At 43.2% G+C, this 72,089-nt stretch overlaps 1 protein-coding gene across 1 annotated transcript; it reads right to left on the bottom strand.

The window, feature by feature from the left end:
- Positions 1-5,039: 5,039 nt before the first annotated feature.
- On the bottom strand, positions 5,040-36,849 carry IGSF5 (immunoglobulin superfamily member 5). Its single transcript, XM_089910231.1, has 7 exons — positions 36,551-36,849; positions 31,121-31,424; positions 19,987-20,120; positions 17,162-17,186; positions 13,789-13,889; positions 12,531-12,604; positions 5,040-5,298 (listed from the first exon to the last, which is right to left on the bottom strand). The coding sequence occupies exons 1-7, from the start codon at positions 36,759-36,761 to the stop codon at positions 5,203-5,205; spliced, it is 945 nt and encodes a 314-aa protein (XP_089766357.1). The 5' UTR covers positions 36,762-36,849; the 3' UTR covers positions 5,040-5,202.
- Positions 36,850-72,089: the final 35,240 nt, after the last annotated feature.

Below are 72,089 nucleotides of genomic sequence, written 5' to 3' on the forward strand. Positions count from 1 at the left end.
CTAGTCCTCTCGTCTCTGAACTCCATGTTCTCAACTGTTCCACAGAGAGGATTTTCCTCCCTCTTTGCACAGGACACGTGTTCTTCCCCAAGGGCATCGTACTCACTTACGTGGCAGGCCCAGATGCTGACACAGCATCTCCTGTACCCTCGGCAGCATCCATTCACCTTGAGGTCATCACCGCCTAGGAACTGGCAATGCAGCTTTAATGCCCCTAATTGTTTTCCAAGAACAGGGCCACATAGAGCAAAGGAAGTGCTTTTATTGGACCTCTCCAATTACCTTCAACGTGTTGACATTATGACTTGAGTCCTACTCGTAAGTAAATGATGAAAGATCCTTGACTCCATAGGACAGGCTTGGAATCTGACAGCATAACCAGGGTCAAAGACCCTTGGAAGCATGGGCAGGTGTGGTCTCCCTGGGTAGCATTTTATGACTCAAGGCTTTGAGGAACATTTGTTTAAATATATCTGGGCCTTCATCAGCCATTTATTAGCAGAGAGCCGTATCTATCTTTCGGAGAAACACCCTTGGCCATGATGTTTTGACTCCTTTCACCCCTTCCCCTTGAGCCTGCTTCAGCTCTCTGCACTGCAGGAGTGAGAGGTAAATCTACCACATCAGCAAAATCCCATTATCAGTTGAGAGCTGCCCTGGGGTTTGCAGGATTCCTAAATAGAAACTGGAAAGTACACAGACATAACACTGAGAGAAAACATGGATTGCGTGTTTGTATAAAAGAGCCCACCCTTGACACATCTAGGTCATTTCCAAGTAGCTAGCTCTAGGTCAGCACTGTCCAGAAAAAACTTTCTGCAACAATGAAGGCTGTAATCTGTGTGTCCAATACAGTAGCCACTAGCCAGACGTGGTATTGGGCACTTGACATGGGGCTAGTAGGATTGAGGAAATAAATCTTATATTTTACTTCATTTCAAATAATTTAAATGCAAATAGCCACGTAAGTCTATGGTATTGGACAGAGAAACTCTAGATAGTTTTGTTTGTAAAATTTCCATACCTCTTGCAAAATAAAAACTAGCCAGTGGTCCCTTTGAGAAAACTTACTCATAGAACAAGCTACTATAAGAAAGAACCTGTTTACTTGTGACACAGGAAACCTTCCCGAGCCTGATAAATGAAAAAAAAATATTATAGACTGATTCACCAAGCACATAGCAAATTGAAGAAATTTCTATGAAGATCATTCGGCATTGTTCTCCAAAGTCTAAAACTTGAAGTTCAACTATATTCTACGTGCAACCCCCCACCGACTTCTAAAATAACCACAAGAATATGATTCTTATAGCAGGCAGATGGTAGATACTCATTATACTTCAATATACTGTGCCTCCCAGTATTGACTTGTTTGAGGTCAATATTTACTCAGTGCCTCCAGAATGCTAGGTTCTGTAAAGGTTACAAAAAGCGTAAATGACATGACCTTTGTTTTGTCTCGGGATCCGTGTTCTGTGGCAATTTGGAGAGAGTAAACTATGAAGAAAAGAATATGGAAGTCACTCACTGAACAGCTCTACTTAACAGGAGACCAGAAGGCCTCCTGAACCTTCTGGGCTTTATCCTTGACTTGTACCCATTCAAGGATGGTGGCAGGAGACAGGATCACATTGACAGGGAGTAAAGGAGTTATTATAATAAACAAGAGTCTCACTTTTAAGCAGTTGAATTGTCAATTTTTCTCATAAAAAGGACTCTTTGGAAAGTATCAACTGAAAAAAAATGCACCACGTGAGAGTTGTGAGTTAAGTTTTATTTGGGGCAAAATGAGGACTATAGCCCGGGAGACAGCATCTCAGAGAGCTCTGAGAAAGTGTTCCAAAGAGGTAGGGGGGAAGGTCAGTATATATGTGGTTTTGGTGAAGGGGGAGTCCATGCCATCAAGTACACATTTTTTTGCAGAAGGTTTCTGCTAGTCTCGTGAAGGTTACTTCTAGTCACGAGGAGCAGACGTCACCATGAAGGATTTTAGCGCTTTTCTAGATATGCAGAGATACAAGAATTAGGCTCATAAAAATCATCTCCTGAAAATAACTATCTGAAGGCCTGTTCTGCCAGTTTTTTCTAGAGCACAGAGTGCCTCACTCCTGAACTCCTTTCAGAAGGTGTTGAAGGTCAGCAGCTGCAGTGGCTCGTAATTTAATCCTTGTAAATCTAGATGGCAAGTGCCGATTTGTAGGTGACAAAAGTGATATAGCTATATTCATGGTGTTTCGAAATTTTGCATTTTAGTTCTACTCTAAAGAAAATAGGGACCAATTCCCTCACATTAGGGACACAGTCTTAGAAGAGGTGATCTTTTTCTTAGGATCCTCTAAGTAGCGGGCATATACAAAATATTTGACAACCTATAGAACAGGAACACCACCCAATCAGAATGGATAGTGTATGGGCACCACCCAATCAGAGTGGGTAGTGTAGGGGCACCGACCAATCAGAACAATACAGAACAGAACAGAGCTCCACGTTGTACCAGCAAATACCCCTTGAGTTAGTTGTCAATTCATAGGAGCGTGCCCAGGGTAGAGATCAAATGTGATTTATGATGAAGAAATACTTCAAAAATCATGATAGTATGCAGGTACACCTTGTTTTATTACTCTTTGCTTTTTTGTGCTATGTAGATATTGCATTATTTACAAATCGAAGGTTTGTGACAACCCAGCACAAGTCTATCGGCGCCATTTTTCCAAAAGCATTTGCTCACTTCATGTCTCTGAGTCCATTTTGGTAATTCTTGCAATATTTCAAACTTTTTCATTATTATTATACTCGTTATGGTTGTGGATGAAAAACGTTGCCTGCCATATCGGCAAACAAAGGGTGGTGCAGCCATCAAGACCTCAGCCACTGCAGCCCCGCCAGGCGGTGCCCCAGAGGGGACTCGGGAAAGAAGACGATGCTGGCCCCAGAGAGCTGAGGTGCACATCGAAGGAATGATTGCAATGAGCCCAGGCTCTTGCATCTTCCCATACATAGAAAAGCACTAAATTCCTTAGCCTGAGGTGTCTGGTTTTCTTTAATTAACAGTAACTTTTTGATGTTCCAACTACCTGCTCTTTGCTGCAAAACTGCTATATATCCTGGCTCCACCCTGCCCTCTTTGGAGCGGTCCCTCAGAGTTAACTGAGAGGCTGCCTTCCAGGCTTGAAGTCCTCAGAAAGTCTGCCAAGTAAAACATAATTCTCAACTTTTAGGCCGTGCAGCTTTTTTCAATCGACATGGTGACCTGTGATCAGTGATCTTTGATGTGGCTCTTGCAAAAGGACTGCAACTCACTGAACTCTCAGATGATGGTGAGCATTTTTTAGCAAGAAAATATTTTTTAATTAAGGTCTGTGCGTTGTCTTTTAGACATAGTGCTAGGGCACATTTAATAGACTACTGTATAGTGTAAATGTCACTTTCACATGCACTGGGAAACCAAAACATTCCTGTTACTTGCTTTATTACTGTGTTCTGGAACCGAACCTGCAACATCTCCAAGGTCTGCCTGTATAACTTCTCTACCACTGGATTAGCACGCAGTGGTGTGGAGTGATAAGAAACATCATCACGATGAATTTGTGCCTTTTACCAGGTAACTTCAAGGAATTCACCACAATCTTAACACTTTTAAAAGTTGAATTCCATAAAGACGCAGACCTACTAGAGAATGGACTTGAGGACACGGGGAGAGGGAAGGGTAAGCTGGGATGAAGTGAGAGAGTGGCATGGACATGTATACACTACCAAATGTAAAATAGATGGCTAGTGGGAAGCAGCCGCATAGCACAGGGAGATCAGCTTGGTGCTTTGTGACCACCTAGAGGGGTGGGATAGGGAGGGTGGGAGGGAGATGCAAGAGGGAGGAGATATGAGGATATATGTATATGTATAACTGATTCACTTTGTTACAAAGCAGAAACTAACACACCATTGTAAAGCAATTATACTCCAATAAAAATGTTTAAAAAAAAATTCGAATTCCACTTCAGCAATAGCGTGGTTGGGCCTGGGGGCCCAGAGCAGATTGCTAGTTACTGACCATCATAGCAATCTGTTCCAACCAGTGCAGAGCACAGACAAATAATAGCCTCTACGTTAAATATGAAGTGATGGGGTGGACAGCGAAATACACTGAAAATCTCTACATGAAAAAAGAAAAAAAAATTTTATAGAGGTCTCTGTTTTGTTTCTTGGAAAATTCTTGGTTCCTAAGCTCTATGATTCTTTAAACTACCCCCTGAATAGTAAAGAGTTAAGAAAAGCAATACAAGTTTTTTGGTGTTTTCCCTTTTATTTATGAAAGAACATATTGCCCATTTCCAGTTTTTTCATGGCTGGAGTATGTCCCCCACAAAACATAATCCACATCTAACTCATCCGAGGACAAGAGAACAAGACTGATGAGGGAGCAGATAAAAATGAATGTCTTCATGTCAATATTCAATAATGAGATATTTCTCAAGGTACACATTAGCTTTAGAATTTAAAATTACTTATAACCTATAAGTTCTGATTTTCTGGGCAATTTTTATTTTTATTTTTTGCCACGCCACACAGCTTGCAGGATCTTAGTTCCCTGACCAGGGATCAAACCCGGGCTATGGCAGTGAAAGTGCCAAGTCCTAACCACTGGACCACCAGGGAGCTCTCCATTCTGGGCAATTTTAGATGTCTGATTGATCCTAGTTTTTATCCTCTTTTATTCACAGATAATATGCAATAATACCCACATAGTAAACATACATAACTGTCACTTCATAGGATTTCAGATAATAAAAACTTCTTAAATGTCATGGTGGGATGTAGACTTATCTACCATTTGTTGGGTCAGCAAGCAGGAATGTTGAGTGATGAGAAGCACGATCGTGATGAATTTGCAGCTTTTACTTAGTAACTATGGAATTCACTGAAATCTCAAAACATTTTAAAAGTCAAATTCCACTTTAGAAGCTGGGAAAATGGATTCCTTCCCTCCATATAAAATATCCATTCCGATGATGCCAACATCACTTCTTCCAGGTCATGTTGGCAAAGCTGGAGCCCAGCCATAGGATGATGGAAAGCAATGGCGACACCATTGTGAGCAATGATGACATCATCATGAGCAGGGATGACATCATCATGCACACTGACGATATCGTCGCGATGTAGGTCATCAGCCAAGTGCCATGTGGAGCCAAAGGGATGCCTGTACTATACCAAAGTCACATTCCTGATCTTCTTAGGACTGGCCACGTTAAAGGAAACCTGTGGGCGACTTGCTGGGCCCAGCTGGTGCTGATCAGATCCCTGGAGACAGAGAGAAAAGGGTAGATTGAGTTGGTTGAGATCATCATAACAGCACACTTGAGAAGGAAGCTCAACTCGTCAGCTAAGATAAAACGAGGGTGCAGAGAGGAGCACAAACGTTAACACAGGTCCTTCCTCTATGATTTTCAATAACACACACTGCAGATGTTTCCCAAGTACAGGGCCTGAAGAGCCATCCAATTCAAAGAATCCAGTGTTTGTATGAAGGCAAATTACAGTAAAGATTCACTGTTTTGTTTTTCAATATTCCTATGGAAATTCTCACCATTGTATGAAAATGTAAAATATTTCTAACCTTCTTTAAATAGTACACTTTCTTTCTAAAGGAAAGGCGCAAAACTGAAGAACTGACTCCGTGTCGATCACCCACCTGTCTCCTCGGACAGTGTTCCTGGCTCTCACATCCTGAAATGTACTACCAAGCAGACCACTCACTCCTCTGAGGGGCCAATGCCTGTGGAAGAGCGTTGCCCTATTAAAACACATGCAGTGGACTTCCCTGGTGGCACAGTGGTTAAGAATCTGCCTGCCAGTGCAAGGGGACACAGGTTCGAGCCCTGGTCCGGGAAGATCCCACATGCCCCGGAGCAACTAAGCCCGTGTGCCACAACTATTGAATCCCGTGCACCTAGAGCCCGTGCTCCACAACAAGAGAAGCCACCGCAGTGAGAAGCCCACACACCACAACAAAGAGTAGCCCCTGCTCACCGCAGCTAGAGAAAGCCTGTGTGCAGCAACAAAGACCCAATGCGGCCAAAACGAAATTAATTAATTAATTAAAAGTCATCAGTCCTTTACATTAAAAATAAATAATTAATTAAAATAAAATACAATACATGCAGTGTATTTTCCTGCCACCCTGAGAATGCTGACTCTGACTCCAGGGCACCCGAGCTGCATTTAACATCTTAAATAATGTAACTGGGCACTATAAATAATTTACATCACAGTGGAACGTCAGCAAGTCTGGGGGGTGGAATCACGCTGACTCATGGTTTTAATTCATTGACTCCCCATCACACAAGGATGTAGCCCCACAGGTCTGATGGGGCTACATCGCACCATAAAGGCGGTCCTTCTGCTGTGATGATGCCTGGGATTTTTGCTGTCGTTTGCCTTTTGTCCCCATGACATGGTTGCACCAACCATTGTTGTTTTCTAAGTTTATCAAGAGTTTATTTCTGTTGACCTCAATGGGGAAAAGATTAGCAGGGAAGACATCGTCCAGGTTTCAAGTTATTCATAACCTCACCCCCCAAAACTGAAAGAGTCAGGAGGAAAGACACAGAATTGCCTGAAATAACCAGAAAAATGGACTGACAGCGAGTCAAGGAGAGGAAAAGGTGGATCGTTTGATTGAAATATTCATCATGATGCAAAATATTTGCAAACCCTATGACTTCCTATCAAAATAAAAGGTGCTTCCCTTTCCCATTAACTGTAATTTTCAGAAAGAATTTCTGATTTTATTTATTAGTTTTGTGCCAGTGTGTTTCATGGGCAGTTACACCTGCGTTATCTGTACTTCACCAACAGAAATTCTTGTCTGGAAAATAATGTCAGTGTTATATAATCCTAACTGGAGATGCAGCCAGGATAGAAATAATCAGTGTAGAAAAGTGCCATGTTTTGGTTTAATGTCAGTTTGTAAAATCAGTCTCTTTTTTTACCTTCTGAGCCTTCTTAAAATTTAGTGCATGCTCTGGGGTCTCTACAGCCCCAAATCCTCTTTCTATCCTTCATATATATTGAATGCGATGTGCCTTAGACCCACCTAAAACACGGGAGATTTAAAAAGTGTTCCTCAGCTATGGTGCCATGTGGTTATGGAATATTCTGGTGCTGAGACACTTCCATTTGATCTTCATCACAGCCCCACCACAAGCATCTCAGATCCTCCATGCTCTGTAGCAAGCTCCATGCAGTGGGGTTATGAACACAGATCATTCCAAATGCACAGATGTAAGCAAACCAACAAAACTCAGAATGACTTTCCCTCAGAAACAATGCAATACGTGTCTGTTTTCACGCTGAGCCACAAAACAATTTCCTTAAAGCAGATTGTCTGGGGAACAAGGTAAAAATGCCCTTTCTTCGGTCGTATCTTCCAGAGATTCTGATCCAGAAATTCTGGAACAGACTCAGGAGTGTGCATTTTAACAAGCCCTCCCCCCACCCCCAAAGAGCTTCCCTGTACTGAGGACCACAGCTCGATGAGCAGGTACCCAGATAAGTGTGTCTCTAGGTGCTGGCTGCACCTCCACGCTCAGTGAGCATTCTTTGGTACCCAGGATACAGGAAACACTTCCCGCATTTCTGCCCATTGGTTATAGGAATGAGGATTCTCCATCATCTCAGCCTCTGGTAAAGAGCCCCAAGTTCACGGGGCACCCTGGCAAGGCAGCGGGCTGAGAGGTAGAGATGAGCATGGGAGGTGCTCCAGGAGGCTAGCGGGGGCGTCTTCCCATGGTTTACAAGCCAGCAACTCCCAATGGCCCTGGCCTACATCAGCCATGGCCCCCTGTGGCCTCTGACCACAGTGGCTGGCCTTCTATGGAGCCAATCTCCAGCCCACAGCCTGTCACCGATGACACTGTCCCTGATGACACTCTCTCTGAGCTGAGCCCTCACCCCTTCTGACATTTTCAAGGACGGTCAGCACTGAAAGCGTCGGGAGACAACTGGAGATCTGAGAAAAGAGGTTTGCCACGACATCCATGCTGCCCTTCCCCACAGCAGAGTGGGCCTCTGGCGTTCCGGACTTTAACGGGAAGGATGTCGGAGGAGTGAGAGTTGTGGGGGGCTGGTGTCGTGGCGACGGGGTTTCACCCCTTCCTAAAGCATTAAGAATCCAGGCTCCTGTTCTAGTAACTGTTGAGCATAGGGTGTAATTTAACTCATACTTGGCAATGCATGATGAAGACGCAGCATGTAGAGGCTCTCTGCAGCCTGCGGATGTAGACACAGGTGGTGGAACTCTGGGTGGGAGTGACCCCGAAAACCGCCCTCTCCTCAGCAACTGTGCGCAGCTCTGAGCAGACATGGCCACAGACTCCAGGGCCTTCTCTCCTTGTAAGGGAGTCCACATGATGCCAGCAAGAGTACAGGCACCATCAACCCCGGGGAGGGGTCCAGTACAGCCTCTGCCCAGTGTGGTTACCATGAATACCTTGGGACTCTGAGCAAATCATAAGTACTGGTTGGGGTGAAATGACAAAGTAGGCAAGTCCATCTTTGGCAAAGTCGCACTCTCCCCTCCTGCAAGCCCCACTGCCATCTTACTATAAGGCAGCCAATAACCCTTCAATCTAGCCACGTGTCAGAGCCCCCTCAGCTGGCTCTAAAATGCAGAGATGCTCAGGCTGCCTCCCCAGCTCTACTGAGACAGGAAGTCTGCAGGTGGGGGCCAAGAGCCTGGACATCCCAAAGGCCACAGCGATGAGTCCCCTAAGCACCCCAGGCCCTTCAGGTTTCCCCTTTCTTGGATCATGTTTGAACGAGAGAGCCTTGAAGAAAACCCAAAGTGACCAAGATTACAAAGGAGCCAAATGGCAGTTCGACCTGGAATCATGTATCTTTCTTCAGGGATTCAAAACAAAATGTTGCATACTCGTCTATGTTTGTCAAATAATATTTTTTGTCATGATTTCACTGTGGTGATCAGTCTATATGCACACGGGCTCCTGGTGTCACCCTGTCGGTGACAGCACAATGTTGGGCTTTGAGAACATTCTCCACTGGAAGGAATTACTGTGTAAGGAATGCCCAGAATGAATGCTGTACCAGACTGTGTGTAGTCAATGGCCGTCCACTACGTAAGACCTCCTGAGATGCAGAGGGCAAATAAGACACCAGCCGAGCAGAAGAGAAGACAGCGTGGAGAGAACACGCACACGTGGACTTGTGAGTTGTACTTGCCAAAGCCAAGATGGCGCTGCTCTGAGTGAGACCTGTTGACCCAGAGCAGGAGCCTTAGCTGCTGTCATGCACACCCTGTCTCCACCCACAGGACTTGCATCTGACCCAACCAGCTCCACAGTGATGGAGCCTGGGCTGTGCTTTTGCTGCAGGCTGACTCACAGCTTGAGATCTCTCGGTTTAACTGACAGGTTTTTCGGGACCTGAGCCTAGCGCAGATTTTCTGCAAAACTGTGTCATCTGTAGTCAACCACCCTGAGCTCTAACAAGCCAGCTTCTCAGGCAGGAGTCTCGCCGGGCACCTGCTCTGGGCCCCTGAGGCCCACGTGGGTGGCCACACCCCACAGCAGCAAGGACGGCAAAGTGGACAAAATGAGTCACACGGAGACAAGTGGAGAGGAAGGCAGGATGAAAGGACAAAGGACGGGGCTCTGAAGAGCTCTTCCTGTCCTGGGCCCTCCAGGGAGCAAAGCTTATTGCACATGGAGAAAGTTTATGAGGAAAGAAAGCACAGATTGCACTGTCCTTGCTCCATGGCCTAAGGAGTTCTGAGGAAAGTCCGCATGAGCCTGCACAGCAGGGAGCGTGGCCATACAGACCAGGCTGGGCTGCAGGCCTGGCCTTGGCAAGTTCTAAAGGTACCTCTGGCTAAGGGTCGCCTGGACCTGCTTCTACAAGCTATGGCTTGACCACCTGGTGGCTCTTCAGTGGCCAGACGATGACATGCAGGACTATGTCCTCTTTGGAATAAGGACACAGAAGAGACCTACTGAAGGCCCAGCCCTTTCCTCTACTGACCATATTGTTCCCTCCCTCCTTTTTTTTTTAATTGAAGTACAGTTGATTTACAATGTCGTGTTAGTTTCAGGTGTATAGCAAAGTGATTCAGTTACATATATTGGGTTGGCCACAAAGTTCGTTCGGGCTCTTCCATAAGATGTTGCAGAAAACCCAAATGAACTTTTTGGCCAGCCCCAATGTATATATATTCAGATTCCTTTCCCTCATAGGTTATTAAAAAATATTGAGTAGAGTTCCCTGTGCTATACAGTAGGACCTTGTTGTTTATCTATTTTATATATAGTAGTGTGTACCTGTTAATACAAAACTCCTAATTTGTTTCTCCTCCCCCTTTCCCCTTTGGGAACCATAATTTTGTTTTCTGTGTCTGTGGGTCTATTTCTGTTTTGTAAATAAGTTCTTTTGTATCATTTTTTTAGATTCTACACAGAAGTTATATTATATGATATTTGTCTGCTCCCTCCTCCTTTAACTACCTCACGGGAAGCATAGCTCACAGTACATCTCACGTTCAGGTTCTTCAAATGGGCATCCAGGACACAGTGCCTGGGCCCACACCGGCAAGGCACCCTTTGCTTATGACCAAAGACAGGCCTCTTCATAAATGTGCTTGTCCAAGTTCCCTCGCTTAGAAAAATCCAGCTATTTAAAAACCCTTTGTCAGTTTCTAGCTCAGGCAAAAACAGTTCATCTTCCTTTCATCCTCTTTGTTTCTTAAGGACCCTGGTGCTCTGGCCAAGATGCCCTGCTTCCCTAGTAGCCTTACAAACACTTCAAGAAACACGGATATGTGTGTTACCAGCCCCCAGGGCCCAGCACCTCAATGGCCACTGTGCTTTTTCCACCAACAGATTATTTAACTGGTTACATGTCTAAGTAGCAGAAACTTCTTAAATTTCTCTCCCTGTATATTTTCAAAACAACACTTCAAGCTTAGGAGCATCCATTCAGAGCTCCAAACGTCATCCTCCATTCCTGTATCCAAATGCATCTAGACTTCCCCTTTCTCCTCATTTATATCAAGGGGAATCAACTGACATGACCCTCTTCTGTATCTCCTCCCCACCTGCCCCATACTCCACTGCAGACCTGAGCACTGTGGCTTGTCAGGTGGAAAGACACAGAACAGAAAAAGGTAACCACAGAAAGGCCACGGAAGTAAAGATTGGCTTAAGTGTCTTCTTGGAGTGACCATGCTTGGTGCTGCGGAAGAGAGAGCCACTTCATCAGACCACATTCCCCACTCAGGTCCAGTCGGGGGGTCTTGACAGTAAACATCCTTCACAGCCCAGCGATTACTCCCTTTCACCCACCATCTCTTAGTCAAGCCACCAGCCCTTCGAAGGGGAAACGGTTGCATCTCTACAGCCAAGAGATATATGTGCCCAAGAGAGCAGCCTTGATGGGAAGAATTTTATGTCTCTATTTTCCTGCCACCCAGCCTGAGGAAGTAGCTTGAACTCGTACCAGGGGCTCACAATTTGTCACGTAGGCCCATCTGCTTTTGTGAAGACCCCTCATACGTCTTCCCGCCCGGCTACCTTGGTTGCCGCTAATAGCATCCTTTCGTTCCTCCCGATACATGGCTGAGCATCAATCAAAGCTCCCCTTCCCCCCAAAGGCCTGGGAGGCACACATCACTGGTCAGCTGTATGTATGGAGCTGAATCCCGACCGCAGGAAGGAATATTACAGCCTGGAGCCGCCTGGAAGCTCAAGTGAACATCTACGCCAGGAAGGAAAGATGGGGCTTCGAAGGCACACGCTCAGCAGTAGCTCCTCACGCCAGTAGCAACTCCAAGGCAGAACAAAGCCAAGGCCACCTGATCCAGCAAACTGCCGGAAGCCCAATCTGTGAGTCTGGCTTTCTCAGAAACTAAATGGGGAAAACACCCACTGGGGACATTATGGCAGAATCGCATCCAAGTACTTCTCCTTTGAAGATGCACAGGCCAGAAAATGGTCCTGGTTATATACACATTTGTTTAATATGATTTTTGGATATAAAGAATCATATTTTCTGCATATGAACTCGAATTCATTCATGAGTGACAACCAATGCTAACTCAGTGTTGGAAAATGAACGTACGGTGTCCTCACGGTTCCTAATGGATGGTTTTCTTTATGTTTAATGTCCCTTGGAAGGGAGGCGCCCATCAAAAGTTGCCTAGCAACCAGGAACACCTGCGATCGTGCCTCTGCCTGGAGCCCCAGACTCACACATCCATCTGCACGCCCCATACCTCTGTGTGGATGTCTAACTGACACATCAAGTTACCAGCCCCCAACTAAACGTCTGGTCTTTCCCAAAAAAACCCACTACAAAGAGATACTACGTGTTCCAGCCCCATTCCTCCATGCTGTCCCGTTGACTTGGAGGTGAGCAAAGGCCACGTTTGTCCGTCATGAATGTAATGTAATCACCTACCATAGGGGAAAGGTTTTTAAGTAGCAAAAAAAAAAGTCCAAAAGGGAGAAGAATGTCTGAATCACCTGATACGGTTGCCTACTGACACGTTGTTCTGGAACACTGGATTCAGAGGACTTTGCAGGGAGAGAAGCAGTCTCTGCAACAGCAAAATGATTTTAGAGTCACAAGTGACCAAAACCACACTACCTATTCTACCAATTCCGATCCATAAAGAAATACCTTTGCTTTTACGTATACCCCTGGCATCAATAATCTGTAACCACAAACGGTTTTTTTTTAAGTTTACTTGAGGTTACATATTTTTAGAACTTTATCTTTCTAATGAAATTAAAAACATAGCAAAAGGACTCAAAATCGATTCCTTTCTTGACAGGTTTGTCTCATCCAGAGACAAGATGAATCCATAGCTTTAATGGCTCATCGAGGGAAATAAACACAGGGGAAAAAAAGGAGCCAGAGAGGTTCAGTTTGGGCCATGATTTTGGTCAAGCTACTTAATTAATCATATAAAATATTAATGAATAAATATTCTATCACAGGAAATTCTGCAAGAGGCTTTGATCAGATTATCAAAGGAAACTGTCTATGCTTTGTGGAATTCTTTTAAATCTGAAGCATACAATTTGGAATGTACATAGGAGACAGCCACAGAAAAATGGAAATTATGGGGTTGCCAAGAATAGAGTCCCTATCTCAGTGAACAAAAGTTTTCTAGCCTCTTGGTAAGAATCAATTAACCAAAACTCTATCTCTGGAATTTGTTTTGCTGGCAACTTGTGAGGGCCAGTCTCCCTCCCCAACTGCTAAGGGGTAATTTGTACCATCTCTCTTTCTCTCAACTGCTTTCAAAAGGATCTTGGTTCAGATACTACCCTTGTCCCTCACTAGTGACAGTGGTTTCAGAGACACCCCCCCTATGACTGTCCGATTGAAGAGGAAAAGATTTCTTGCTGAATTTCAGACTTAATTGAAGTTTGGGGGCAGTTACTCTCAATGTATTCAAATGCCTCTTCACACACTTTAAGGTAGAAACTTTTTTAAAAAGAGAGAAAACACTGAGAAAAACATTATTTTTAAAAAAACTCTTAGATTTCCACCTCGATTTCTTTTAAACTTTAGACAAATAGGTGGGTTTTGACTGTTATCTTCTCCTAGAATATTTCTAGTTCTGGAATGTCTCTTTCTTCTAAAAATTACTCCCCAAATAATGACCGCCAACCACTAAGGCAGCCGCCTTCAGAAGCGGGTGTTTGATGGGTCAGCCTCTCTCCCGACACTTTCCCTTCCAGATCTTTCCGCTGCACCCACCTGGCCACTCACTTGTGGTCCTCGGCTCATCTGAACTGTAGCCATAGTTTTCATTCCCGCTTTTTAACTTTGTCCCAGAAGTGTCTTTGTTTGTCTTCATATTTGCAGATTTCCTAGAATTAGACCATTTGAAAAAGCCAAATGTTAATCAGCAATGGATGCTCGCGTCTCACTACTCCACCCAGAGCATTCACACACGATGAACTCACCACGAGGCCGAAGCTCAGGCACTGGCCTCTGGAGGGTGGCTAGCAACGGGATGTACCCTCACAGCCACCAGCACGGCTGTGTAGATGCCCTGTGTCTCGCACACTCCTCTTATGGAGAGAAATGGAACTTTATCATGATAGGTCCATAGACTCCAGTCCCCAGGTGGTTGGTACTCAACTCTCAGACACCAGTGACCAAATAAAGCAGGGCTGGCCAGCTATGACCCACAGGCCAAATCCAGCTCCCTGTCTGTTTTTTTAAATAAAGTTTTACTGGAACCCGTCTGCTTCCATATTGTCTATGGCTGCTTTCCTGTTACAGCAGCAGAGTTGAGTGTTGTGACAGAGACCATGTGGCCCACAAAAGCCCAAAGTTTTACCATCTGGCCCTTGATAGAAGAAGTATGCCAGCCTCTGAAATAAAGCAAAAATTGGTGCAGCTTCCCAGGGGAAAGAAGTTTGGCAATGGATACCCAAAGATATTTAAATATTTATGCTTAACCACTAAGAATTGATTATAATAAGCAAGGGAAATACGCAAGGGTATGTGCAAAGATTTATCTGAAAGAATGTTCATTCATGAGCTATTTATACTAGCAAAAGTGCAAACACAGGTGCCCAGCCATAGGTAGGGAACTAGTAAAATAAATGACAATGCATCTCTAAAGTGGAATTCCATGCCACCTGTAAAAATTATTACAGGTGAGAACTCTCATACACTGCTGGTAGAAGTGTAAACTGCTACACCTACTTTGAAAATTGTATGGTAACCTCATCTAAAGCTGAACATATACCTGTCCTATGACCCAGCCTGCACTAATAGATTATACCCAACAGAATACAAAACAGGAATGAGGACTGGTATACATGTCACCAAAAGACACACACAAGATCGCTTAGTGCAGTAATGTTCGTCACGGTCCCAAATGCCCTTTAAGTGTAAAATGGAAAAATCAACTGCCTATATGCCCCTTGCTTGGTATTATATAGTAATAAACCACTGACATCTACATTCAATAATATGATTGATCTCACAGCCTGAAGTTCAAGAAGGCAGACATATCACAGGACTTCATTTATATCAAGTTTACACAACTCTAACTTCTGGGGATGTGGGGATAGATGTCAGAAGACATGACCTTTGAGGAACAGGCAGTAGATGATTTCATGGAGGCCTGAGTAGGGGCTGGGGTCCTGGGGATGTCCTAGTTCTGCGTCAGCAGTCCAGGTCCACAGGCTTTATGAAAATTAATCAAGCTACGCACTCACGATTTTTGTACTTTTCTATAGTTATATTTTAATAAAAAACTTTAGTAAGCAAATGAAACAAAAACATTGCAGGCAAGTATTTGTCAACAGAAATAATCTTCAGAATAGTGTCAAGTGAGGAGAGAAAGATATTAAATGATGTTTATTATGATCCAAATTTCACAGAACATATACGTGTGTGTATCTTGGTGAACACACATGTGTGTAAATATATACATACTTAGGTAACGGTTACTTCTGGGCAATAGAATTAGGGGTGATTTTAAAACCATTTTTTATAAACTATCTTTACTTAAAAAATTTTTTCTAAAATAAGCATGCATTGATGCTATAGGAAAAATATATATACGAAATAGATATATATATATGTATATATATATATATGTTCTTTTAATGCAGTAGAAATCTGTGAGCAGCTAGAGTTAGCACTGTTGACCCAGTGGGAGGGGAAACAGGTACAACACGGGGGCCCAGTAAGCTGCCCCATTTTTCTTCCCTGGGCCCAATACACTTGGATCTAAGGGTGAGAGTTGCACACAGACAAGAGCTCAGGCCCTGAGCAAGGTCAGCTGGTTCACATTCGGACCCTTCCATTCTCTGGACAGGAGATACTGAGCACATTACTTAACCTCTCTATACCCCTCAGCTTCTTCATCTACAAAATGGAAAAATAGCCTCATAAAATCATTGGGAGAATTCAGGAAGATAACCTCCACCAAGTGTAAAATAGCCTGGCACGCATGCTAGGCACTCATGCTAGCTCTTACTGTCGCTACTTGTGTCATGATTGTTATTGCCATTGTTATTGCTGTTCTCTACCCATTGCCTTGAATAGCTGTTGATCACTGTACTACGTTTTGAAATCACCTAAGATCCCAGAGAATAGAATTGACATTACACAGTCAATAATGACGAACAGAAGAATTCAGACCGCCACCCTGCTGGTGATAGCAATTGAGAGAAATTCCAGTATAATTACAGAGGTCAGTTTTCCTTCCTCTCCTCTTGCCCAAAGTCAGGCCCCAAAGGAGGTGCATTTTCAGATTGCTGCTTTGTGGCATCCTCAGAGAAAGAGAACCCACGTTATCACCAGGGAGTGACTGGGGTCGAGGGAAAATGGATGGTATCTGTTACGTGATGATTACATACATCGTCCTTCACCACATGTAGCCGGAAGATATTTTAAATCACAACATTTCACATATTAAAATTATCTAATAAAATACTGAAAAGTAGATGGGGTTTTAACACCCCCAACAAAATCACCACTGTCTAAAAGTCCTTCCCCTGAGTGTATTTATAATTATGTAAATATTGCAGACATTGAAACTGGCTTTAGTAAGCGCTTGACATAGTTACCTTAAAAGTGCTTGCAGTTACTTCTGGACAGCCATGAGGATGGCAGGAATTTCTCTGTCCCTCCGCCCTGAACAGTGAGCTGTGAACCCTCCTAATCTGTCTGCCTGTTCTGTCTCATTGCCTTAGTCACCCAGCTGGTCTCACTGTCTCTACCACCCCAGAAATTCCAGCAGGACCTCTGCCTGGTTCTTTGACATCCTTGAAATGGCCCTCACATCTCTAGCCTTGACTCAAAGCAGGAGGGCCAACAGTCACAGTACAGAGTGTCCTCTTGTGGAAAGAGTTGCGAATGCCAGACACCAACTAAATTCCACTCCACTTTCCTAAGTGAGCAAGTCAAACTTAGGCAGTAGGAACCCACCTATTTTATTCTGCAATTAATGTTGCCCTATGAGTTTGTGATTGGCATATGTGTTTTTCAGAGTTGTCCCTTTTTAGTACCTAATTTTGAGTAACATAATCCTAAAATCCCACAGCTCTGTGTGTCTGTGTTGGTTGGTTTTCATTTGTTTTTTATTTTCAGAAAATTGGTGTGATCTCAAACTTACCTTATTTCACTTTGATAGCTAGATTCTGCAAAAAAAAAAAAAAAAGGAAGAAAATCACATTAGCAAAATCAGAATAGTTATTCTGAAAATAAAATCTTATCAATTTTTATAGGTCCCCTGATTTTAAATACTCACATTACTGAGTGTTTGTGATCCAATAGATATTAAGCTTCCCAACCGTGAACTATCAGATGACTTCCAAGCTTGAGGAAAGCAGAATTTGCTATTCACTATCATAAATATAAGTATTTGTGATACTTGGGTACCTGAAGTATAGTAGGTGCCCAGTAAGTACTCAGTGAGTACTGAATCTAATTTCTGAGGTTATAAAGACTCTACTGTTCACCATAAAGAGATGCTCTGTGTTCCCAGTCCATGCTGTCAGTCATTCAGTAGTTACCTGTTCAGGCACCATGCCAGTGCTATGCAAGGTGTTATTTCATCTAATCGTCACAACAACCCAAGAGGTAGGTGTTAGCATTATCATATTTTTAACAAACTAGATACTATTACAAGAGTATAACCATGTCTTTAACAGATAAGGAATTTCATTGCTTCAGCACTATATTTCTTTCGTTCTGAAATACATTTTCAATCAGTATGTACCAATGTTATCAATTCATACAGTTGTGTCCACACCCCAAAAGCTCTCATGAAATTGCTAATGTTTTTAATCAATGGATTCTTGGACTGGAGGGACTCTAGCATTTCACAATGGGGAGTAACACACAGCAGCCCCCATCCATCTGGTACTAAAGCCAGTGTGCTTTGCACTTTCACCGTCCCATCTAGGGCTCCTAGGTATCAAGCTTTATCAAGATCAAAAAAATATTCATTTTCCTTATTTTTTGGGTAATGTTCTCACTTATTTGCAGTTCTGACAACATCCGCTGATTCACACCTCAAATTGAACCTCAGAAGCAATCTTATTTGAATTGAAGGGGAGAGATTATCTAGTGTCCCTCTGGTAATAGAGGAATGTCACTAGTGTTCCTGTGAAGCTTCGATCCCAAAGCCTCCAGGCCACGCTGAGTGGGGTCCTCAGCCGTCCTCAGTCAGTCTCCAGTAAACCAGGCAGAGTACTGAGAATTCTCCAGGCACCAACAAAGCAGAGCACCAGAAAATACTCTTTAAAACACTTGCTATTTAATATTTGTAAGCATGGAAATAATTATCATGGGACAATCCAAGTGTTCACTGGATCCTATACATTCATGTCAAGGTGAAGTGTAGCGTCCATTGTGCATCAACTTTTCAAAGTTAAATGAAGGATAAAATCTAGGACAGATCACGATCACACAAACTTTTATTATGTTAATTTACTTAATTCTCATAACCAATCTATAGGATAAGACTTATCCCCATTTTGTAAATGAGGAAGCTAAGAATCAGAGAATCTCCCTGGTGCACATCCTGTGTGGCCACGAACCTTCTTACTAGGCTGGCGTGGGACAGACAAAAGCCTAAGAGATGCAGAAGTCCAAATAAATAGAATGTTCTCCAAATATGCCACAATAGCTAATGTCAGAAATAATAATCTGAAGGCAATGAACAATCCTAGTCACTTCTAAATTAAAATTTAAGTTATTCATAGTTTTCATTAAAATCCAGTGTTCTTTTTTGGTTTTTTTTTTTTGAGTAATGCATCTGTGGCATACAGGGTAACTCCTAGGTAAAAACAAATTCCCATCAAATATGGGTCAACAGGTATTTACTACTTTTCACTTCTGTTTCCTAAAGAATAAAGGTATACCACAGAATTAATTCCCCAAGGACAAACCAAACCCATGCAGGAGCTAAGGCTAGACAATTAGCCTAGTTAAGGCTGGACCATGAACTTCACATGGAATATCTCACTAAGAGAACTATTCTGAGTAAAAGAGTTGGGTAACATGGTGCCTGGCAGACACGCAAAAAGCGCTCATTGAGTGGTAGTTAGTCTTAATAAAATTAAAAGTGCAATTAAACTGACATGTAGCTAAACATCAAAACTCTAACTTTAAGAAAATTAATTTAATATTCAAATTTAAATGTTTTAATATTTAATTTAAATATTCAGGAGGAGTACGTGGAGGTTTCATGAGAGAAAGAAAGACAAAGATGGACACACACACTCAACAGTTAGAAAGTCCTGAGCTGCCCATATGACAAAGTCCCTGTGGTTTCTGAAATCACAAACTAACTCCAGAATAAGCCCACCCCAATGTTGATGAACCCACCCTAATATTAATAAGCTCACCTCTATGTTGGCCTGTCCCCCAAACAAGGCCACTCCTTCATATATCTTGGGGTATCTCAAAAGACTTCATTTAGAAGACATGTGTAACTATTTTTATTTACTTTATTTGTACTACTTTTGTTAACAGAAAACCATGTTTTTCTTTCTACCACTACACCAATATTCACCTACAAAAGGAGACTCAGAATTCTACAAAATAGAAAAAAATCTTTTGATGTGTTCAGATAGGTGGGTATTATTCTAGAAAAAACATAGCATCTAAATGACAGATTGCGACAGCCTTATATCCTTGCCAGTAAACACAAAACTCAAATAGTCAGTGTCTTTGATGAGAAAGGCACTGCCTCATCACCTTCTCAAAGTGCGAAGATCTGTCTTCCTTGGGGGGTTGACTCAGGCCCCAGAGGAATGGCTTCCTTTCTTGAGAAAGTCCTTTCCCTCTCTATGAATGGCATGCATTTCCTTTCAAGGACTCTAAAAGCCAATATATCTTTTGAAAGAGCTGATGAGCTAACGAACTGCAAATGCTTGTACCAAAAGTTCAAAAATATATATAAATCTGTACGAACAACAACAAAAAAATTACCTTCTTTCTGTCTCCTGGAGACACAGCAGCAGAACATTATAATCAGAACAATGATCAGGATCAAAAGCAATGACAATGATACTGCAAGTAGAACTATGGCCCAGGCAGGCAATGATGTACCTGGTTTATCAATACTGTCTATAAGGTAGAAAGGAGAAAAATATATATTTTAGTGAGGGTTGCCACTGTCAAGGGTATGTAATCACTGATTCTGCCACACTATAAATTAGATTATGTTTTCCAACCATGTTGTAACTATTCAATCTGCTACAGCCAGATGTCAAAGGCCAAGTTCCCTTCTGTGTGCTTAAATATTCAATTCTCTACAGTATTTTTCATTACAGTGTTTATTGCTGCCAATAAATACCAGCCTAGTAACACAGTCCAAGCATCCTCTGGTTAACTCCTCTAAAATTCCTGAGAGGTGAATAAGCTGGGCTGGGCCACAACTCCCTGAGGTTGGAACAGTGGTTTCCATGCTCTGACATCCTTTACTTATTCAAGAAATGCTTATTGACTGGATATAAGCCCAGGAGTGGGATTGCTGAATCAAACCTCTAATTTGAAAAGATACACGCACGCTTATGTTCATAGCAGCACTATTTACAATAGCCAAGACGTGGAAGCAACCTAAATGTCCATCAACAGATGAATGGATAAAGAAGATGTGGTACATATACACAATGGAATATTACTCCGCCATAAAAAAGAATGAAATAATGCCATTTGCAGCAACAAGGGTCGACCTAGAGATTATCATACTAAGTGAAGTAAGTCAGACAGAGAAAGACAAATACCATATGATATCACTTATATGTGGAATCTAAAAGAATGAAACAAATGAACTTATTTACAAAACGGAAACAGACTCACAGACTTAGAAAACAAACTTATGGTTACCGAAAGGAAAGGGGATAGAGGAGAGATAAACTGGAGTTTGGGATTAGCAGATACAAACCATTACGTACAGAATGGATAAACAACAAGGTCCTACTGCATAGCCCAGGGAACTATATATTCAATATCCTGTCATAAACTGTAATGGAAAAGAATATAAAAAAGAATATATATATGTATAACTGAATCACTGTGCTGTTCCACAGAAATTAACACAACATTGTAGATCAACTAGACTTCAATAAAGTAATTTCTTTTAAAAAAAGAAGTATTTATTGAGCAGCTACTGGACAAGACTGGAAGGATGACCTTGGTTCTCATTTCCATGTCCCCACCCATGGAAAGTCAAAGCCCAGAGGAAATCAGAACAAACTGAGAAAGAGTCACTCCCAAAGGAACCTAGTGCAAGTCTCCACCCCAGTGCTACCCACACCTCACCTGCAATTCGCTTCTCTTCTAGTAATTGCCCCTCACATGGCTCTCTGGGAGCCACCTTCCTTAGTGTCGACTTTGCCCTCTTGTTCTATCCAGTAGTCATGGAGGTGGGAGAGAGGAAGGATCAGGTGGGGCAAGGCAAGCAGAAAAAAAAAGGAGCCAGGATATCGCTTGCTGCTTATTTTGTTCAAACCTGTACAGAGATTAACGGACATATAACTGAAACTCTCACTTACTCTCACCTGTTTCAAGCTACGGCTCGTCACCAACTTATTTTTAGGAATGGAAACGACTGTGACACTTTTGAAGTTCCTTTCATTTTATTTACACTAATGTGTCTAGTAGTACTTTAACAATGTAAAGGGTTTTTTCCCCCAGAAAGTAATTGCAATGATGTGTTTTACAAGTTGTTGATAGCAAAGACATTTTCCTTAAAAAGAGTTTTGACGTACACTACTTTAAATAGGGTGCTGAAATAGTGATTGTGCAAAATACATTGTACTAATTAAGCAAGCTAGAAGTACTAAGAAAATTTGTGATTATTATGTTAATTTCTGGACCAAATAAAAAAGTGCAGTCAGAAAAAAGGGGGGAGGGAGAGCTGGGGAGAGAAGGAAAGAGAGAAGAAAAGCCATTTTGATTTTTCATAGCCATGTCCTAGCTGTAACTTTCTACTACACATCATACGGTTGTCTAGATTCAAATTTAATTTAATTTAAATTATATACAATTAAATACTCAGCACCAGTCAGATTGGCCACATTTCAAGGGCTCAGTTGCCACAGGTATAGAACCTCACCTTCATCAGGGAGTCCTGTGGGACCACGCCGCCTAGGCACGGGCTGTGGGAACTGCACGCGTGTTCCAGACAGCCCTCATCCAGCATTTCACTTCTCCTACTGAACCACGTTGAAGTCAAACCACATGTACGTTGGTCAGCTTAAATGTGAATTGCTATTCAAGAAAGTCTGTCACTCTACCCTGAGTGCATGGGTAGCACCTCAGTGTAAATTTGTGCTATTTTATTAGATGCTAGTCATTAGAAAAGTATTAAAACAACAGACTTCCTATGAAGGAAGATAGGGTTTGCTTTTAAATCAACGTCATTCCCGCACTTTGGAACTAGAGATATAGCTGGAAAATGTCTCTTGGATGTTCTTACTTAGAGTTTTCTTTGAAATCATAGTTTCAAAGTTAAATCCGCAGAATAAGTTGCATGAATGGTTAGAGATGATCACTAATGTTCTGGTGTCGACATCTGGTTGCTGATTCATGGGCGAGCAAGGATCCCACTGCAGGATAACCCACAGGCTTATCTCAAAGCAAGTGCTAAAATCCAGGGAACTCTGTTTTGAAGAACTATGTAATATAAAAAGATATTTGTCTTTTGCCCTTTGTGCAAGGCTTGTCTGCATTACCTACAATGGTTTTTACATTTCCTTCTTTTTTTAACATCTCACATTCGACGCCATCTTAAATGTCTATGAAATTGACCACTCTCAGGTCCATTCTTCTTACACTTCTGCTCCTATCTAAATTAGACTTAGTCCCCACAAGGACCGCGTCTTATTTTCCTTATACTCCAAGCACCTGGCACATATTGGACACCTTGAACAAATGAACTGATAGATGGATGGATAGATGGATGGATGGACAGATAAAAGAGGCTGAATTTCCTTCTGACTCTACATGGAGAAATCTGTACACCATGCAGTCAGCTGCCTCTGAGCCAGACCTAGGACTCACCTTTCTCCCATATTAAGATGCTCAGACAAGAATTACAGGACTTTAGAAAAGTCAGAACTAATGCCATCTATCTCCGCATCGGTCACCATTTTTCTGAGGTGAGCTGGGACTGATAGAGATAAGAAAAGAGTTACCCTCCAAAAGAAATGAAGGGGGAAGGAACAGGATTATACCCTTCCCATGCCCCATACATGCAACTTTAAAACAAGCCAGTCCCTAAATTGGGAGACTGGGATTAACATATACACACTCCTGTATATAAAATAAAGAACAAGAGCTTACTGTATAGCACAGGGAACTGTGCTTAATATTTTGTAATAATCTACAAGGGAAAAGGATCTGAAAAAGAATATATATATACATATATATGTATATATATAACTGAATCACTTTGCTGTACAACTGAAAGTAACACAACATGGTAAATCAACTATACTTCAATTTTTAAAAATAAAAATAAAATAAAATATAGTATATGGTCCAAAAACAACAAAACAAGCCAGACCCTTCACATCCAGAGAGTAATATGGCTCATCCCCTCGCTCCACAGAAAACAGAATCCCAAGCATCTCCTGGAATGTTTATTGTGCACACGGATTCAGAGCCCACCTCCCGTGATGCTGAGTCAGGGGTCTGGAATTGGTACCCCAGGGGATTCTGATGCAGGTGGTTGGCGACCCACACTTTGAGAATCCCCAAATGCAGCCAAAATGTAAGCACCGCCCAAGCAACCTGCCACATTACAGGGCACCCCTATATTCTCCCTCTCTCTGATGTGATGATAAAATTATTAAGCCCAGAACTGCATTTAGGATATTCACAATCAGACCACTCTATGGAAGCTTCCTGACTGACAGAGCCCTTTGGGCTTTGCGTCAGTGGAACCAATCAAATCTCATGGCCACCGTGTCCCTGTGCACCCTTTGGCCTTGGGCTCACTCATAGGTAACAATTCTCGCCCCACCAGGCTGTTCAGAGACTCGAGAGATGGGGGTCAAAGTGCAGAACGCTGTAAAGTCCAGCGCACGTGTTCAGGATTGCCGTGGTCATTTTAATTCGGTCTGTTGAACTCTTTTACAAACTGAAGTTTGCAAATAATAGGAGCTTTCATAGTAAAAGGGAGCCAGCTGGGGTTAAACATTAATGTCTGGCTCAAGATCCAAGAGACAGGCTTGAAATTCTTACTGGAAAAAGTCAGCACACTGTTGACCTCCTCAGACCCTCTCTGTCAGGGGTGTTTCCTCCCTGCTGGAGAAAGCTCTCAGCGTGCCAGCTTCTGTCATCTGAGCCTTGGCATAACAACTTTCCTCTGATCTTGCACAGAGGCAGCCAGCGATCCCCAGGGAGGGCCTGTTTAAAGGACGGGAGGCCACCTCTCTGGGGTTGGGGACAGAATCAAGAAAGAGAGCGGGTGATGTTGTGCCCTGCCTGCCTCTCGTGTCCCTTAGTTCAACCACTAAGTTCAATGAAGTGATGCTGAACTCGCCTAAAAGCCCCAGGGTCTCACCAAAATGACAGCCACAGGGCTCATTCTTTGCTTCCACGGGGGGTCAAATTTCCCACGGAGCTTCCTACCTAAGAAAGACTTAAACCCTCTACTCCAGGGGAGCCCAGAGAAAAGTGTGGGGTGTGCACTGTGAAGAGATGTAATTTAGGATTGGAGCTACACAGAAGAACCTTCCTTACTTTAGTAATAACTTTTAATTTATCATAGAGTACTTACATATATGTACACACACGCATATATATCATGGGTATTTTTGTTTAGCATGAGGCTAATTTTTAAATGAGCACCTTTACAGTGGGTTGAAAGAAAAAGAAACAATAGTCATATATTGATAAATCAAAAATCGTGACAGTGGACAGAAAACAGTATCTTGGAATGATCTCATCCATGACCCAACCCCTTTGTCATGCAGATAAGACACTCAGGATAAGGACTCGAAAAAAGGGTCAAGGGCGCTCAGAGCAGGAAAGCCCCAGGGGCTCTCACTCATGTCTTTCTATTCTGCCATGTTGGGTCTCCAATCTGGAAGAATCCTTCTGGGGAAGTTACAGCCCACGTCTTAAAGGAAACAGGGAATCTAGGTGGACACCAAGCCTTACTGAAGAGTGTGGGTGTGATGGTTCAAGGTGAATGGCAGATTTACAGGCAAGGATAGGTATACTATACCTGAGAACCCACAAATAGTGACTAAGGAAGGTTATCTCCAGGGTCAACACAGCTTGCCTTCCTCCCTACGTTCCTTCACACACTACATGCACGTAAGGGCTGCATGACTGGATTTACTGTGTGGTTTTAATCTCAGCTCCGAGCTTGTCTTTTTCCCACCTGTGAAGACAAGGAAAATAGTATTTCCCAGATGCTCTCACAGGAATGCTCAGAGTTTTAAAAGGGCACATAGAATTTCTCAAAACCAACTGGATGACTACAAAATGTCACCACCAGCATGGGCAAAGCATGCTCCTGACTAGAAGGGACACAGGAGATCTCTGAATCCATAAAATAAATGATAACCATCTCTCACTTTCCTGTCCTGTGGGCTCTGGGACAGGGACTGTCCTAAGTGCTCTCGGTGTTTTAACCCACTTACTTCTCACAATAACAACTACCCTATAAGGTAGGGATTATTACTATCTCAGTTTCCCAGATGAGAAAACTGAGGCACAGAGAGGTTTTCACTTGCGTAAAGTCACACTGCAAGTAAGTAGGCAAGCTGGGGGTTGAGGCCAGGCTGTCTGGTGTCCAAGACTATGAATAGTAGCACCTGTTGAGGCTGGGTCAGGAGGTGGGGCCTTGGAGAGTTTCCATTTCAGTAACCCCTAACCCTGACTGCTCAGTAATTTGGGAGCGTTTCTTTATTTTTTTTATTTTTTTTGCAGTCCGCGGGCCTCTCCCTGTTGTGGCCTCTCCCGTTGCAGAGCACAGGCTCCGGACGCACAGGCTCAGCGGCCATGGCTCACGGGCCCAGCCACTCTGCGGCATGTGGGATCTTCCCGGACCGGGGCACGAACCCGTGTCCCCTGCATCGGCAGGTGGACTCTCAACCACTGCGTCACCAGGGAAGCCCTGGGAGCTTTTTTTTTAAATGCCAATTCCCAGACTCCACACAGACCAAGTAAGTCAGAACCTCTGGGGTGGGGCCTGAGAATCAGCAAACGTGTTAAAGCTCCCTTGACAGGAAGCCAAGGAGAGGGAACGTCTGCCCTCTGCTCCTCCCCACCTCGTTTTACGGGCAAGAAAACTGAGCCCCGAAGGCCAGTGACTTGCCCAACATCACACAGCTAGTGCCAGAGTTCCCACCAGGACGGTCACTCCCACCACTCTTGTCTGCTCTCGAAATGACCACATCCCACAAAACTCAGATCATACCAGGAATCACCACAGTCTACAAGGTGCTCACGTGTCCGAAAAATATGGCTTCACTTTCACAGTTCACAGCCTACACACTTGTAAGTATGTAGAGAAAACAATCCAGATGACCAGACAGAGGACTGAGGGACCTTAGCTCATGGTAGACATGATGGGGGCCTTCACCTTCTAGCTGTATGTACGTCTGTGATGCTTCAAGTCTGTATTACCTCTATAATGGAGAAAATAGAATTTTTTTAAAAAATTAGCCTGCGACCTTTCAATATGCTTTTCTTTAAAGAATCAATGTGTGTAATACACCCTTTTGGCTTGAACTCACTAGACTTCCTAAGCTGCCAGTATTACTCTTCTTTCAGGGACTTGAAAGGATTATTCCGGACATGAACACAAATTCCTTGCACTTTCAGGAATGAGTGGCAGGACTGATGCTTTTGTCTGGTTCCTGAATAAGCTTGAACAAGCACAGCCTCGTGCATCTTCAGCTCTTTGTAAACGTGGCTTTGCTTCTACAAGCCAGCTCTCCCAGCCAAGGCAGGAGCGAGGCTTTCAGATGCTAAAACCTGCATAAAACACACAACAGGCAGCCAGCCACCAGCTGCTCTCGATCTGGATGAATAATTTAGAAACAAATTACCCTTCTCCAAATGAGTCCAATAAAGTCAGACTCATTGCAACACACCCCTAAGGTTCTCCTCTGTGAAACTGTCGTGACTCCAGCTGCCATAATTAAGGCCACTCACTTCACTGGTCCCAGGCTAAGAAGAATTCAGCTGAATTAAACCCCATCACGGGAAACTGAATGTCCCTTGCCCTTCCCCTAAAAAGAGAAGCTTTGTAGGCAAGCTAATATCCAAATCCATTTCTGTGAGGCATCATCATAGACCAGAGCTCTTCGCTGCATTATTACCTTGTTAAGGTGTGTGGTTTAAAAAATTCATTCCATTTGGTGCTAATGGAACTTTTTTCAATCTTCCCTTTCAAAGCCTGGACCATACTTTGTCATATTTAAATTGCTTAAAAGCAAGCTGGGTTGGCTCCTTGGAGAGCTGGCTGATTCCAGGCTGGAACAGGGGAAAGGTGAAGACAGTTCGGAACATCTTACTGAGCCAAGGGGAAGGAGATATGGGGATATATGTACACATATAGCTGATTCACTTTGTTATACAACAGCAACTAATACACCATTGTAAAGCCATTATGCTCCAATAAAGGTGTTAAAAAAAGAACTAAGAGGGACACATCGGAAGTACAGCAGAGCCACCTGGAAGGGATTCCCACTGGCCGAATCTGGAGGAATCCGAGCATCACAATGAGTAACGATGGAAATAAATCATAATGTATTGGATAAAAATGCGTCCATACTAAAACTGTAAAAATTTTTTGAAAAAATAAGAAAAGGAAGAAAAGAAATGCCTCTTCTTTACAGAACAATGCCAAACTAATAAATATAGAAAAATGATGGAACCAGAAAAATCTCTCTTTTACAACCACTATAGAAATAAGTGATTCAGGCAATGACGTATCCATGAATGCAAATGTTATTATGTGATAGACAGTCAAGAAACAAGATAATCACACAGTACTTGTACGTCAGATATTAATTATAAAGGCCAAAAAGGCACCTTTACAATGAAGAAATCTGGGGGACACCACCTTACCCAAATGATCAAACTTATTACCAATAATAGAGAAAATTGGCATCACATGCCCACATGACATTACCCATGTCTTGCCAAAAATATTTAACCTCAATCAAAGTATGTTGGGAAAATTCAGACAAATCCATATTGAAGGGTATCTTGCAAAAATGGTCTGGATCCTTCAAAGATGTTTATATCGGGAAAGACAAAAAGTGGGGGAACCGCTGGACATTAAAGGAGACAGAAGAAGACCTGACAGCCAAAGGCAATGCATGGCCTTTAACTGGATACTGGTTTGGGGGGAAAAAATCTAGAAAGGACAGTAGGGGAAATTTGAATATGGAATCAATGTTAAATTTCCTGACTGCCACCTACATTGGGGCTATGTAGGATGGCCTTGTTCTTATGATACACATGCTGGGGTATTTAGGGGTAAAATGTCATAAAATCTCCAAGTAAATCTCAAATGGTAAAGAAAGGAAGAAAGGAAGGAAGGAAGGAAGGGAGGGAGGAAGGAAGAAGGAAAGAAAGAAAGAAATTTTAAAAGGAGTGAGGGAAGGATGGAGGAAGGAAGGAAGAAAGGAAGCAAAGAAAGGAGGGAGAGAGGAAGGGAAAGAAAAGCTAAGAGAGAGAAGCAAACATGAGAAAATGTTAACATCTGTTGTATCTAAGTGAAGATACATTGGTATTCATTGTACTATTCTTGCACCAACTTTTCTAAAGGTTTTTTAATTGTCCAAAATAATAAGAAAGCAAGCTAGGTTTGAATTCTAGCTTCATCTTCATATACAGTCTTGGTAGGAAATCAGCTAAAATCCTTTGAATTTAATAAGCTGAAATAAGTTAACCTCGACTTAAAACCGAAGAAAACACAGATTTCTGTGTCCTTTACCCTCAAAGACACTGATATTCACCAGAACCAGGTCAAAGCTCTGGCAGTCTGAGTCCCCATTCCTAATGGCAACAACCAGCTGGAGCCTGTACAGCTGCTCTGTGTCGATGGGGATGCTGTTTGGTTCCCAGCAGGCCCCTGCACTCTGTCTTCTACCTGACATGTGGATTCACTCATGCTTTAATTTCTGTTGTCTGCCTGGTCTCTGGAGACATCTGAGTTGGAGACAAGGGCCAGACATCAGGAGTGCAAGCTTGTGATGGTACTGCAGTGGGGATCAATCCCTGCAGTGCAAAGCTCAGGATGACTGGCGCTAACCACAGCTTAGGCTCTAAATGGCTTTTTACAGGTTCACAGATACATCATCTGTTATGCGGTGAATTGTCTGTCCCCAAAATTCATTTGTTAAAATACTAACTCCTAGTGCCTCAGAATGTGACCTTATTTGGAAACAGTGTTGTTGCAGATGGAATTTAGTTAAGATGAGGTCATAGGGTGGCCCCTGATCCAATATGACTGGGGTCCTTATTACAAAAAGGAAATATGGACACGAGCCACACATACAGGGAGAGCATCATGTGAAGATGAAGGCGGAGATCAGGTGATGCAGGGTCTACAAGCCAAGGGACACCAAATATTGCCAGCCACCCACCAGAAGCTGGGGGAGAGGCTTGGAACAGATGGGTCTTCAGAAGGAACCAACACTGCCCACACCTTGATCTTGGACTCTTAGCCTCCACAGCTGTGAGAGAAACCATGTCTGTTGTTTAAGTCCCCAGTCTGAGGTTACAGCAGCCCCAGGACACTCACAAACCTTCCAGGGCTGCTCACAGGGGGAGGGCAGAGTGGACGGGTGAGCAGATTCTGGAGACACACTGGCGAGGCCACCTCTGCCATCTACTATCAACGTGGGCAACTTCCAAACAACGTGTCTCTGTCACCTCATCTTTACATCAGGAATAATAACCGCATCCACTCATAAGAAAGTTGTGTAATTTGGTTAACATTTGAGAACTGCTTAAAACGGTGTCTTTAAAGAGTAGATATATGGACATGATTCACTTTGCTGTACAGCAGGAACTAACACAACATTTTAAATCAAGTATACGCCAATAAAGTTTTTTTAAAAAATAAAGTGAAAGAAAAAAAAAGAAAAAAAAAAGAGAAAAAAAAGGAAAAAATATAAAAAAAAAATAAAGTGAAACACTGAGTTTGGGGGAAAAAAACGCATCTTTACTTAATAAGAGCTATGTAGTACTGTTTTTTATTTTTATTGTTGTTATTATTAATCTTGCTATGGCTGTAACTTTATTCCAAACTTTGGAAGATCTAAGTAGAAGTGTTTTCATAGTGGGAAGAGTTTTGGACCAAGGGAGAAGTTCCTCCTGGCTTTGGGATCCCTTTGTGCCATCAGCATAAGACCTGGAATGGAGTGTAGTCCTTCTCTGGGCCTCCCTTCCTTTCCTCTTTTGTAAAATGAAGGCATGAAACTCAGCCCCCGCCCCTGTGCTTTCTAGTTGGCCCAGGTGGCCTTCGAGGTCAAGCAGGTTCAGAGGCCCCATGAAGGTTTGGTCAGTTTGGTGTTTCCCAAGGACCCTGCAACAGATTTTCTTCGGGATCTAAACTTTAAACTTATGTCATTTTGTGAAGTTAAAAAAAAAAAAAGAAAAAAAACATAGACCTGGTACTTTGAGATACACTGTGGATTTGCTGGGTAAAAAATTGAGCTCTCCTAATCCCACTAAGATTGGAAGGAACCCTTGAGAACGTGCATGACCTCCTCAGATACTGAAAGAGCTCACTTCCTTGGCCCAGGGGATGGGATCTGACAGGAACAATGAGTGAAAGCTAGAGAAAAACATTGAATTCAAGTATTTACATCTGAACTTGATGCTATTTTATAAGTAATTGTCAAGATTCTCAATGGTTTCCATATGTAAGTAGAAAAGAGAGAAGCACTTGAAGACGGAATTTTAAAAGTGAAATTACAAGGTCATGAAGCTGACACAAGTCACTTGTCTCCATTACCATCCCTACCTGAGATCAAGATCACCGTGCGATTCTCCTGGGCATCACTGATTCAGCAGCACAACATACAAAATGTAAAGCATGCAATAATAATCCACTTTGTATAAAGCAAAAAGTCTTCACTTACCCAAGGGAGGCTGAACCACAGTAAGATTTACAGTTACAGACTCGTGGACGTGCAGCCGCTTCATCTCAGCCACACACGTCACAGTGCCATTGCCCTGCGGCGTCAGAGCCAGAACGCTCACTGCACTTTGAAGGTCCTCAGGCTCCTGGACGGAGTAATAGCTCGAATGGCTCACCGGAACCCCAATCTCCCAGGAAAGACGTGGGAGTGGGGTCCAGCCCAATGCGCGGCAAGTCACATTACAAGGCTTATCCTCCATGACTACTAGACTGCCTTCAGGAATGAACAGCCGCCCCATAACTAAAGAAGAAAAGAGAAACGTTTGGAAGGAATGATCATGCTTCTCGGTGATAGATGTCTTTAAAATTTTCCTTCAGATCACATTGCATGAGCACTACCTTCCCGAGCACAAATTGACTGTGTCTGTATCTGGAAACCTTAACTCAGGTTTGATCTGTGTATTTAACTTATACCTGTCAGGTTCACAGAAGAAGGGGAGGTGGCTCACGAGAAAACAGAGATTCCAGAGAAAATGAATAAATAAAAATCAGGATCTAAGGGAATATAAATTACATGGGAAAGAGAGGGCGGATGTGCCCACCATGGAGGGCTGCACAACGTCTGCAGTGGAGTTGCAAACTTGCCCTGGGCTGCCCTAGGAGCCAAAGCAGAAAGGGAAAACAACCTTTATATTCTTTTCATCGTAAGGAGAACGCATCTCAAAGTTTCATGGGAAGCAAGTCTCTCCTGGCCTTTGGTCAGTCAGATTCATTTTATTTTTGAGTCACATTTTTAAGGATAATTTCCTATGATATTGCCTTAAAATATTTTTCTAGGTACAAATTAAATAAAAATCTAATCTAATCTAATTATAGAAATAACTACCTTAAATTCTGTATCAGAATGTATTACTTAGATCAATTATTTTAAAGTTTTTAGTAAAGACACGCTTGCATATGCCAGGGTTCACACTGTAAATGACCCATCTGAAAATAGCACTTGTATTGCTAATATTACTAAAATAACCTGAGGATGGGCCCCGGTAAAAACACAGTGTTAGCGAACTATATAGACAGTGAAACATTCAGATTAAAATACCCTAAAACTCCCTGCCATGTAATATAATGGAAAGAACACTGGATTAAGAATCAAAAGATCTGTTCTCGATATTGGCTTTCCCACAAACTTGCCGTCACCATGGGTAAGTCACTGAAATGTTCAGGCTCTCTGTTTACTACCTGGTGAACAAGATGATTTAACAAGATGAGTGGTTTTCAAACATTTTGGTTTCAGTAACTTTTATACTCTTAAACACCACTGAGGACTCCAAAGACCTTTGATTTACGTGGGTTCTATCGATATTTTCCATATTTGAAATAAGAATTAAATATTTGCTTATTTTTTCAAACATTTGTTTTAAAATAACATTAATAACCTATTACCTGTTAATATGGATTAACATATTTTTATGAAAAATATCTTTATTTTTAACCCAAAATAAATTAGATGACATGTGTTCTATTCATGCAAATCTCTTTAACATCTGGCTGGACTCTCATATCTGCTTCTGCCTTCATTCTGTTGTGATATATTGCCTTCTTCAGAGTATATGAAGAAAACCTGACTTCACACGGATATATGGTTGGAATGGTTAGGAAGCTTTTCAGATAATCATGGATATTCTTTGATACTACTGATACGCCAAAACTTGACAAGCGGTGGTTGCCTAAAGGTTAGTTACACTGTGGAAACTGAAACCGTATTAAGGAACTTTCATGCTGTTACATTAGAATCCATTGCTCTAGATGGCACTTTGAATAGACATTTCACCCTTGCATGATTTTGTATCATTATACATCAGTCATTTGGAAAACACCGGTCCACTGAGTTAGGCAGACCTTCCCAATGTACAGTGGGAAAATCCCTGTACACTCATGACAGTGAGTGAGAAAGGCAACTAAGATCTTAGTATTACCATGGAAACAGTCATGACCACAGAGACCACCCTGAAAGAATCTAGGGGTTGCCTGGGAGTTTCCAGACTAGACTGAGCTGGATCAGCTCTGAAAGCTCTTCTTACTCTGAAATGTTAATTTCCAGTTATTCCTTTCTTGAATAATGTCTTGGAGCAAGTAAAGCAGCTTAGCTATTTCAAGGATTACTGTAAACGCAGCAGTGAGAAGGGAACAGATTTGTCCCTTCAGACTACAGGACCTTGTGTTTATTCTTTTTAGTTCATTCATTGTTTCATTGATGGAGAGGTTTAAGATGACAGAAACTGGGGGTAGGGGGCTGGTATTGCTTCAGTTAGTAACAGTTGATCTTGAACTCAAGGCTTAGTGGCCTTCAAAGCACAAAAGATCTAGAGTTTGGTGTGTGATTAATTGGTGTATGGGCAAAAATACAGCAATCTGAAGCATTTCCTTTTTCAGTATTTGTGATCCACCTTTTCCCACTGGCTTTCACAAAGGTCATCCAGTGGCATGACAAGCACTTTACACAGGGTGATGGCTAGAATATTCATGTAGATTTTGGATGACTCAACATGGAGTTATGTACGTTCTCTTTCTTCTTCTTGTGGATACATGGGAAGGAAAAAAACAAACTTTAGAAAATTCACTTTCAAAATAAACTGGATGCTTCCTCTTTTTTCACGGTTCTTTTCCCTCGAAGAGACTCTGTTGCCCAGAGAACTTTTGTTTCTCTAAGAGCAAAGTGCCATTCAGCCCAGTGCAAGCAGGGTAAATGGATGGAGTTCTGTCTCGATCTATGGGTTCCTTCCACGTGACCTTGAGGAAGACTTTAACTTCCCTAGATTCTTGTTCTTCCATCTGTGTTAAAACCAAAAGCTACAGTAATTACCAACATTTAAAAATGCATGTTAGGGGGGCTTCTCTGGTGGTGCAGTGGTTGAGAATCTGCCTGCCAATGCAGGGGACACGGGTTCAGCCCTGGTCTGGGAAGATCCCACATGCCGCGGAGCAACTAGGCCCGTGAGCCACAACTACTAAGCCTGCGCGTCTGGAGCCTATGCTCCACAACAAGAGAGGCCGCGATAGTGAGAGGTCCACGCACCGCGATGAAGAGTGGCCCCCGCTTGCCGCAACTAGAGAAAGCCCTAGGACAGAAACAGACACCCAATACAGCCCAAAATTAATTAATTAATTAATTTTTTTTAAAAAATGCATGTTAGGAGTATTCAGACAACTTCATAGTTGCATCTTGGGAAAGATGCTATAAAACCACATGGATTTATGAATCTGATATGCCATAAGCATAGCAATAATAAGTCACGCCTTCAACCCTGTTTCCTTGATCCAGGGGTGCCCTCCTCCTCGCTTGCTTCCCCACTTTACCTGTTATCTACAGACCTTCAAGGCACATCTCGTATAGCACCTGCTCTGTGGAGTCATCCTAGAAGCCTTCACTAAGTCTCTTATCTCCCTTCCCAATTTGAACCTTACCTTGTCTCCCTCTCTTTGCACTTGCCAGCATCTACATTGCACCACTGTTATTCATGCGCTTGCATTATCTACTCTTCTTGTAAAATTCTTGAGAGCAGGACTGTGTCTTATTGCATTCACCTTGAGTGCCCCTTAAATGCCTAACACAATGGCATGCTCCTACTGGGAATGCAACAGATAATAGCAAATGACTTTATGGGCATTGCTATGAACCAGGTGCTGTTCTAAAGGCTTTATATAAACCTACTCATTTGATCCCACAACTGCCCTATGATGAGGAAACTAGGACACAAGGTCATTAAGTAACATGTCCAAGGTCACACAGTTAGTCAGTGATAAAGCTGGAACTTGAACCTGGCAGTCAGGCTCCCACCTCTGTGCTATTTACCACTAGACCTCTCTGCCCCACCAGCTTCATTTGCAGTAACTTGAAACAGACAGGGCTTTGGAGTCTTCAAACCATCCCTAGTCATTGTTCCATCCGATCCTCACAGTAAACCTGTGATGTGGGCAGGGGAGCCTTATCCTCACTTTAAAGATAAAGAAATGGAGCCATTTCAGGAGTCACCAAGGTAGGTAACTGATGAAAACAAAACCAGAACTCATATCTTTGGTTCCTTGTCCTGTGTTCTTTCCTTTATACCACAAATTATTAGAATAATAATTTGGTCATGCAAACTAAGCCAATAATCCAGGTAGCTTCACAGAATCACTTATTTAGAGAATATCATTGTGCCCCTAATTAAACCACACAAAATTAAAGACACATAAAAGTAAAGATATAACAATTTGACTAAATTAAAAAATGCAAGTAGAAATAAGTAGGCATGTAACTCCACCGAACGTTATCAAACTTGATTTGATAGCAATATGAATATAGACCAAATCATTGGAAATTTCTCCTAAACAAACTAATAAGCAGGCATAAGAAAAAATTTCAAAGACACAATGTAGTCTGTTAAAAGAAATGCTGCTATAGAAATCAGGAACTCTAAAAGCCCCAATGCATCTACAAATAGTACATAATTACATTTTTAAGGAATGCAAAATGATTAAACTTTGATAAAGATGTTCTGAATCCTTGTATCCTTTTTTTTTCACTAAGTAACATAATCTTCAGCACCTGAAAATTACCTTTGATCCCACAACTGCCCTGTGATGAAAATGAATAAATGATAAAAGGGAAAATAAGTTATCCATTATTATAAATTTTGTTTACTCTTTTATTTTCTCTAAAAGACTTGGTAGGGCTTAGTGAACACACACCTTTGATTATAAGAACCACTGTGGGCAGGAAGGGTAATAGATTAGGAAAATTCAGCTGGAAAGAGGAAAAAGTTAAAGCATGATCCAAAGTTGATAAATGATGTCAGGCAAAAAAATAGAGTCAAGTATACAAAAAGCTAGAAAAAGGACAATGATCGTCAACCCTCTCTCTAAATCAAAGACAAGTGACTGCAACTGGCCCCAGAATTCCGGGATGTACTTCCAGAAAAGTTATTAGTACTGAAATTGGTCAGATGAAAAAGTGATAAAAGCTGTCTTTAATAGTCTTAATAAGAAAAAAGGAAAGGAACGGGAAAGGAAGGAAAAGGAAGAGGAAAGGGAGAGAAGCAGAAAGAAAGAAAGTAAAAAGACAGTTAGTGAGGACGGGAGGAGAGAAATAAACACCTAAAAACAACAAACACTAGTCAGTTCAGAATAGCTCTAAGCATACCAGCTGAAGGCAAGTCCACATATGAAAGAAGGAAGGAAGGCTAGGAAGAAGGGAGAGGGGGAAGGAGCATGGTGATAAGTAACAAAATATCCATCAGTTCAGAATAATTCTAAGCATAGCACCAACTGAAGTTCGACCCTATATGTCCCCATATACGACATGAACTTCAGAAGGTCCCTTCCAGCCCCCTGACATTTAACCCAGTGAACTCCAAATGCTCCCATTGGAGTCACCTGCATACACACCTTGGACAGAAAGAAAGGCAGATCCATCCCGGTCACTGTTCTGGAGGCTGCATTTGATTTGCCCTGCATCACTGAGTTGTACGTTGTGGATTATCATCTCAGAGATGAAGTTACTGCCCTCTTCATAACTCATGGCGGTGAAGCGGTCGTTGGTGATGATGGGCTCCGTGGGCGTGATGCTCAGAACCACCGTGCCTTTCAGAGCCCACATGATGAGCTTCCAGCCCTGCGAGATGGTGCAGTTGAAGCGAGCCTCCGAGCCCTTCAGCACCGTGACGTTCTTGGGACCCTCTATGATTTCATTGCTGGATCCACAAGCTAAAAGACAACCAATTTTTCAAGGTGGTGAGGGGATGACTACAGAAGTCGACTGTACAATGTAGCACTTCTGTGTACCAGTTGCGGCCATTGGGTGACCATCCCGTGGCTCAGATTCCATGTCCTACTGGTCTCAGTACCAGGTTTCCCAGTAGCTCAGGAGTTTCCAGTGGACAGGAAGCCACACCCATGCCCTCCTTTCCATGGCCCCCTCCCCAGTCCACAGTCCACGGAACTCCCAGTGGGATTGGGACTGGAGGGAGCAGTGTCCCTCCTCCACCTCCTGCGGGATGTTACCTTAAGTATCTGACCCCAGCCTGTCCAGAGAGCGACCACTAGCCTAGCTCTGTGACTTCAGGCAAGATTTTCAGCCTCACCATGAAGTGAGAATTTTCCTCCCAGTGAAGTGGGAAGGACATGTGATTTCCACCTCAGAGGAGATCCCAAGGCTCAAAGGGGGAAGTGGAAAGAAGCTTCTCTTTGCATAGAGGGTGGAGACCCCAGGTTGCCATGACCATGGTCCACTGCATGCCCCCTGCACTCTTAGGATGGAACTGTCACTAATGCCACACCCCACTTCCTAAGGACGAGAAGAGATACGTGGGGGAGACACAGAGAGGGAAAACACATAGAAGGATGTAGGAGAATGCGATCCCTCAAGGAGAACACTATGGGGATGTAAAGGATGCAGGAGAGTGGGATCCCTCAATGACAACACTGGGGGGATGCATTTGGCAGCCTCGTAGAGAGTCTTAGAGCATCTAGTGTTGTGTTTAAAACTCCAGCGGGTGGGCAGGTAGTTCTAGAGCATAATACTGTGAACTCCAGAGTCCTGCCTCACTGGGAAAGTTTTCACACTTCTCCTTGACCACTCCCCTCACTGCACAACAGGGACACTAGTACTGAAACCCAGCAGAATGCTACAGGGCCTTCCCAGAGGCAGGCCCTCCCCTCCCCTATCTCTCTTGCCTCTTGTTTGTATAAAAACTTTAACCTCTTAGACCTTCCCTGAGTTCCAAATAGCAAATTTAACCAGAGAAGTGAGAAAATGCAGAAAAAAAGAAAAACAGTCAAACAAGACAAAATAATAATAGTTTAGCCATAAAACAAAGTCAAGGACACTTAGCTCCTCCTCCAGGGCTACAGATAATATCCTGAGCCATATTCTTGAGCTGTTTTGCAGATACTGAAACCCTCACCAGGTGAGAGAAGTTAAGTGCATGCTGACCACCAGCACGGAGACCCCAGACCGGTTGGAACCAGAAGGTTGATGATGTTAACTCCTGAAATACTACCCTGTTATCTCTCCACTAACTAACCAGAAGAGTGTCCATGAGCTGTTCATGAGCCCCATGACCCCCTCCCTCACACTGCTTTTTAAAGCCCTTCCCTGAAAGCTATCAGGGAGTCTGGGTCTTTTGAGCATTAGCTGCCTGTTTTCCTTGTTTGGTGCTTGGAATAAACGCTGCATCTGCCTTCACCACAACCTCATGTCAGTAGACTGGCTTGGCTGCGTGTTGCGCAAGTGGACCCAAGGTTGGTTAAAAGTACCACAGCAACTAGTTTTAGGAACCAAATGAGATGATCCACATAAAGCCCTTAACATGACCCTCAAGCACTCAGTAAGCAGTCACTACTGTGTGACGTACAAGACAAACCAAGAAAATCATAGAGGAAAGTAAAATGTTTCCTTCAGACTTCTCACAACATTCTACCTTTTGCTCACCAGATGCACTCTGACACTGGTTTTAACTGGAATAACAACTCCTAACGGGCCTTCCACAAGGAGGGCATCAAGACCTCTCCAGCTCATGGGAACTCAGTCAGAAACACTCAAGATGGAGTGTGTTCTGCACCTGAAGAACTCAAGAAATCTTTCGGCCATTTAGGACTGATTTTCTTATCACCCCAGAAGAGCGAACTGGTGGTCAGAGTTTTCCTAGACTTTCCCATGTTTGTAATAATATTTCAAAGTAGAACTTACAGAACAATTGATAATCTCCAAGATTTCTCATCTGTTACCTCTTACATTTTAATGCTGAGGAAATCAAGACCAGCAACGCCTCAGGACCTGTGATCACAGTGGTGGGGCTGAGACACAAACTCAGCCCTTCCCACTCTGAATTTTCCCTCTTTCCCACTCTTTGCCCTCTGATCTCACTCAGAGTTTACAGTAAAAAGACCCCCCAACAGCCCACACTCTTGGTTTCTTCTCAGCCACGCCTGCCACCATCACTAAGACTACATGTTCCAGGGACTTCCCTGGCTGTCCAGTGGTTAAGACTTCACCTTCCAATGCAGGGTGTACAGGTTCAATCCCTGGTCGAGAGCTAAGATCTCACATGCCTCACGGCCGAAAAAACCAAAACATAAAACAGAAGCAATATTGTAACAAATTCAATAAAGACTTTAAAAATGGCCCACATCAAAAAAATCTTACAAAAAAAAAAAAAGACTACATGTTTCTATCACCTTCCAGAGTGATATGAACCCTGCAGGTCCACCAGGCAGCCCGCATCCACACTGGGTGCCCCCAAATAACTGCAGCCCCTCTTTCCTTCCAATCTTATAAGGTCAAGTTGTAAGGCAGGTTCTAAAAGAATCTAATTACCACCTGAAAGATTTCTGGGAAGGAACCTCCCCACCAGACACGTATTAACACATTGACACTCACCTGAGTACCCAGAATGCACTGCAGGGATGGTGCCCACAGCAGGGCCAGGTCAATGGGAGAGAATGGGGTGTACAGTGTCTCTGAGACCTGTAGGACTGGGTCAACTAGGAGATCCCAGGCTCCAAAGAGGCAGAACTGAGGGAAGGTCAGAATTAACTAGGACTAATCCTGTTTGGGGGTAAACATGATCACTATTCTTTGTTTTGCCTCTGGGCATGATAGAAAGAGAGAGAAAGTATGACCCTTAATAACCACTCAAATTGGGTATTCTCCCTTACCCTTGGGCACATCTTTCTGATCCAAGGATCCCTCTGATCTGGGATTTTTAAAAAAGGTGAAAAAGCCTGAAGAAGGGAAGGCAGAAATGATTCCCCAGGGAAGCCACAGCCTCTGTGCCAACTTGGCTCTTTCCACGAGCCCTAAATTGCATCTCAAAAAAAAAGCTCAAAGGAAAGAAACAGCCAAATCTACACCCCGAGGAAGAAAAGACGAGACGTGTCCTCATACTCCACACTGTAATAACAACATCTTTCCCACCTTGGACTCAGGTCCATGGGAGTAGGTTGAACACAGCCCATGGGTCTGGGTGCTGGGAGCACAGGGGCAGTGAGACCAGAGCTTGCCCGGCCAGCTGCTCCGTCCAGAACACTCCAGCAGAATAAGCAAAGCATCTGAAACCCTGGTTCCATCACTTCCTGGTCCAGGTAGGATATTCACTCCAAAACACTGTTCACTCCAAGCCAGTCTTTAAATTCCCTGAAGACTGCACATGGGAGCAAGAATGCACCAGGTACAGACCTTACTGTGCAGCTCAGGAGGTGGGAGCTTGGGAGGGACCTGGACCAAATGGAAACTCTTCCACTTTGAACTTGGCCTTTAAATTAAACAGGCGGCATCAAATCCTAATCACTAAACTCCCCTGACGTCATTGCCTGTGATCCTTGCTGCCACCATGAGTAAACTCCCCTCAGCTCTGCCTTGTGACTCAGAAGCTCTATTTCCGGTAACGTGAGGCCCTGGAATCTCACTGCTCTCTCACCTGCATCCTATCAGCTGTGGTGTGTGTAACTTGCCCCACACAGGACAAATATGAGAAAATTGTAAATAAGACCTTTCATCAAACAGTCCGCTTTCCCCTTTGCTCTCCCTTTCACTTTGTAGAGCAAAGGTCCAAACCAGGGGCAGAGCCACGGGAACGATGAGTGTCCCCGCACCCACCTCGGCCACCAGCTACGGTGATCACCCAACACCGGGTCCTCCCTTGCAGGAGATGATCAACTTGCAAGATGCTCATTCATGCCAACACCCTCCAATTCCACATCCAGGGCTTCAGCCCCACCCCCCCTTGCTTTCCTCCTGCCTTGCAAATCCCGCTCCACCAGGCATCTCCGTGTAAATGGCCGGCTGCCACCCAGGACTGAGAAGGTTCTCTTCTACTCATTGTGTCCTAACAGCTGCAAAACTGAAATCACTCACACAGTAGCATGTGGGCCAGCTTCCTGGCCCCTCCCAATCCTCTGCAGATAGATCCTGAACATAAGTATCATTCTTCTGCAACTGCTTCTTCTCAGCTCCCTGGAGTAGCAGCCAGGCATCTCCCTGGCGTGTGGGGCACAGAGGGTCTGCACCCACTAACCCCTCTACTCTTCCACTTACTTCTTCTCCAGCTTCCCTCCTGCACCTGTAGACCCCTCACCTGCTCCCATCTCTTACTTAACATTGGAAATGAACAGACAAGCAGACAATTAAAAGCAGAAGGGAGAAAGGGAAGTAAAGCAGAGGGCAGTAGAAGGGAAGTGCCCAGGTAAGACAGCTCCGATGGAGAAAATGGTAGTCAAAACACATCGGGGGCTGGGAGCATCAGAAGGAAACTGGCAAGTGAGGGAGGGGGTTCCGAGGTGTATCAGAGCTGCCCCCCATGTCCCGCTGACCATAGCAGGAGATGCCATCATCACCGTTGTGCCACCGCCATCACCCAAGACTGCGCTCTCCACGGGGCAGCCAGATGGGTCTTCTCAACATGCCTATGTGACCAGGTACCCTTTCCAACCTCCCACCCCAATACCCCAGACTTTGTTTAAAATATTTCCATCCTTTAGGATACAGACCAGATCACCCTTAACACTATCATACCTTAAGACCCTTCTTAGTCTCACATCAATGTCCTCTCCAACTTCATTTTGCCCCAAACTCTGCCCTCTGCCCACCAGACCATCTTCAATTTATCCAACTCACCAACTCTTTCTGGCCCCAGGGCCTTTGCACAGGCAGTGACTGCCTGAAGAACTAGTCTCGCTTACTCCTCAGCTCCCAGCCAAGTTGTCTTCTCCTCAGGAAGCCTTCCCAGACCACCCTGTGCAGGTCAAATTATCCATAACAGACTTTCGGATGAGTGAAGCAATTGTCATTGTGGTGATTTTGTATTGATTTTTCTATCAATTGATGTCTAAGCTCTTTGTTAGCAGAGACTGCACCTGGTTTTGCTCATCCCAGTGCCTGCACCTAAATGGCATGTAAGAAGATCTCAGTGAATATTCACCAAGTGAACAAATAACCCATCACGCTAGGAGCAAGGTGGACAGGCGAGGGCTGGCAGGAGTCCTTTGGGGGCATGTGGAGGTTGTCCTCAGCTATTCAAAGCCATTGGAGGTGTCTCTACCCGACACTTTCCATGATGAAGCATCCTAGGAGTTCAGGCTTTTGCAATGAACCCCATCCCCCAAAGGGCTCTAGGATTACCCATAATCCTCTCCCCTCCTGGAATAGCTATCTCCAGACCTCAACCCAAGCCATCCCTGCCTTCAAAACAGTACTTCAGGAAAAATAGCTCAGAAAAATTGTAGACGCAGAGTTCATCAGTTTCCCGCCAAGCTGCCGGAAGAGATTTTTACCGCCGTGGCTGACACAGCCACGTTGGAGCCATATCCCTAAAATGTGTGTTGAGCCTGGTTTGCTAACCGCATGAGTCCCTACACAAGCAGGGAAAATGTTTTCCTCTCCACCCTGCAAACAAATGCATATGAAGCACCTACTAAACGCTTAGCACCACGTACTAGAAGGCACGGGCTTCCAAACATCTTTGCCCCTAAATACATGTTAACACCACAGCCTGGTTCCCTTGGCTTAATGTGTAAACACATCCAAAACCAAAATTTGTAAAACAGTCCTGACTGCACATTACACACTCTGATCATTCCTATACTATTTTATTCTGTTTTATTTTTTCAAGCTGTCGTGAATGGAGTTAAAAAAAAAGAAAAAAAACTATTATCTAGCCATCTGAAACAGAGTTTATAGGTGTGTAAAGTATAAAGCAAGCAAAACTTATCTACGCAACTAAAAGTCAGAATAATGATCACTTTGAGGGAGGGGGAGGGGCTGAAGAAAGCATTTGTGAAGTGTTCTTGGGCTCATCGTTGATACACAAAGGTGCTCAGTTTGTAAAATTTCATCAAGCTGTACCTTTATGACTTGTGCACTTTTCTGTATGTATATTATTCTTCAATACAGTGCCTTAAAATCCCTGAAGTAAGAATACCCTGAGGACTTTAAAACCTAGCTAGGAAAACAAGACAAACACACCAGACAGAAGCCATGAAATCAAGACAAGACATAGTCAAAAGAAAGCTGGCATTCCTGTTACCCTAAGCACCCAGGGGTCTGCACACTCCATCTCCTGCAACGCGGAATTTGATCCAGAGACCCTGGCCTGGGGCACCTGGGATCTATTCCCACTGATACTCTGGGAAAGTTCCAGGATGAGGAGGGACTGTCGGGAGGACTGGGAAGTCTCACAGGCAATGGGCCCCTCACTCTGCCAACAATGGGAGATGTGGGGTTATCACCGAGAAAACTGCAAGGCCAGGAAGGCTTCAGGGAGGAGGTGATGCCCAAGTCAGGTCTTCCTCGAAGACCAGGTAGAAATGGAAGGGGAGAATATCCAGGCGGGGGAATGGGATGCTTCAACAAGAGCAATGAACTTGGGAAGGTACCCAAGCAGGGACCCCTGGAGGAGGACTGGTGGGCTCCTGCACACCTGACGGACCCTTCCGGAGTGAGGCCGGCGCAGCAGGAAATGGAGGGGGTGGGGTGGAGGGGACCCAACAGGAAGAGCCTAAGGCAGAATCTGCTGGCAGCCACGCGCCCCCGTGGCCTCCTCCGAGCCCCTCCCGCCCACTCCGGGTGGATGCCCGGGAGCGTGCCAGCCAGCTCTGCGGTCCCTACCTGCCAGCCCAGCCAGGACGACCAGCGCGGCCAGGATGCCTCGGCAGCGGCCCGCATCTCGCATGCTCCTCCACACCTGGGAAAGCAAAGCGGGCAGGTCAAAGCCTGTCTCCATCCAGAGGCGCATGGGGACCCTTCCAGCTCGTGTGTTTCCCTGGAGAGATAAGTCAGCCTGTCCAGTGGCACCAGCCTCATCTTGGAACTTGTTAGAAAAGCAAATTCTCAGGCCCACCCCAGACCTGCTGGATTAGAAGCTTTGGGGGGCAAGCTCAGAAATCTGCCTAAAGTTAAACATTGTACCGATTCCTGTAGGTGCTCCCATGTGAGAATCAGTGTATTCAACGATCTTCCTCCCAAGCCCATGTATAAGTCGTGGGAAGCACGTGCTGTACCACGACCACAGAGTCACTAACCGAAAGGTCTGAGCATGGGCATACTGCTACTCACTTCAATCAGGATGCTTTAATCATTGAGGAAAAAAATCCTACTCACAGCAAGCGTACATTAGCAAAAGGGAAGACAGACAGCAAAAGGAGGGACTAGATCATAAGCTTATTAGGTGGTAAGAGGTATGGAGACAAATAGAAGAGAGCAGTGTGTGTGAGGGGATGTGTGTTTGGTGGGCTGGCTGGTGCTTCGAATACAGAGGTCAGAGAAAGGCTCCCAAGAAGGTGCCCAGTGAACAGGGAAGGCCGTGAGGCAACCGGCACATGGGTATGTACAGAAGAGCTTCCCAGGCAAAACAGCAGGTGCAAAGACCCTGGGGTGGGACCGTGCCTGGCACTTTTGGGGAACCGTAGAGGGGGCTCTGGGGCTGGGACAGGAGAGAGGTCAGGGTAGACCAAGTAAGGCCTTCCTGGCCCCTTGGTAGGACCCAGGGATCCTGTCATGTACATCTCTCAGCCCTTCCTTTGTTCTTTGGTAAACCTCTTGCTCACTCTCCATCCCTGCATTTTTTTTTTTTTCCTTCTCCTTGGGACAGGCCTATCCGGGGCAGCCACCAGCGCTGCTTAGAGCACGTATGTTAAACCTCCCACTGAACATATCATGAACTGTCTACAAAAACACCGGCTCAGGCTTCCCTGGTGGGGCACGGGTTGAGAGTCCGCCTGCCGATGCAGGGGACACGGGTTCGTGCCCCGGTCCGGGAAGATCCCACATGCCGCGGAGTGGCTGGGCCCGTGAGCCATGGCCGCTGAGCCTGCGCGTCCAGAGCCTGTGCTCCACAACAGGAGAGGCCACAACAGTGAGAGGCCCGCGTATCACACACACACACAAAAAAAACACCGGCTCCTCAACCCAGGAAGGGGTTTCTTTATTTCACACATCCTTAGCACAGCGACCCGAGCCGCGGGGAGTTTTCACTTTGGCTTTGGCCTCCACGTGGATTTCACAGCTCCGCTGGCGGGGGAACATCCCTTCCCCCCAAATCAGGGGGCAGGGTTCCCTAAGCGAGCCCGCGCGGGATTCTGCGATGAGCTGCCACACCCCACCAGGCTCCATATCGTCGTCTCTAACAGGACATAGGCCACCACAACCCACAAGCCGAAATACAATAACTGAAATAGACACAGGTAAGAGCTGCCTCGCCTGCTCCCTCAGAGAGCACCTCATACAAGCTGCTAAATCAAATAGAGTGGGGTGTGAGGGAGCGGGGATGCCCGGCCCGTGACCCCACTTTACATGTAAGTGCAGCACGGGGTGCTCACAGCTCACGAGCAGGAACGTGGGGTTTCTGTCTCCATTTTCTGATGTCTTTGGAAAGCAAAATTCAGCCTGTATAGTAAACCATAATTGCTCGTGTGTGTAATATAAGGGTCCCAGCATCCATGCTGCAGGACCTTCCCACCAAGCAACTCAGCTCCTGACATCATCTAAAAAAGACTCAGTAAATCCCTACAAATACGCTTTGGTACCAAGCTGTCCAGCAGCTGAGCACAAACCAAACTGAAATCATGGATCCCAGATGGATCCAAGATCCCAAATTACCAAGCGCCAAATAAATCATTTACTAATTTTCAAGGTTCGATGAACACAAGTGGACCAGTCAATCGCTCTACGAGTCACCTAGAAATCTAGGCTCAAGAGGAGGATGGAGGAGAGATTGAGCTGCCGAGTTATAAAAGTCACACATTTTCCTGAAAGCAATAAATGTGAAGTGCGGACCCAGCATTACTGAGACTGCAGCATCAGCTTAAGGTCCACTAGGAAAGGCTTCTAGTCACTGATTGTCTAGTCAGCCAGGCTGCAGACTAGCACCAGATTACTTAACTCGCTCTGTGTGACAGAATGAGTCCATTCCTAAGAGCCCAGCAGAACCCCCCGGGTGGGGGCACATGGGAACACCCTGAGTGCTACAGGAACCCAGACGTGGACCTTGAGGGGGCAGTATTTTTTGAAGGGTGTGTACAGGAAGGAACTGTCACCAAATTGATTCCAAGTTGTACCTGAACTCAGTTTGCTTTAATTAAAGGAAGGCTTTGCCAGGTAATTTGCAAGTTCATATCTCTATGGAGTAGATTTTACTTCTCATTCATTTTGTTACAGAAGACTTGGTTTATCTACTTTTAGTTGAAAAACTGCAAAGTCTTTCAAAAATCTTAAATCTTATTAAATTGCATTGAAACAGAAATAGAGTTACAGATGTAGAAAATAAACTTATGGTTACCAGGGGGGAGGGATAAATTGGGAGATTGGGATTGACATATACACACTACCATATATAAAATAGATAACTAATAGGGACCTACTGTATAGCACAGGGAACTCTACTCAATACTCTGTAATGACCTGTACGGGAAAAGAATCTTAAAAAGAGTGGATATGTGTATATGTATAACAGATTCACTTTGCTGTACACCTGAAACTAACACAACATTGTAAATCAGCTACACACCCATAAAAATATTTTTGAAAATTGCATCAAGACAGGATTTAAATCACAACCACTTCCTACTGCCCAGGCAAGGCAGAAACACTCAGGAGACCTGTCTGCACCCACCAAGCTGGTTATCTCAGGAAGAAAGTTGACAGATGAGATCATTTCACTTATTTACCCACACACACAAACCCTTATGTCTGCGTTTTTGGAAAAAGCTTGAAATCATAAAATCCAGAGGCTGCAGACATCCTGTTTTTAAACATCAGCATAAATCCTAAACCCAAAAACAGGTAGGACGGAGGGAATTTAAATGCACACAAGGGGCTCTCCACAAACCTCTATGTGCACATACAAAGGCACCAGGGTCCCTCCTCCACCCCAGTACCCCAGCTCTGGGCGCCCCCGTATTCGGAGGTGCCTTGGCCCTGCGTGCCAGGCGTGGGGAGTCTTAGAACTTCCAGAGGTTTAGAGCAATTTCCTTTCCATCAGGCCTCTCATTGGGGAAGAATAAATGGCATTTAAAGTCTGTCCAATGAATAACGGGAGTGCCAGGAATTTTCCAGCCTTTGAATCCAGACCTTCCAAATTCCAGCGAGTCTCGGCTTTCAACACATTCGGAGAACAGCTCCCTGTGAAGCTTGATTAGAAATCATCTCAAATTCCTAAGCTCGCAGAGCAGCCCGATCTTTTAATTTTTAACTCTGTGGAATTTGGGAAACAGATACGTGTTGGATTGTCCAGCACTTCCCCCCCCACCCCCACCCCAGACCAGCAAGCGGCCTGCCAGGGGCTGAGTACCGGCTCCCCAGGAGGAAGCGGATACCTGCGGGGAGTCCGTTGGCCACACACCAGGCCACGCGGTGTCTCACCTGTGACAGGTGGATCTGCCCGTTGGGGCTTCAGCGAAGGTACTGCGGTCCCCACAGGCCCCTCTCCTGCCTCTCAGCTCTCCCCACAGAAACGCAGGAACAAATCTCTCGGCCACGGAGAATCCGGACCGCTCTCACCTGTAACCAGGAAGTCGCTCACGTCACAGGCTGGGCTGTGCACCAGGGCCCTGGAGCCGCAGACTCCCCATTAATCGTCAGCCAGCCCCAGGTCCGGTCAGGCTGACCACGCCCTGCCTCAGGGCCAAGGCTGCCCTCGCACTTGGCCTCCACCCCCTGTTCCTGCCCCAAGCCTTTCTTGTGTCCTGCAGGAGGCCAGTGGGAGGCTGGCGGCCCCCCCCTGACCTTGGACGTGGACGTGGCCGGCCACCGGCCAACCTTGCTCCTTGGGCTCCGGCACAGGCCCGGAGCTGGCAAAGCGGATTTCTTCTCGCAGCCCGGCCCCTCCACATCCACAAGAACAGGTTCTTTTGTGAAAGAAAAAAAAAAAAAGTCCCTGAGAGTGACGTCCTCTGGAACGGGGCCAGCTTTAGAAGTCAAGTCCAGTTTCCTGTGGAGTGTTTGCAGGAGAACTGCTAAGAGGTTTTCTGCAGGCATCCCAGACCCCACTCCCAGCCCCTGGCAAGCAAACTGAGGAACTTGGCTTTTCAGAGCATTGAGAATTCTTGGGAAAAACCATCCCCCCAAATCCCGAAGCAGCAGTGTACTGAATTGTCTGCTCTCTTACAGTTGTTTTTGAGTATCTGGTTGGTCTCCCCCATCACATTCTAATCCTGTCATGGGACTCAGGGTCAAGGGCATCTGCACAGAAGAGGTGACAACAGAAGGTATGGATCATATACTTAGAGTAAGACCCTGAAGCGAATACATAGGGGAAATGCTGTGTCTTCCAGTTGAAGGGGATCAGAATATGCCACCCCAAGACATGTCACTTTGGCATAAAGATTATTTTTAAGCTGAAGACATTTGAGAGTCAACAGATGCCAAAAAAAAAAAAGGAAATAAAGAAAAAAAGCTTTCTCAGAGCTTCCCTTTTCTGACTAAAAGCAGGACCTCCTGGGAAATAAGGCTGCCATAAATTCTTCCCCTAAAATACCTTTTTTCACCCCCTCCCTTTCTCCTACTAAATTAGCTACGTAAGTCTTTAACCATTCAATGAGCCAGTTACTTCCTTTGTTGGCTCCCATATGCACACAAAATAAACCTTTTTCGCCTAGTCACCTTTCTTTTGTCAGTTTAATTCACAGGTCTCAGTAAAGGAACATAAGAGGGTAGAGGAAAAGGTTTTTTTCCCCTCCCTACCAGGCTCTGGTGCTAGGAGCTGGTCAGAAAAATGGTGAACAAGCAGATAGACTTAGAGAGTCGATATGTTTGTCAAATAATCTCACAACTATACACAGGGTTATAGCATCTTATTTAGGAGCTGTGTCCCGAAGACCTAACATAATTCAAAACTCAAATAATTCCAGGGCAATGAGCCACAGGAATAAAAATTGAAGGCCAGGGTGACTCATGTTTGCCCTAATGTGCTTTTTAAATATTTTTTGGCTCCATTCCTTCCTGACATTTAGAATTTCATTCACCAGTTCTGCAAACTGGCCTTCGGAGCACAGTACCAGCCAGGGTTTCCAGCCCTACCCTCTGCCTCAGCAGTACTACTGGAAAATATCATTAGAGCTTCTAGAAAAATTTAAGGTATAATAACAAAGGGGAGGGGAAAAACAAACTTCACCCTCCTCAGTCTGTGGCTGGGACGCTGGAAATTAAACTGACAAAGACAGATTAACAAGAGGAAAACAAGAGATTAACAAGAGTTTATTAACACACGCAGTACAAATACAGGCAGAGGAAACTCATTGCCGGGTAGCTCAAAGGGGCGGTTAGGACTTGGGCTTACCTAGGGTCTAACAAGAAAATAAATTTTAGAGAAGTGACAAGAAAAGGAAAAGGAGTTGAGGCTTTTGGGGTGGCCAACTGTGGGAAGGTGAGTACATGGGTGAGACTAATGGAAGGTAAGTGTTGTGTTGATAAGCTTTGTTTGTGTTGATTCTGATAAAAGTCTCCAGTATTAAGATCCCTTTGCCCTTCATGGTACAAAAGAGTGGAGGGTGGAGAGTTTGGTGTCTGCTGTTTCTCACTCACCTTCAACTTAAAACAATGCATATGCCAAAGTAGATTATTTTAGGGTGGTATGTTCTGATTCCCCACAAGTGCCATAACAACTATGCATACATAATGATCAAAACCACTGTCCACAATTCCACAGCAAATGCGCGGTCTATGTGCGGTCTCCTCGGGGTATTCCTATCTACCAGTTACTGAGGGGTTCCCCCAGGGCAAGAGTGGAAACACTACTGACAAGTCACTGGAAATGCAGCTCAAACTGTGTGGTCCTGACGGATTTTTTTCTTTCTTTTTTTTTTAATTTGGGAGATTTGCATTATTTCGAAGTTTGAACATAAAGAGAGATTTTACTAATATTTTTAGCCTGTGCTATTTTAAAACTGTAAAATTCAAATTTACATAAAACATATTCACACTGTAATTCCTATTGCAGTAAAATCTCTGAAGGAACTCTGATGAAGGTTGGGGTGAGGAGGGAGTTTCCCTGAGGAAACTGGGTTTGAGCTCAGATTGGAGTGGGAGGATGTAAGTAGTGAATTGGGCAGGAAGGTGGAGGGCACAGAGGACCACTCCTGGAGCAGAGGGAACAACGTGCATCTGGGCAGCAGGATGGATGGCAGGAGACTTGGTACCCTGAGGATGTTAAAGAGGCTCATGGGACCTGAATGCAGTTAGCTGGGGGGCCAGGGGGCCTCGGATGAGCCCAGAGGGGAGGCAGGGTCCAGACCAAGGGTTCAGACAAGAGGTTGGTCTTGATCTTCTAATATAGAAAGAAACATCAGGAAAACTGATGAAAACTTTGAAATGAGCAAAAAAGATTCTGGGGTTATCTGATTTAATAGGACCTGAGCTGCCTTTGAGGTATTGAAAACTCTCTTAAGTTTGGGATGGTAGATTTTATGTGTCAACTTGACAGGCCATGGAGCACCCAGATAGCTGGTTAAACATTATTTCTGGGTCTGTTTATGAAGGCATCTCCAGAAGAGGTTGGCATTTGAATCAGTAGACTGAGTAAAGCAGATTCCTTGCCAATGTGAGTGGGCCTTATCTAATCTACTGAGTGTCTGAAAAGAACAGAAGGTGGAGGAAGGGTGAATTTGCTCTCTGCCTGACTGTTTAGCTGGGACATTGGTCATCTCCTCAGACACTGGCATTCCTGGTTCTCAGATCTTTGGACTCAAACTGGAACTTAGGCCATTGGTCCTTCAGTTCTCAGGGCTTCAGACTTGGACTGAACTACACCACCAGCTCTCCTGGGCCTCTGCCCTGCAGACAGAGGATCATGGGATTCTTCAGCCTCCATAACCACATGGGCCAATTTCTCATAATTAATTAACAAATAAATAAATAAATAACCTATTGGTTCTGTTTCTGCCTAACACTGACTAATACAAAGTTGTAAGAAACTGACAGTAATATAAATGATTCTAGTCCGTAGAAACGCCAATGACGTTTGGCAAAAATGCAGTTGATTTTTGCCCTACAGATATTGACTAGTTTTGCATCTATTTGTAAATTTTTTAACATTCTTGATGGTACATAGATATGTGTCCCTTGAATTGTCCATTCAGTCTGTTGTAACGTCTTGCTGGTTCCCTCATTAATTAGTGAGTTAAATAAAATCTGGGACACATGTTTCTTTTAGATTTGTATGAAAGCCGCAATTTTAGAGCTTTTAAAAGGAGCCCTCTGAGGAATTTAAGTGAATGAGTGGCATGATCTCTATGGAATATTTTTTAAATATTAAAAGTAATAGGTTGAATCATGAAAGTGTTACCAAGTCCAGGCTCATACCACTCACCACACAACAGGCCAATAAATCAAGGGATGAGGTGTTGGGTCAAGAATAGCGACTTTATTCAGAAAGGCAGCAGACTGAGATGAAGGTGGACTAGTGTCCCAAAGAACCATCTTCCCCGAGTTAGAATTCAGGCTGCTTTTGTACTAAAAGGGGGTGGAAGGTGGGGATGGTTGCTGCAGACTTCTTGAGAATCCTTTGTTCTTGCAGCTGTCCACATGGGTCTGGTCACAATGTTCCTATAAAGCTCCCACAAGACAAATGGTATTCTCTGTTCTGCAATTTTTATCTCTATATGAATGGGAAAGGGTTATACCTTTAAAGGTCAGAGCCTTGAGAATGGACTACCCTATATATTTCAGGCTATAGGCAACATTCTTTTAGTGATTAACTTGTAACAAAAGCAATAGAATACAAAGGTTAAAGAAACATATCCAATACGCAGTCAGATACATTCTTCCCTGTTAGAAAAGTGCCCACATTTAACTGTTTTTCACTTACATAGACAGCAATTTCATATTAGACTCAATCTACTATAAAGAAGAAAATAAAACCCATGTGAAAGTATCACCCCTAGATAAGCATTATGAATTTTTAATGCATAGCTTCTGTTGTTTTCCTCATTATAAGTGATACATATTAACTATGGAAAAATTAGAAGATGCAGGTAAGCAGAAAAGGAGGAAAATTTTAAAAGATTTCTCTTAAGCCCAACATGCAAAGACAAGCAGTTAGTAGCATGGCATATATCTGTTTAAAAAATATTCTTATTTTATCTACTGTTTAGGAACCAGATTTTATTTACTTAATATATTGTAAGCCTCTGCCCCCAGTCAGTAAACACTCACATTATTTTTAATGGCTAAGCAAAATTCCATCAAAGGAAGGTACATCACTTATCTAAGCAGATTCCTGCTGTTGGGTGTCACATGACTGGCACATTTTATCACAGTGGTGAACATCATCATGGCTGGATCAGAGCATAAACACCTAATGATTTCCCTAGGATCAGGTCTGAAAAATGCAATTTTTACTACGGAGACAGTAAAAAGTTCAGTGACTGCTAGGGGTGGGAGGATAAATAGGCAGAGAAGAGAGTATTTTTAGGGCAGTGAAAATACTATGCATGATACTGTTAGGGGAAATGCATGTCATTATACGTTTGCCAAAACCCATAGAATGTACAACATCAAGAGTGAACTCTAAAGTCAGCTATAGACTCTGAATGGTTGTGATGTTTCAATGTAGATTCACCAATTGCAACAAATGTTCCCCTCTGGTGAGGGATTGATAGCGGGGAGGCTCTACACAGAGGCTGGGGAGAGGTGCTGGGCAGGGGATATACCCTCTGAATCTGCTGCTTAATTCTGCTCTGAACCCAAAGCTGCTCTGAAAGATAAAGTGGGTTTTTTTCTCTTTTTTTTTTTTTTTTAATGCAATCCCTGGGTCAGAAGACATGCACATCTCAGGAAGTCTGAAACATTCCGGATTAGCAAGAGGCTCTCCAAGATAATTATATTGCCCCTAGCAGCTAACGTCCAATGCAATCAACACTATCAGCTCTTTTAATTTTTGTCAATTTGAATGGCAAAACAATATTTAAATCATTGTTGTTTAAATTACAAAAGGAATGTGTTGTCAATGTAGAAACTGTGGAAAATTCAGAAAAATACACAGAGGTCATTAAGCAGAACTCAAAACCTTGCAACCCAGGGAGACCCACCACCAAGTATTATAAAGCCTTCCGATCCTTTACGTGTGTGGATGTGCACCTATGTGTCTAACAGTGTGTATATGTGTATGTCATGTATAATTTTTAACTTTTTATTGCATTATTATATATAATTTTACCCACAAAATTTACATTTGTTCACTTCATCCTCTATACTGGGTTGAATAGTGTCCCCCTCAGAAGGCATGTCTACCCAGAACCTCAGAATGTGACCTTATTTGGATATAGGGCCTCGGTAGTTAGTTAAATTAAAGTGAGGTCATACTGGATTACAGAAGGTGATAAATTCAATATAAATGGTGTCCTTTTAAGCAGAGAGAAATTTGGGCACAGGGACATACACAGAGGGAAGATTATATGAAGACACAGGGTGAAGGCCAAGTGATGACAGAGGCAGAGAGTGGAACGATGCAGCTACAAGCCAAGGAATGCCAAGGATTGCCGGCCAGGAGATGGAAGAGGCAAAGAAGCATCCTCCCCTAGAGCCTTCAGAGGGAGTGTGGTCCTGCTGACACCTTGATTTCAGACTTCCAGCCTCCAGAACTATGAAACAATGAAGACATGTTGTTTTAAGACACCTAATTTGTGATACTTTGTAACAGTAGCCCTAGGAAACTAATATCCCCACTTAACCAATGGCTTAAATGTGTTTTCATAAATTTATGCATTCTTATGAAATAATTTTGAGTGGCTAAAAAATGTATGTTTTATGGATGTACCATCATTTACTTTATTAATTCTTTAATTACTAAACATTAAGTTGCATCTGTATTTTAACTGTTAGAAATCTTTTATTTGAACGAAAATATGTACTTTCATGTATTACATAGTAAAATATGTTGATGTCTATACAATTTTATATCACTTTAAATTTAACTCTATATTATAAGCATCGTTCTCTATCACTAAAAAACCATTCATGAGCATTGCTTTAATGGACTTATAATAATATGCTATATTATGATACATAATATCATTATAAACTATCATAACTGTGAGAATATCCAAGCCCTTAAACATTATGTTGTTTCCAGCTTTTCAATATTGCAAGCAATGCTGAGATGAATGTATTTATGCATGTAGAGGGCTGGGGTATTTTTTATTTTATTTTGCATTTGGTACACTATCTCACATTAGGCTCTTTTAATTAGAGTCATATGTCAAAACATTATTCACTTTAAAATTACTGATATAGTTAAATTTGATTCCAGAACTATGCCCGTTTACAATCCCACGTGCAGTGTCTGAGATGGCTTATTTCACCACACCCTCAAAAGCATTAAAGATGACCATTTTTGTGAGTGTGGTTAACTGGGGTACAAAGTTAATAAATCCCTCTGTAAGTAGGAATTTGCAAAATGCCCTCTGTCCATTGCATTCCTCGATCACGAAATCTTAGGGGGAAAGTTGGCTAGAATAATGTGTCCTTAAAGTTGCAAGAGCCATTTCACCCTCTCATGCAGGCATGTCTTTCAGTTATTTTTAACATCAACCATATCACTAGGGACATAATGAGAAATTTTGGCCCTGGACCATCAGCAGAAAATTCACCCTCTATTTAAACAACTCCAATACTTAGTGCCTTAAAAGCCATCATTTATTTTTCAATCTGGGCAGGGCTCAGTGGAGATGGCCTGTCCTGCAACACACACTGTCAGCTGGGACACCTGGAGCTGGACCCACGTCCAAAGGGACTCCTTCACAAGGCTGGAAGTTTGCTCCTAATGGTGAGGGTCTTCATTCCTCTCCACATGGACCTCTCTGTGGCACTGCTTGGGCTTCCTCATAGCATGGCAATTTGGTTCCAAGAGCAACTGTCCCATTGGACAGAATGTGGAAGCTGCTAGGCTTTTAAAGCCTGGACCTAGAAATTGGCAGTGTCACTATATTAGTTTTTTGTTACTGAGTAACGAACTCCCATAAATTTAGTGGCTTAAAACAATACCCATTTACTATCTCACAGTTCTGTAAGTCAGAAGTCTGGGCAGGTTCAGCTGGCTTCTCTGGGCAGGTTCAGCTGGGTTCTGGGTTATCTTGAGACTCTGGGAATGAATCCACTGCTAAGTTCATTAGTTTCGTGATCTGGACTCATTTGCTTGTGGTTGTAGGACTGAGGTCCCCATTTCCTTGCTGGGTGTCAGCCAAGGGCTACTCCCTGCTCCTCAAGGTCACGTACATTCCTTGGCATGTGACTCCCTCCACCACCTAAGCCAGCAACGGTGCATCGGGCCTCTCTCTGCTTCCAACCTCTGACTTCCCCTGTGCAGCCAGCTGGAGAAAACTCTCTGCTTTTAAAAGGCCCACTTGGATAATCTCCCTTCCAACCTATGATGTAACATAATCACAGGAGCGATGGCACAGCATACTCACAGATTCCACCCACACTCAAAGGGGAGGGGGTGTACAAAGGTGGGGGTCATTGGGGGTCATAGAATTCTTCCAACCCCAGTCATGCCACTATATGCTATTGACCAAGAAGGCACAGAGTCCAGATTTAGGGAGACCCCTCAATGGAGGAGTGTCAAAGAATTGGGGGGTCATGTTTTAAAACCACACATCCTCAAATAATTTTGCCTTCAGGAGCAGATTGTGATAAAGCACATTCCTGAAGGAATGGGAGGGAACGATCGTGTGTCTACAAGTACATCCTTGTCAAGCAGCCTAGACCTCAGGTGTCAGGTGTCCTCCACGTGACAAGAAGCTCTGTGAGGTCAGCCTGGCTTTGTCACTGGGCAGTGTGGTGCTTGTTGATGGATGAGTGGGCTTTAAACATGTGCAAAATCTTTTAAAAGCAGTCAGTAAATTGGAGGGCTTCTATTGGTACCCTGGCCCCAAGCCAGGAGTTCCCCTCTTAGGTACCATCCTGCTCACGCACTGATACAGTTCACACACTAATGATTGTATGCAAAGCAAAATAAAAGTGGTCCTTGAAAGTGAACTTAGATTTTCAAAGACAAATAAATTATTTTTTTAAATGAATTCCAAAGCATGGGAAAGCATAAATTGCCTTCGGAACGTCATCATCTAAGTTCCTCTATTCTATTTTTATGGCAGAATTCTCATTTTAGGCATGTCAAAATGGCTTGACACATCACAGGTGCACGTGTCTGGGAAACGATCACATCGCCCTGTTTTGGCAATCAGTGCTTGCACAGGGCCTCGGAGCTGCCTGGGAAATGATACTCCCTGGATGCTAACACGGGCTTTGGTAGCGGGATCTTTCTTGCTCCTGAGGGTGAGAGTTAAATTGACTTTGACTTCCGATAATGAATGTTTATCAAGCAAGCCACTATGGGTTCAATTGCGCCTCCCCCAAAAAAGGTCCACACCTGCAGGACCTCAGAATGTGACATCATTTGGAGATAAGGTCTTTACAGAGAAGTCAAGTTGAAATGAGGTCATTAGGATGGGCCCTAATCCAGCTTGGCTGGTGTCCTCACAGAAAGGAGAAATTTGGACAGAAAGACAGACATATACGGAGAGAAGACAAGGTGAAGAGACACAGGGAGAAGGCCATGTGAAGACAGAGTCAGGGATTGAAACGATGCTGCCATCAACCATGAAAAGTCTGGGGCTATCAGAAGCTAGGAGAGGCCAGGAAAGATGCTTCCCTACAGGCTTGAGAGGGACCACGGACCTGCAGACAACCTGATTTCTTACTCTGACCTCCAGGACTGACATAATGCATTTCCATTCTTCTAAGCCGCTCAGGGTGTGGCTCTTTGTCTTGGCAGCCCGAGGACACATACACCAGGGCTTGCTGAAGTCACTGTTTATCCAGTGGCCACCAGTCGCTGAAAATTCTCCTGTCCAGTGGACTTCTCTGGTCTCATTTCTCTCATGTCCCCACTCTGCTTAAGTCACCCGATGTATTTCCTTCAAAAGTGGAAGTCGGGGTCAGTGGATTGTTTGTGGATTTTTTATAGCATCCCAAGGAGCTCTGCATGTCAAGTCTTGAACTAGCTTAATATTACTTTCTCTTCACCTCTTTTTCTTTTCTTAAAAACATTTTTTGGCCATGCCACACAGCTTGTGGAATCTTAGTTCCCTGATTAGGGACTGGGCCCGCATCCTTGGCAGGAAAAGCACAGAGTCCTAACCACTGGGCCGCCAGGGAATTCCCTGCCTCTTTATTACTTTGTTTGTTTATTTTGTGTATTCTCCCAGCCAGGACCTGTTGGCTGATCTTACTTGGATATCTACTCTCTCCATTTGTTGTATTCTTCCCATTCCATGGACCACATGGGCTGTGTCTACCTGCTAGCAAAACTTTACCTTTGTGGTCTCCCTCTTCCGGATTTAGGAACCACGATGTGTTCACTTTTCTGTTCCCAGCAAGGCTTGATACAGTGCCAAGCCCAAAGGGTGCCCCACGCACAGCTACTGGCAAGGCCCAACATCCATGGCAGAGAGAGTAGGTAGAAGGAATCTGAGCCCTCGGGGACTCTGAAGAGCCTGACTGCCTCATACGTAGAGAAATAAATGTCTACCATATTCAAACCACTGCTATTTTGGTCTCTATAGCAGCCAAACTTATATACCAACTAATACAAGAGGATTCATAGATAAAAGCTAGAGACCATAAGGAAAATTCAAGATTTACTGGCCAAGGTTTTGGTCCTAGGTGGTTAGAAAGATCAATGATTTGCAGTCATAAATGGTGCAAGTTACTTAAACTTACCAGACTCAGTTTTTCTTCTGTAAAATAGTGATACTAATATCTAGCACATGGGCTTGCATTGGATTAAATTTGATATGTCTGTAAAGTGCCAGGCACATAATAGATGGCCAGCAATGCGCAAGTATCATTATAACTAAATATTTCAAAAAAAAAGGAAAAAAGGAGTTTATGCATAAACTTAACTCTATTAGACACTAGTGTAACCTTCTTTACACAGCATAGGGGTTTCCTGGCCTGGGTTTCTAAAAAAGAAGATCCTGAGAAAAAAAGCATTTGTGAGCAGGTAGTTTATTTGGAAGGTGATTCCAGGGCAAGAGAGAGGAAATGAAAAGAACCAGTGTGTTAGTTTTCTAGGGCTGCTGTAACCACACACTGGGGGCTTGGAACAGTGGAAATCTATTCTCTCCCAGTTCTGGAGCCGGAAGTCTGAGATCAAGTTGTCGGCAGGGCGGTGCAACCACTGAAAACCGTAGAAGCGACTCTTGATTCTTCCTCCTGGTTTCTGGTGTTTGCTGTCAGTCCTTGGTGCTCCTGTGCTTGTGGCGGCATCACTCCAATCCCTGCCCCTGCTGTCACACGGCCTTCTCTCCCCACACCTTCATTTCATCTCCTGATAAAGACACCAGACATGTCAGGTTGGACCCACCCCAATCTAGTATGACTTGTCTTAACTTGATTACATCTGCAAAGACCCTATTTCCAAATAAAGCCACATTCACAGGTACCATAGGTTGAGCCTTAAGCATTCTTTTTGTTGGGGACACAATTCTACAATTCAACCTACAACAGTGAGATGGAGAAGGAGGAAGCCACAGTCTTTTCTTTTAACATCTTTATTGGAGTATAATTGCTTTACAATGGTGTGTCAGTTTCTGCTGTATAACAAAGTGAATCAGCTATACATATACATATATCCCCATATCTCCTCCCTGTTGCATCTCCCTCGCACCCTCCCTATCCCACCCCTCAGGGTGGTCACAAAGCACTGAGCTGATCTCCCTGTGCTATGTGGCTGCTTCCCACTAGCTATTTTACATTTGGTAGTGTATATATGTCCATGCCACTCTCTCATTCCATCCCAGCTTACCCTTCCCCCTCCCTGTGTCCTCAAGTCCACTCTCTACATTTCCGTCTTTATTCCTGTCCTGCCCCTAGGTTCTTCAGAACAGTTTTTCTTTTGTTTTTTTTTTGTTTTTTATTTTAGATTCCATATATATGTGTTAGCATACGGTATTTGTTTTTCTCTTTCTGACTTACTTAACTCCGTATGACAGTCTCTAGGTCCATCCACCTCACTACAAATAACTCAATTTCGTTTCTTTTTATGGCTGAGTAATATTCCATTGTATATATGTGCCAAATCTCCTTTATCCATTCATCTTTTGATGGACACTTAGTTTGCTTCCCTGTCCTGGCTATTGTAAATAGAGCTGCAGTGAACATTGTGGTACATGACTATTTTTGCATTATGGTTTTCTCAGGGTATATGCACAATAGTGGGATTCCTGGGTCATATGGTGGTTCTATTTTTAGTTTTTTAAGGAACCTCCATACTGTTCTCCATATTGGCTGCATCAATTTACATTCCCACCAACAGTGCAAGAGGGTTCCCTTTTCTCCATACCCTCTCCAGCATTAATTGTAGATTTTTTGATGATGGCCATTCTGACTGGTGTGAGATGATATCTCATTGTAGTTTTGATTTGCATTTTTCTAATGATTAGTGATGTTGAGCATCCTTTCATGTGTTTGTTGGCAATCTCTATATCTTTTTTGGAGAAATGTCTATTTAGGCCTTCTGCCCATTTTTGGATTGGCTTCATTGTTTTTTTGATATTGAGCTGCATGAGCTGCTTGTAAATTTTGGAGATTAATCCTTTGTCAGTTGCTTCATTTGCAAATATTTTCTCCCATTCTGAGGGCTGCCTTTTCATCTTGTTTATGGTTTCCTTTGCTGTGCAAAAGCTTTTAAGTTTCATTATGTCCCATTTGTTAATTTTTGTTTCTATTTCCATTTCTCTAGGAGGTGGGTCAAAAAGGATCTTGCTGTGATTTATGCCATAGAGTATTCTGCCTAAGTTTTCCTCTAAGAGTTTTATAGTGTCTGGCCTTACGTTTAGGTCTTTAATCCACTTTGAGTTTATATTTGTGTATGGAGTTAGGGAGTGTTCTAATTTCATTCTTTCACATGTAGCTGTCCAGTTTTCCCAGCACCACTTGTGGAAGAGGCTGTCTTTTCTCAATTGTATATTCTTGCCTCCTTTATCAAAGATAAGGTGACCATATGTGCGTGGGTTTATCTCTGGGGTTTCTATCCTGTTCCATTGATCTATATTTCTGTTTTTGTGCCAGTACCATACTGTCTTGATTACTGTAGCTTTGTAGTATAGTCTGAAGTCTGGGAGCCTGATTCCTCCAGCTCCGTTTTTCTTTCTCAAGTTTGCTTTGGCTATTCGGGGTCTTTTGTGTTTCCATACAAATTGTGAATTTTTTTTGTTCTAGTTCTGTGAAAAATGTCATTGGTAGTTTGATAGGGATTACATTGAATCTGTAGATTGCTGTGGGTACTATAGTCATTTTCACATGTTGATTCTTCCAATCCAAGAACGTAGTATATCTCTCCATCTGTTTGTATCATCTTTAATTTCTTTCACCAGTATCTTATAGTTTTCTGCATACAGGTCTTTTGTTTCTTTAGGTAGGTTTATTTCTAGGTATTTTATTTTTTTGTTGCAATGGTAAATGGGAGTGTTTCCTTAATTTCCCTTTCAGATTTTTCATCATTAGTGTATAGGAATACAAGAGATTTCTGTGCATTTATGTTGTATCCTGCTACTTTACCAAATTCATTGATTAGCTCTAGTAGTAGTCTGGTAGCATCTTTAGGATTCTCTATACGTAGTATCATGTCATCTGCAAACAGCAACAGCTTTACTTCTTTTCCAATTTGGATTCCCTTTATTTCTTTTTCTTCTCTAATTGCTGTGACTAAAATTTCCAAAACTATATTGAATAATAGTGCTGAGCGTGGACAACCTTGTCTTCTTCCTGATCTTAGAGGAAAAGGTTTGAGTTTCTCACCATTGAGAATGTTGTTGGCTGTGGGTTTGTCATATATCGCCTTTATTATGTTGAGGTAAGTTCCTCTATGCCTACTTTCTGGAGGGCTTTTATCATAAATAGGTGTTGAATTTTGTCGTAAGCTTTTTCTGCATCTATTGAGATGGTCATGTGGTTTTTCTCCTTCAATTTGTTAATATGGTTTATCACATTAATTCATTTGCATATACTGAAGAATCCTTGCATTCCTGGAATAAACCCCACTTGATCATGGTGTATCACCCTTTTAGTGTGCTGTTGAATTCTGTTTGCTAGTATTTTGTTGAGGATTTTTGCATCTATGTTCATCAGTGATATTGGCCTGTAGTTTTCTTTCTTTGTGACATCTTTGTCTGGTTTTGGTATCAGGGTGATGGTGGTCTCGTAAATGACTTTGGGAGTGTTCCTCCCTCTCTTATATTTTGGAAGAGTTTGAGAAGGATAGGTGTTAGCTCTTCTCTAAATGTTTGATAGAATTCGCCTGTGAAGCCATCTGGTCCCGGGCTTCTGTTTGTTGGAAGACTTTTAATGACAATCTCAATTTCAGTGCCTGTGATAGGTCGGTTTATATTTTCTATTTCTTCCTGGTTCAGTCTCAGAAGGTTGTGCTTTTCTAAGAATTTGTCCATTTCTTCCAGGTTCTCCATTTTATTGGCATATAGTTGCTTGTAGTAATCTCTCATGATCCTTCATATTTCTTCAGTGTCAGTTGTTACTTCTCCTTTTCATTTCTAATTCTATTAATTTGAGTCTTCTCCCTTTTTTTCTTGATGAGTCTGGCTAATGGTTTATCAATTTTGTTTATCTTCTCAAATAACCAACTTTTAGTTTTATTGATCTTTGCTATTGTTTCCTTCATTTCTTTTTCATTTATTTCTGATCTGATCTTTATGATTTTTTTCCTTCTGCTAACTTTGGGGGTTTTTTGTTCTTCTTTCTCTAATTGCTTTAGGTGTAAGGTTAGGTTGTTTATTTGAGATGTTGCTTGTTTCTTGAGGTAGGATTGTAATGCTATAAACTTCCCTCTTAGAACTGCTTTTGCTGCGTCACATGGGTTTTGGGTCGTCGTATTTTCATTGTCATTTATTTCTAGGTATATTTTGATTTCCTTTTTGATTTCTTCAGTGATCTCATGGTTATTAAGCAGTGCATTGTTTAACCTCCATGTGTTTGTGTTTTTTGCAGATTTTTTCCTGTAATTGATACCTAGTCTCATAGCATTGTGGTCGGAAAAGATACTTGATACAATTTCAATTTTCTTAAGTTTGCCAAGGCTTGATTTGTGACCTAAGATATGGATCTAGCCTGGAGAATGTTCCACGAGCACTTGAGAAGAATGTGTATTCTGTTGTTTTGGGATGGAATGCCCTATAAATATCAATTAAGCCCATCTTTTTTAATGTATCATTTAAAGCTTGTGTTTCCTTATTTAATTTCATTTGGGATGATCTGCCTACTGGTGAAAGTGGGGTGTTAAAGTCCCCTACTATGAATGTGTTACTGTCAATTTCCCCTTTTATGGCTGTTAGCATTTGTCTTATGTATTGAGGTGCTCCTATGTTGGGTGCATAAATATTTACAATTGTTATATCTTCTTCTTGGATTGATCCCTTGATCATTATGTAGTGTCCTTCTTTGCCTCTTGTAATAGTCTTTATCTGAAAGTCTATTTTGTCTGATATGAGAATTGCTACTCCAGCTTTCTTTTGATTTCCATTTGCATGGAATATCTTTTTCCATCCCCTCACTTTCAGTCTGTATGTGTCCCTAGGTCTGAAGTGGGTCTCTTGTAGACAGCATATATATGGGTCTTGTTTTTGTATCCATTCAGCCAGTCTATGTCTTTTGGTTGAAGCATTTACTCCATTTACATTTAAGGTAATTATTGATGTGTATGTTCCTATTCCCATTTTCTTAATTGTTTTGGGTTTGTTATTGTAGGTCTTTTCCTTCTTTTGTGTTTCCTGCCTAGAGAAGTTCCTTTAGCGTTTGTTATAAAGCTGGTTTGGTGGTGCTGAAGTCTCTTAGCTTTTGCTTGTCTGTAAAGGTTTTAATTTCTCTGTCAAACCTGAATGAGATCGTTGCTGGGTAGAGTAATCTTAGTAGTAGGTTTTTCCCTTTCATCACCTTAAACATGTCCTGCCACTCTGTTCTGGCTTGCGGAGTTTCTGCTGAAAGATCAGCTTTTAACCTTATGGGGATTCCCTCATATGTTATTTGTTGTTTTTCCCTTGCTGCTTTTAACATTTTTCCTTTGTATTTAATTTTTGATAGTTTGATTAATATGTGTCTTGGTGTGTTTCTCCTTGGATTTATCCTGTATGGGACTCTCTGTGCTTCCTGGACTTGAGTGACTCTTTCCTTTCCCACATTAGGGAAGTTTTCAACTATAATCTCTTCAAATATTTTCTCAGTCCCTTTCTTTTTCTCTTCTTCTGGACCCCTATAATTCAAATGTTGGTGCGTTTCATGTTGTCCCAGAGGTCTCTGAGACTGTCCTCAATTCTTTTCATTCTTTATTCTTTATTCTGTTCTGCAGTAGTTATTTCCATTATTTTATCTTCCAGGTCACTTATCTGTTCTTCTCCCTCAGTTATTTTGCTATTGATTCTTTCTAGAGAATTTTAAATTTCATTTATTGTGTTATTCATCATTGTTTGTTTGCTCTTTAGTTCTTCTAGGTCCTTGTTAAACATTTCTTGTATTTTCTCCATTCTATTTCCAAGATTTTGGATCATCTTTACTATCATTTTTCTGAGTTCTTTTTCAGGTAGACTGCCTATTCCCTCTTCATTTGTTTGGTCTGGTGGGTTTTTACCTTGCTCCTTCATCTGCTGCGTGTTTCTCTGTCTTCTCATGTTTCTTACCTTACTGTGTTTAGGGTCTCCTTTTCACCAGCTGCCTGTTCGTAATTCCCATTGTTTTTGGTGTCTGCCCCCAGTGTCTAAGGTTGGTTCAGTGGGTTGTGTAGGCTTCCTGGTGGAGGAAACTAGTGCCTGTGTTCTGGTTGATGAGGCTGGATCTTGTCTTTCTGGTGGGCAGGACCACGTCCGGTGGTGTGTTTTACCATGTCTGTGACCTTATGACTTTAAGCAGCCTCTCTACTAATGGTTGGGGTTTGTGTTCCTGTCTTAGTAGTTGTTTGGCATAGGGTGTCCAGCACTGTAGCTTGCTGGTCGTTGAGTGGAGCTGGGTCTTAGCGTTGAGGTGGAGATCTCTGGGAGAGCTTTCACCTTTTGATATTACGTAGCGCTGGGAGATTTCTGGTGGACCAATGTCCTGAACTCGACTCTCCCACCTCAGAAGCACAGGCCTGACACCCGGCTGGAGCACCAAGACCCTGTCAGCAACACGGCCAGGTACATGGGGAGTTTCTTGCCTTTTGGGAAGTCTGAGGTCTTCTGCCAGTGTTTAGTAGGTGTTCTTGGAAGAAACATTCTTATCAAGGAGACCACTGTGGATCATAGTACTCCATCACATTTGGACGTCCTGAGAAGTGTACACACTGCCTCCAGAACCATTCATCAAAGGACAGGAGGAGTGAGCACTTCCCGCCAGCCTCTGCCCCCACAGGTAGAGTATTTTCTCCAAGGACATAACTCCCCACGTTGAGCTCCCCCAAGTCACAGCATCCAAGGAGCCCCGGAGTAGAAAGTAAAAACCTGAAAGATATGCTTAATGTAAGCCGTTATCAGCATGAAGTGACTTGAACACAGAGCAGAAATGCAGTCCCGGCCCCTGCTGAAATCAGAGGCCAGGCCAAGAGGACACGAGTCAGAGCGTCACATGTCTGCTGGACACCCCTCGCACCTCTCAGATTGCTCTTTTTCTATGTTAATTCTACTCAATCTTCAAGTCTGTGACAAGCCACAATCTATAGATGACTCCATAGAGAAGGTGTGGGTGAGTAAGCAACCTGCAGCTAACCAGGGACCGTGATTGAAATGTGTCATCCCCACCCTTCCACCGCTGGCTCTCCATTTCCCTCATGCTCCATCAGCTCTTCCACTGGTCCAGGCTGCTTGCCTAAGTGCTGTCCAGTCATCACTATCACCAGATGGGGGAGCACCCAGAGAAGCCCAGACAACCTCCAAGTCCCAGGCATCCTCCCCTGTTTCAGTTGCATGGCAGCAACCATAGCCCCGGTGGTAACCGAGGTTAATGATCCTGGCTGGAAGAGTATCTTCTTTCTTTGCCTACTAGTCCAGCCACAGGGGAGGCCCAAAAGACGGGGTGATGTCATATTCAGGTGCAATGGAATCTTTACTGTGAACCTGAGTGGAAGCCCCCAAACTCTAACCCCAGGAACCAGAATCTCTAATCCTATAGAATGTAATTTTTCTGGCAAAATCTACTGGGAGTGACAGTGAGGGCAGCTGATCCCACTTCCAAGATTTGCTTTCCAGACCTGCAGATTCTGACCGTTAGAAGCCAAGCACCAGATGTTAGCTGCTGGTTCAGCATCACACTGGCTATTGTTGCAGCACCATATGTTTGCCGCCCCAGAGGACGTGTCCGACTCCAGGGGACATCAGCTCTGAGCTGGCACAGTTGCTGAGCCTTTAATGGCCTTTTTATGTTGTTGATTTAGGCTGATTACTTCCAGGCTATGTAGTACATGGTAGAGACAATGGATTATATGATCGTGTACTCATGACACATTTCTTTGTCCATAAAATGGGTCCTTGGTTTGAGCTGATGTCATGCAGATCCAATTTGATAAATCATTCATCCTGAGGCCCTCTGATGGTGGTGCTGGCAGGACAGGAGCAGGAAAGGCAAACCTGTATTAGGAGCAGATGTCAATTCCAGTAAGGATAAATTCCTCCTGCTGTAACTGAAGGACTCCGATGTTATCAACTTGCTAACAAATGACTGGTGGCTTCCTTGACAAGTACATCCTTGTCAAGCAGCCTAGACCTCAGGTGTCAGGTGTCCTCCACGTGACAAGAAGCTCTGTGAGGTCAACCTGGCTTTGTCACTGGGCAGAGTAGTGCTTGTTGATGGATGAGTGGGCTTTAAAAATGTGCAAAATCTTTTAAAAGCAGTCATTAAATTGGAGGGCTTCTACTGGTACCTTGGCCCCAAGCCAGGAGTTCCCCTCTTAGGTACCATCCTGCTCACACACTGATACAGTTCACACACTAATGATTGTATGCAAAGCAAAATAAAAGTGGTCCTTGAAAGTGAACTTAGATTTTCAAAGACAAATAAATTTTTTTTTAATGAATTCCAGAGCATGGGAAAGCATAAATTGCCTTCGGAACATCATCATCTAATTTCTTCTATTCTATTTTTATGGCGGAATTCTCATTTTAGGCATGTCAAAATGGCTTGACACATCACAGGTGCACGTGTCTGGGAAACGATCACATCGCCCTGTTTTGGCAATCAGTGCTTGCACAGGGCCTCAGAGCTGCCTGGGAAATGATACTCCCTGGATGCTAACACGGGCTTTGGTAGCGGGATCTTTCTTGCTCCTGAGGGTGAGAGTTAAATTGACTTTGACTTCCGATAATGTTCATGGTCACCTTCTGCTGTGTCCTCACATAACAAAGAAAGAGAGAGAGCTCCCTGGTCTCTTCTTGTGAGGACACTAATCTCATCATGATGATCCAACTGTCATGACCTCATCTAACCCCAGTTATCTCCCTCAAGGCCCATCTCCAAATACCATCACATTGCAGGTTAAGGCTTCAACATATAAATTTTGGAAGGGGGAGGGGGTGGAGACACAATTCAGTCCATAGCATCCAGTCTCTGATCTACAACCCTACTTCTTCTAGGTCTCCACCAGAGGTCTCCATCCAATTTCTGAATTTCCAGTTAATTTTTTAAAATAATTCCAACCCACAGACTAAATGAGGGGGAAATCTCTCAAAGTCCATATCTATGGATCGAGGCCTTTCCTCATCATCTCTCCTACTCTAGCCCCCTTTCTTCACATTCCCCACCCCCCATCACTGGAGTTGAAGGCACACACATGCACATGCACACACACTCATATGGTTAAAAATTAGTATAATGAGAGGGATTTAGGAAGCAGACCGCATTCAGTGAAGGAAAATCACAACCCTCCTGTCATTCTCATATCAATCTCACATCAATCGTATCAATGTGAATTTCATATTAAACATTTCAGTCTCATTTCATTCACATAGACTGATGGGATGTAAAGCATCAATCAGCCCCTGGGGCCTCCTTGTATGCACTCCCTCTGGGATCCTGCAGGTCACCTGAGCCCATGGTCTCTTAGCATCTCAACCAATTTCACCCTCCATGAAGTCCAGAATTCTGAAACAGCAGCTGTCACCCGCAGCCAATATTCACTTCATATTTTTCTTTAATTTGCACAATTACCTCCTTTAGTCTCATCTTAAATCATAATATCCATGGAATTAAGACCATGATTTTTTCTTGTAATGTTTTTTCCTGATTGACACTAAAATAAAAGTCATAATTATGAAAATTAAAATTGTGTTTGTGCTATCTAGAATCATCTAATGGACCACTTGTAGGAAAAATGGTCATCTGGCCCAAAGTCAGATTTTATATATTTAGTCCTTTTTTTACTCTAGAAAAAGAAACTTGTCTTCTTTTGGGTCTGTTAAAGTGTTTAAAACTTGGACTTGGGGTTCACATTTTGGGACTGTTAGAAGCTCTTTTATTGTAACCACAGCAGAGAAGAAAGAGGAACCATTTTCAAATGCTGAAAATCATTTGGGGGTTTCTATGTCAGGGGAACAAAGGGGCTTGATTTTACACAATGGAAGAAAAAATATCCTGGTTCCATTTTGAGTAAACGTAGTGACATTTGAAGTGATTAACACCAAGTAGTATTTATGAGCTCTTACCATTTACTACGTTACCATTTCCCATGTTTAATGACTGCAAAAATATCTAAAACATGTTTAAGCATGTTGGCACTCATACAAAAGCAGAGTTTTACATTCCAGATGGGTACAGCAGGCTCTGCAAAAAAGCCACCAGGCAAGTGAGTCATGATCTCTTGATTCGGAAGAGTGGAAAATCACAACGGATCAATCAGGCACATTTAGCAGAAAACACAATACAGTCCACCTGAGTCTTACTGAGCACCTCGCCTCATTGCTAACTTGATGAGATGGCAAATTGTTCTTTATGACACATCCTTAGGTTGTAAATATCCCCTGTTGTGTCAGGATTAGTTGCAGCCACATATGCTTCAGATATATGGGAGAGAAACCCCAGAAAACAGGGGTTCATTCATGTAGACATTTTCTCTTGCAGAAAAACATCCAGAGGTAAAAGTCCTGGACCAGTTCCCAGAGTCCTTCCTTCTCTCTGCTCTGCAGCCTCAGCTGGTGGCTGGAGCAGGATAAAGGAAAGCTCCAGAGGATGCACTGACCAGCTGAGTCACCCAGTGGTAAGGCACCTTTCCAGGAGGTACACATAACACAGTGGCTAGAATTTAGTCAAATATCCACTGTACCTGCAAAGGAGGTTGAGAAATTTACTCTTTTTGGCCCAAATAAAAGGACTTAGGATAAAGGTGTGAATAGAAATATTTCCACTGACTTCTGTTATCAGTGTAGAGAGAAGAATTTATTACATTATCTGATGAAGCAAAGTACTCTTAGGTCCAAGAAATTAGTTTCATAATTTCATGCCATCAAAAACCAATCTCTTTCTTAAAGTGAGTCTAAGTTTCCTGATTTCATTTTTTTTAAAGGATGTGTATTATTCAGGGACCTTATTCTGACCCTAATGGGAATAAAATTAATATTTGAGTCTTGCTTAGTGAACGCAAACTATTTTTTGATCTGTAATCACATATAGTTCTAATATTGCCTCCGTGAGGTAGGTTCTGGGGAGCATGGTCCTTACCACTTACCTGCTATGTGGCCTTGTATAAGTGATGTCCCTTATCTGAACATATAGTTCCTTGTGACGGGTAAACTCCAAGATGGTCTCAATAACTCCTCCCTCCTGGTATTCATGCCCTTGTGTAATGTCCCCCCTTTGAGTGTGAGGGGACCTTCTAACCAACAGATACAGCCAAAGTGATGGGGTGTCCCTTCTGTGGTTGCAAAAGGTGGTAACTTCCACCTTGCTAGCCAATGCTCTCCATTGCCTTCTCAGCAGGCACAGTTTGAGGAAGTAAGCAGTCATGTTGGAGAGGTCCATGGCAAGGGACTGAGACTGTGGGAAGACTTCAGTCAACAGCCTGCAAGAAACTGAACCCTGCTGGCAACAACATGAGCTTGGAAGTGTATCCTTCCCCAGTCAAGCCATCAGATGAGATCTGAGTCCTAGCCAAACCTGATTGCAGTCTTGTGGAAACCCTAAACAAAACCGCAAGCTAACTATCTGGACTCCTACCCACAACAGCTAGGAAATAGTAAATATGTGTGGTTCTAAGCTATTTTGTGGTAATTTGCTACACAGAAAAAGCTAACAAATACATTTCTCATAAGTAAAATGAGAATAATTCACCTATAAGGAAAAATAAGGATAACAATACTATCTACCTCATACACCATCGTGAGCACCAAATGAGATACTGCATATAAACTCCTTGGAGAATACCCCACACTTAGAAGGTGCTCATTTATAGTGTGGATGCTTTCAGTGATGTTGATTAATTCACATAATAAATAATATTGAGCTTTGACATCAGTGAGCACAATAGAAATCTCTGCTTTGGGGAACCTCATACTCTAGAGGGGAAAACAGACAACCAATAAATGAACAGACAAATGTAGGTTGTGTGGTGGTAAATGTTATAAAGACAAATAAGGTAGGGTACAAAAGATAAATAGTAACAAGGGATACAATTTTAGTTAAGGGTTGCTATTGTTAAGTATATCAGTCAGGATAAGATAGGCTCTGTCATGGTAACAAATAATCCCCAAATCATGGTGGCTGCACACAGTCTAAGTTTATATCTCACTCAGGAGAATTCTGCTCATCTTGCTTACTCAGACACCCAGGTTGGTGGAAGTTTCTTCTTAAACATTTTTCCTTCATTGAGACAGAAATGTGACAAATCCTGTGCTTGCTCTTAAAGTCCCCCGCCCCCACCCCCTGCCACTACCTGCATAAGTAACAGGTTATTTCTGCTTATATTGCACTGTCCAAATCAAACCACATGGCAACACCTAGCATCAAAGCGCGTGGAAGGAGGGAAACCCCCATGTAATGAACGGCCTGCTAACGTCACACGGAGCTCAGCTGTGTCACCGTTTTTACACAGTCATCACCACGAGTCTCCTGTCCTTGCTCTAAGCGCAAATGAGATGCCCTTCCTTCTCTCTGCCTTTGGCAGGGTCTCTTACTATCTTCCTTTTCCATTTATAGTGTTTTCTAAAAACACCCCTTTATAATTTCTCCATACCGAGGCAAAGTCCAACTCAGCATGTGTTTTTGTAAATAAAGTTTTATTAAAATATAACCATGCTCATTTACTTACATATGGTCTATGGCTGTTGAAAGCAAGTCTAAGTAGTCATAGCAGATATATGGACCACAAAGTCAAAAGTATTTATTATCTTCCTTTACAGAGAAAGTTTACTGACCCCTGATCTACATCTATACTCAGAATTTTAAAAAACGAGCATGACCTTTCATTCAGTAACTCCCCTTTCTGAGGAAACAACAAGGAAGGTGCACATAGTTTATATAAAAGAAGGTATAGTAGGGTAGTATTTATGATAAATGACAGATGGATGAATGCATGCATAGATAGATAATAAATGGTTTTATGTGTCAACTTGGATAAGTCACAGTCCCCAATATTCAATTAAATGCTAGCCTAGATGCTGCAGAGAAGGTATTTTGTAGATGTGATTAATGTCTATAATTGATTTGAAGTAAAAGAGATTATTGTAGATAATCTTGGTGGGCTTGATTCAATCAATTTAAAGGCTTTAAGAGCAGAACTGAGGCTTCTCAAAAGAAGAAATTCCACCTGTGGACTTCAGCTTTAGCTCGTACTGAGTTCCAGCTGCCCTTTCTGATGGTCTATACTGTGAATTTCAGATCTGCCTATCTGGATATATATATATCATCTCCTAGTGGTTCTGCTTCTCTGGTAGGACTCTCATTGATATAGATAGGTAAATAGATGGTATAATATTGTGATTTATAATAAGACATATATGTGTCTGCTCTTCATCCCCATTCCTAGCACAGAGTTCCTAAAACCCTTGGAACTTCCTAAGTGATAAGAGATAAAGATGGTTTTCTTATTCACAGAAGGCTTCCTTCAACCAAGGCTGCGTTTGTGAATGCAGTGCTGTTTGGAAAGTCCCTAAGGATGGGGGCTGGTTGCCAGGGGAATCACCCTTGTGATTAGAGGGCTGGAACTTTCAGCTCCATGCCCTACATCTACCTAGGGAGGGGAGAGGGCTGGCGGTTGAATTAATCACCAATGGCCAACGATTTAATCAATCGTGCCTATATAATGATGCCTCCATAAAAACCCAAAAGAATGGTGTTCAGAGAGCTTCCAGGTCAATGAACAAGAATACACCCATTGCTAGGAGGGTGGTTCACCCCAGACTCCACAGAGGCAGCAGATCCTGTGCTTGGGACCCTTGCACAGCTCCCCCTATGTTTCTCTTCATCTGGCTGTTCATTCTGATCCTTTACTCTCCTTTGTAATAAACCAGTAATCTAGGATGTAAACTGTTTTCCTGAGCTCTGAGAGCCACTCTAGCAAAGTAAACAAACCCAAGGAACGGGTCCATGGAAATCTTCCACGTATAGCAGTTGGTTGGAAGCACAGGTAACAACCTGGACTTGAGATTCGTGTCTGAAGTGGGGGGAAGGGGCAGTCTTATAGGACCACATTCTTAACATGTGGGATCTGATACTCTCTCCAGGTAGGTAGTGTCAGAACTGAATTAAATTGTAGGACACCCAAGTGGTGTCACAGAATTGCTTGTCGGGGGGTAAACACACCTCCCCACACATCTGGCCACAGAAGTGTTCAGTGTGAATATTGAAAGTAGAGTACAAACACAGCAGTGTTTTTACTACCTCAATTAAATAACCTCGGGAGACCAGAAGGGGGAGCTCTCACACCATGCCATGATTGCAGAGCCCAACAGGAAGAAAAAAAGACTCCTCTCCTTTCCT

Source organism: Delphinapterus leucas, chromosome 4 (genome assembly GCF_059928025.1).
Source record: "Delphinapterus leucas isolate spDelLeu-1000000601 "Yukka" chromosome 4, BTC_Dleu_Yukka2, whole genome shotgun sequence".
Lineage (NCBI taxonomy): Eukaryota > Metazoa > Chordata > Mammalia > Artiodactyla > Monodontidae > Delphinapterus > Delphinapterus leucas.

Coding starts and splice junctions, on each gene's coding strand:
- IGSF5 (XM_089910231.1), bottom strand. CDS start 36,761: ATGTGGGCTCTGAAAGGCACGGTGGTTCTGAGCATCACGCCCACGGAG. Junction 13,890..17,161: donor AGCTATCAAAGTGAAATAAG/GTAAGTTTGAGA, acceptor GTCTAATTCTAG/GAAATCTGCAAATATGAAGA. Junction 5,299..12,530: donor TCAGTAGGCAACCGTATCAG/GTGATTCAGACA, acceptor CTCTGTCTCCAG/GGATCTGATCAGCACCAGCT.